The sequence below is a fragment of the Ranitomeya variabilis genome, chromosome 2, assembly GCF_051348905.1.
Source record: "Ranitomeya variabilis isolate aRanVar5 chromosome 2, aRanVar5.hap1, whole genome shotgun sequence".
NCBI lineage: Eukaryota > Metazoa > Chordata > Amphibia > Anura > Dendrobatidae > Ranitomeya > Ranitomeya variabilis.
The window spans coordinates 436,440,501-436,512,589 of record NC_135233.1 but is presented as its reverse complement, the minus strand read 5'-3'; positions in this window follow the sequence as shown (position 1 = coordinate 436,512,589).

Below are 72,089 nucleotides of genomic sequence, written 5' to 3'. Positions count from 1 at the left end.
CCCTAGGCTTATACTCGAGTCAATAAGTTTTCCCAGTTTTTTGTGGCAAAATTAGGGGGGTCGGCTTATACTCAGGTCGGCTTATACTCGAGTATATACGGTAATACCTTACATACATTGATATGTGTTTTTTTTGCACTTTATCTTGCAGGGCGCAGTCGGACCAAGATGGCTCTGTAAACTGTAGGCCTCTATTCACACAGCATGCATTTTGTAGCACTGGGCGGCCCGCCTGTATGTGCGTTAGTAATAGGCTGTAAACCAGATGCTCTGCATTGCCTGTGTGAACAATGCCACATACAGACTATTATCGCTTATCTTTCTGTGCACTAATGCCAAACAGCCAACACTGGATTGAAAGTCGTTGTTTCATCTGTATTTTTTGCACCTGTTTTTTGCCATCATTAATCGGGTCCGATGCGCCCTGCTAATGCATTTGTTTGGAGGCTTCAGCAGGTAATCATCTCTGCTTTTTTCTCTGTGATTTTTTATCAGCACAATTTTGGAAACAAATTTTTTTTTCCTAGGAAGTTATAAGGGTTAAAATTTGACCAGTGATTTCTCATTTTTACAACAAAATTTACAAAACCATTTTTTTAGGGACCACCTCACATTTGAAGTCAGTTTGAGGGGTCCATATGGCTGAAAATACCCAAAAGTGACACCATTCTAAAAGCTACACCCCTCAAGGTGCTCAAAACCACATTCAACAAGTTTATTAACCCTTCAGGTGCTTCACAGCAGCAGAAGCAACATGGAAGGAAAAAATGAACATTTAACTTTTTAGTCACAAAAATGATCTTTTAGCAACAATTTTTTTTATTTTCCCAAGGGTAAAAAGAGAAACTGGACCCAAAAAGTTATTGTACAATTTGTCCTGAGTACACCGATACCCCATATGTGGGGGGAACCACTGTTTGGGTGCACGACAGGGCTCGGAAGGGAAGGAGCGCCATTTGACTTTTTCACTGAAAAATTGGCTCCAATCTTTAGCGGACACCATGTTGCGTTTGGAGAGCCCCTGTGTGCCTAAACATTGGAGCTCCCCCACAAGTGACCCCATTTTGGAAACTAGACCCCCCAAGGAACTTATCTAGATGCATAGTGAGTACTTTGAACCCCCAGGTGCTTCACAAATTGATCCGTAAAAATGAAAAAGTACTTTTTTTTCACAAAAAAATTTATTTTAGCCTCAATTTGTTCATTTCCACATGGACAACAGGATAAAACGGATCCTAAAATTTATTGGGCAATTTCTCCTGAGTACACTGATACCTCACATGTGGGGTAAACCACTGTTTGGGCACACATGGCAGGGCTCGGAAGGGAAGGAGCGCCATTTGACTTTTTGAATGAAAAATTAGCTCCAATCGTTTAGCGGACACCATGTCGCATTTGGAGAGCCCCTGTGTGCCTAAACATTGGAGCTCCCCCACATATGACCCCATTTTGGAAACTAGACCTCCCATGGAACTAATCTAGATGTGCGGTGACCACTTTAAACCCCCAAGTGCTTTACAGAAGTTTATAATGCAGAGACGTGAAAATTAAAAATCATTTTTCTTTCCTCAAAAATTATTTTTTAGCCCGCAATTTTTTATTTTCACAAGGGTAACAGGAGATATTGGACCCCAATAGTTGTTGCCGAGTTTGTCCTGGGTATACTGGTACCCCATATGTGGGGGTAAACCACTGTTTGGGTACACGTGGCTCGGAAGGGAAGTAGTGACGTTTTGAAATGCAGACTTTGATGGATTGGTCTGCGTGCGTCACTTTGCATTTGCAGAGCCCCTGATGTGCCTAAACAGTAGAACCCCCCCACAAGATACCCCATTTTGGAAACTAGACCCCCCAAGGAACTTATCTAGATGCATAGTGAGCACTTTGAACCCCCAGGTGCTTTACAAATTGATCCGTAAAAATGAAAAAGTACTTTTTTTTCACAAAAAAATTATTTTAGCCTCAATTTGTTCATTTCCACATGGACAACAGGATAAAATGGATCCTAAAATTTATTGGGCAATTTCTCCTGAGTACATTGATACCTCACATGTGGGGGTAAACCACTGTTTGGGCACACACGGCAGGGCTCGGAAGGGAAGGAGCGCCATTTGACTTTTTGAATGAAAAATTAGCTCCAATCGTTAGCGGACACCATGTCGCGTTTGGAGAGCCCCTGTGTGCCTAAACATTGGAGCTCCCCCACATATGACCCCATTTTGGAAACTAGACCTCCCATGGAACTCATCTAGATGTGCGGTGACCTGACCACTTTAAACCCCCAATTGCTTCACAGACGTTTATAATGCAGAGCCGTGAAAATTAAAAATCATTTTTCTTTCCTCAAAAATTATTTTTTAGCCCGCAATCTTTTATTTTCACAAGGTTAACAGGAGATATTGGACCCCAATAGTTGTTGCCGAGTTTGTCCTGGGTATACTGGTACCCCATATGTGGGGGTAACCACTGTTTGGGTACACATGGCTCGGAAGGGAAGTAGTGACGTTTTGAAATGCAGACTTTGATGGATTGGTCTGCGGGCGTCACGTTGCATTTGCAGAGCCCCTGATGTGCCTAAACAGTAGAACCCCCCCACAAGATACCCCATTTTGGAAAATAGACCCCCCAAGGAACTTATCTAGATATGTGGTAAGCACTTTGAACCCCCAAGTTCTTCACAGAAGTATACAACGCAGAGCCGTGAAAAAAAAAATAATAATTTTGCTTTCCTCAAAAATGATGTTTTAGCAAGCAATTTTTTATTTTCACAAGGGTAACAGGAGAAATTGGACCCCAATAGTTGTTGCCCAGTTTGTCCTGAGTACACTGATACTGCAAATGTGGGGGTAAACCACTGTTTGGGCGCACGTCAGGGCTCGGAAGGGAGGGAGCACCATTTGACTTATTGAACGCAAGATTGGCTGGAATCATTGGTGGCGCCATGTTGCGTTTGGAGACCCCTGATGTGCCTAAACAGTGGAAACCCCTCAATTCTAACTCCAACACTAACCCCAACACACCCCTAACCCTAATCTCAACTCTAGTCATAACCCTAATCACAACCCTAACCCCAACACACCCCTAACCCTAATCCCAACCCTAACCCTAATCCCAACCCTAACCACAACCCTAATCCCAGCACACCCCTAACCCTAATCCCAACCCTATCCCTAATCCTAACCCTAATCCCAACCCTAACCACAACCCTAACCCCAACACACCCCTAACCCTAACCATAACCCTAATCACAAGCCTAATCTTAACCCTGTTTCCAACCCTAGCCCTAATTCCAACCCTAACTCTAATTCCAACCCTAACCCTAAGGCTATGTGCATACGTTGCGGATTCGTGTGAGATTTTTCTGCACCATTTTTGAAAAATCCGCAGGTAAACGGCACTGCGTTTTACCTGCGGATTTCCAGTGTTTTTTGTGCGGATTTCACCTGCAGATTCCTATTGAGGAACAGGTGTAAAACGCTGCGAAATCCGCACAAAGAATTGACATGCTGCGGAAAATACAACGCAGCGTTTCCGCGCGGTATTTTCCGCACCATGGGCACAGCGGATTTGGTTTTCCATAGGTTTACATAGTACTGTAAACCTGATGGAAAACTGCTTCGGATCCGCAGCGGCCAATCAGCTGCGGATCCACAGCCAAATCCACACCGTGTACACATAGCCTAATTCTAAGGGTATGTGCACACGCTGCGGAAAACGCTGCGGGTCTGCAGTAGTTTCCCATGAGTTTACAGTTCAATGTAAACCTATGGGAAACAAAAAACGCTGTGCACATGCTGCGGAAAAAACTGCGCGGAAACGCAGCGGTTTACATTCCACAGCATGTCACTTCTTTCTGCGGATTCCGCAGCGGTTTTACAGCTGCTCCAATAGAAAACCGCAGTTGTAAATCCGCAGTGAAATCCGCAGAAAAACCGCGGTAAATCCGCGATAAATCCGCAGCGGTTTTGCACTGCGGATTTATCAAATCCGCTGCGGAAAAATTCGCAGAGGACCAGAATACGTGTGCACATAGTCTTACCGTAACCCTAACCCTAGTTCTAACCCTAACCCTAGTTCTAACCCTAACCCTAATTCTAACCTAGTGGAAAAATAAAAGTAAATATATTTTCTTTATTTTATTATTGTCCCTACCTATGGGGGTGATAAAGAGGGGGGTCATTTACTATTTTTTTTATTTTGATCACTGTGATAGGTTTTATTACAGTGATCAAAATGTACCTGGAACGAATCAGCCGGCCGGCAGATTCGGCGGGCGCACTGCGCATGCGCCCGCCATTTTGGAAGATGGCGGTGCCCATGGAGAAGACGGACAGACACCGGGAGGCTTGGTAAGTATGAGCGGGTGGGGGGAAGGATGGGGGGTGGATCAGAGCACAGGGGGCTGGATCGGAGCACGGGGGGCGGACAGGAGGGAGCATACAGGAGGACGGAGGGGAGCGGACCGCAGAACGGAGGACTGGGGAGGAGATTGGTGGCGGGGGCAGATCAGGGTTTCCAGCCATGGCCGATGATATTGCAGCATCGGCCTTGGCTGGATTGTAATATTTCACCACTTTCAACAACCAATCAGAGCGATCGTAGCCACGTGGGGGCAAACCCACCCCCCTGGGCTAAAGTCCCACTCCCCCTGTCCCTGCAGATCGGGTGAAATTGGAGTTAACCCTTTCACCCGATCTGCAGGGGCACGATCCCTCCATGACGCCACATAGGCGTCACAGGTCGGATTGGCACCGACTTTCATGACGCCTACATGGCGTCACAGGTCGGGAAGGGGTTAAAGGATCATAGACTAAGCAAAGGCTCACCAAAACTGGAGCCTTAATTCAGACGCTGGGGCCAGCAATTGACCTTGTATCATTGATAGTGTCATCTTCTTTAATCTGGTCACCAGTATTGAAGTTATTGAAGTTATTGAGTCATTTTTGGTATCTTCTAGCCTCCAATATCTTCAGTATCTACTATGGTAAATAGTTGGCCAAGTTATGGAGTCATGCAACATCATAATATTGGAACTTAGTCAACACAGGCGGAAGAAGACTAAGATACAGAAGATGGCCCAGTAAGCAAAATTCTTGTGACTGGACTAAAGAAGACAGGTAGATGCTGGATAAGTATTAACTGTTTTATATTTGTTTTCCTCTTTTGCTTTCCATTTTGACAGATGCACCCAAATTGAATTTTAAACATTTCAGACAATTGTGAAATCGGAGACAAATTTGATAAGACTTGCAGAGATAAGATTTCGACAAGACTCATCTCTAGTGATACAATATAATTGCTGACTCTGTGCTATAACTTATGATGGGCTATCAAGCATTCTCTTAAGTCAATTATCCGGGTAAAGACTTCTTCAGAGACTTTCTTATATAACTGCATGGAAACTAATTTGTTTGAGTAGCTGGATTTATCTTATTGGCAAACTATGGACTGTGTCGAATGACCAGTGTATCACATCTGCAACAAATATGGCTGCACACTACACGTTATCTAAGCTGAGCAAGTCTCTGTTTTGTAGGAAGTTTTAGCTTCACTTACCAGAAGACATATTCATTTTCTTTGTCCAATTATCTAATCCACTGGGATACAAACGGACACAGTATCTATTCCCTTAAGTTCCAACTATAGGGCCTCTGAGAAATACAGCAAACAAAGCAAGAGAAACCAGGTAAGAACCGAAAAAAAATTGAGAATCTTGTCTGCTACAAATTAGAATCCCATCTCACATAATCCTTCATGTTCACATGAAACCAGTTGAACAAACATCTAATCCAAACATTGAAAAGATCTTAGGTTTTATAGAGGAAAGTTACACTTGATGAAGTCAAAATGGATACATCTCTCATGTGGCATGCAGAAACTGTGAAGAAGACTTATGTAAAGATTGAGTGGCTCCACAAAATATCCAAGCCCTTTAACAAAAATACAGTGAACTGTTGACCAAATTGGACAATCAGAACAACCACCAAAGTTGTTGAAATCCTGGATTCGAGGATTCTTGGGTTACACTGAGGGAAATAATCCTTAAGCATTTGTACAACAAGATTTTAGGATACATTCGGGAAGCGCAATTGTCGCTCAGCCATTATGGTGGAAAGAGAACACAAGATCTTAACCAAATTAAAAACTATTCAGCATTTTCTTACGAAGATTTCTAAAATACAGAGACTGGACACTGCTCTCAGATATATTACAAAGACAAGCCATTTCGTCTTACAAAAAGCTCTTATCTCCATCTACATTGGCCATTCGGTATAGGCCCCGTCTCACATAGCGAGATCGCTAGCGAGATCGCTGCTGAGTCACTAGTTTTGTGACGCAACAGCGACCTCAGTAGCGATCTCGCTATGTGTGACACGTACCAGCGATCAGGCCCCTGCTGCGAGATCGCTGGTCGTGTCGGAATGGCCTGGACCTTTTTTTGGTTGTTGAGGCCCCGCTGACATCGCTGAATCGGTGTGTGTGACACCGATCCAGCGATGTCTTCACTGGTAACCACGGTAAACATCGGGTTACTAAGCGCAGGGCCGCGCTTAGTAACCCGATGTTTACCGTGGTTACCAGCGTAAATGTAAAAAAAAACAAACAGTACATGCTCACCATCTGATGTCCGTCAGGTCCCTTGCCGTCTGCTTCCTGCTCTGACTGACTGCCGGCCGGAAAGTGAGAGCAGATCACAGCAGTGACGTCACCGCTGCGCTCTGCTCTCACTGTACGGCGGCTCAGTCAGAGCAGGAAGCAGACGGCAAGGGACACCGAAAGGCGAGTATGTACTGTTTGTTTTTTTTGGTAACCAGGGTAAACATCGGGTTACTAAGCGCGGCCCTGCGCTTAGTAACCCGATGTTTACCCTGGTTACCCGGGTGCTGCAGGGGGACTTCGGCATCGTTGAAGACAGTTTCAACGATGCCGAAGTTGTTCCCCTGATCGTTGGTCGCTGGAGAGAGCTGTCTGTGTGACAGCTCCCCAGCGACCACACAGCGACTTACCAACGATCACGGCCAGGTCGTATCGCTGGTCGTGATCGTTGGTAAATCGCTATGTGAGACGGGGCCTTATGTGTACTGATGATGTGGCCTAGCTTATAGTTCATGTTCTGCTATTCTCAAAAGTGTTCAACAGGATTATGGTTTGGCAGGTTATATTTATAGTTGTCAAACTATAAACTTATCGAAAGAGTAAAGGGCATACTGAGCACCATACTGCAAAGTTTTTAAGCAACAATATTCAACAAAATTATAAGGCTCAGTTAAAATAATAAGGTCCAGCCCAAGACCATTATCCATAGTCTATTTGGATCAACATGTGGAGCAGTCAAAGGTCTCCTGGTATCTGCTAACCATAACTCATCAATAATACTGCAGATACTGTCGTTAATTGATTCCATCAGTTTAGAGATTGTGCCCATTTTGTATAGTCCAAAAGTAGTCTTCCCTTCATAACTCCAGCCAAGCCTGGTTTTGAGCATGGGGAGCTTAAGCATGTTTGCCTCTGATTGTCCATACCCATTAGTTGTCATCTCTCCCATCTGCAGTCCATTTCCAGTAACACACCCAAGCAAAAAGACATGTCCTTAATGGAAACCAGACACCTCCTTCACTGCTCCCATTTACAGCCATAGCCTTTCTGGATCTAATACACTCTCCTTCTCACCACTGCTGGATGAGGATGCCAAGCAAGTGGTGATTACCGACAATGGACCAACGGTTAGGTGGCTGCCATGCTTCGCTTGTTTATTGACATTCATACCCTTTCTAGCTCTTATTTTTGGTTTATTAACTCAGATTTTAACTCCTGATTGATCCTGACCTTGATTTTGGCTTTGTTCAGATTTTGCTCCCTCTTTGCCCTTGAGATTGCTCACCATGTACCAGTTGTTCTACTTCTAGCTTTCTCCCTTGACTGCAGAATATTCTTGATTGCACTTGTTTTCTACAAATAGAAAAAGAAAGGTAATGCCAGGTCACCATCGAAGTTCATGGAGGTCCAGTATGCACAGAACCACAAGCCGACTACTCATGTAGAAAACCTTGACGAAGAACAACCATATTTGAAACGCGTTGCTTGCTGACCATCCTGTCTCTGAATTTTTTAACTTTGATGAAATAACGTTACTATTTGAAGTTTTACCAGAATCTGGAATTTCTTCCATTTATCCAGACTTATTTTCTACTCTGTCGCATTCTGTCTGCTCACCTTGGCTCTATGAGCACTCCTGCCACCAGATGACTATTCTGGAGATCGTAACCTGAGAATCTGACCATCTGGTCTTTTGATATCTGCATTCACCTCATTCAATTGCATCGGCATCTTTTCCCTTTACCACTAGCATATGGTACACAAAAGTTTATTTGTAGTCTATAAGTACCCTGAAATCTAACATTTTAATAGTCCACAATGGAATTAATTTAGAGAATTGGATATTACCAGTCATTTCACATATTTGAAGCCTTAATAAATTATCACTTCTTAGATTTAGATATATGTAATATTAGGTGGAACAGCATCATTAATATCCTGAGCTTATATTAGATCCAGGGGAACATGTCTACTGTATTAACCTCTCATTCTGCCAGAAAAGAAACTAATGAGAATAAAGTAAACTATTGACAGAGCAGTGACAGAAGGTCATCAGCCTGCCCGGTATAATTACGGCGTATGGTATCAACCCTAATGAAGTAGAGTAAATGTGATCCAATTAAGAGTAAAATAAAATGGGACTTTTCTTAGTTTTATGACTAGAGGTCTTAGGTTAGTAAGCTCCATTTTAATGCAAAATCTCTTACGAGGACCCTTACCTACCATTGGTATCCTCTAGGCACCGATACGCCGATGTGACTGCTACATCTGCATCCAATATTAAAGCCCTGATTGCTCTTGGAATATCTTAAAGAGGTTTTCCCACCTTAGAAATGTATGGTGTATCCACAGTATAAGCCAAAAATATTTTCCCAGTGGATTTGACCTCTGAGACTCCCCAACTACTGGGAAAACAAGGTCCTTAATGGACACAAGATACCAGTATGGATTTGCCCCTTACATATACAAAGGAAAAGGGAATCCTTCATAGGTTCAATCATACAGAGCGCAGAACGAAAACCTGGTATGCCTTTTCTTACTGGAAGCCACAAATATTTGCCTAGTGGTATTCGACCTCTGAGACCCTCAACTACTGGAAAAATGAAGTCCTTAATAGACAGAAGATACCAGTATGGATTTGCCCCTTGCATATACCAATGAAAAGGGAATCCTTTATAGGTTCAATCATACAGAGCATAGAACCAACAACTGATAGACCTTTTCTTATTGGAAGCCAGAAATATTTACCTAGTGGTATTCGACCTCTGAAACCCTCAACTACTGAAAAAACGAAGTCCTTAATGGACAGAAGATACCAGTATGGATTTGCCCCTTGCATATACCAATGAAAAGGGAATCCTTTATAGGTTCAATCATACAGAGCATAGAACCAACACCTGATAGACCTTTTCTTACTGGAAGCCAGAAATATTTACCTAGTGGTATTCGACTTCTTAGACCCCCATCTACTGGAAAAACAAAGTCCTTAATGGACAGAAGATACCAATATGGATTTGCCCCTTACATACTGTATACCAAGGAAAAGGGAATCCTCTATAAGTTCAATCATACAGACGGTAGAACCAACACCTGATAGACCTTTTCTCACTAAAGGGCCCATTAGTACCAGTGATAGAATGAATGTGCTGTATCTTTAATGAGACCAGGGCTCCCATTATGAACTGTTTTTGGCCCATTTGCTAAAATTGGTTGCTAAACTCAGTATGATGTATGATCTTATTTGTGTCTCTGCCATTGCTCTTTTGTTACATTGTTTATATGTAACAGAGAGGTTACTTTTATTTAATTCAGGTAAGCCATTGGACAGTGGCAGGAGCAGTGAATGCTGGGAAGTTACAAAAAGGTAGTTTCTGCACCTACATTGCTGGCAGAATGCTGATGAATGCTGAGAAACAGCTCACACTCAAAAGAAGTGGATGGCAAATTTCAGAGGATGAGAATGAAGACAGTGGGGGGTGAAAAAACATCAATTTTATAATAAATTATGTTTTCTATTCCCATTACACAGTGTAGGTTAGATAAGTGCATATTGAGTTATATAACTAGCAATATGTTTTATTTTATCAGATTGATAAGCGTTGTGCTGGGGAATCATTCCACCTACACAGGGTACACTGCTATTTCCAGTAATTTCATGTTCATTGCCGTGAACAAGTTAAGTGGAGATGTATAATTTCATTTCTTCTATGTAGTCTAAGGAACGTTTTGGATTAATATTGATTTTTTAAAAAGCATTTATGTAGAGTTTTTTACTATATAATCGTACACGAAATAAGCAAGTTTACATTGGTGGTTGTGGGATATCAATGTCATGTGTTATTAGATTCTATAATTATTGTGTATTTGACTACTGGTACAAGATAGGATAATAACAACTGAAATATGGAACCGTTATGGCACAATTAAGGGGAATACCGTCATCCTGGCTCCTCATGGGCGGTACAAACCTATACAGGGCTCCTCCTCTTCTGTAGCATTGAACAGTAAACAAAGTAAAACACCTATCCTTGGGTCATGCATCTCTAAGGGATGACAATGGTGAAGGAACAAACCTTAATCTCTATTATTTCCAGAAAATGAGTGTTAAGGTATTAACTGATAATTTTGTATCTAATTATGCCTATTTGATCCCTTAATTTAAATACTGTATTAAAGTTACAGTACCTACACTTACAGTAGCTTTTGATCCACTGCTCATTTGGCTGATAGCTGTTCTTCCCAACCTACTTTAAGTACGCTATGAAACAAAAAAATTGTTTTTCAAATGTAATCAGTAATGTTGCCCCGATACATATGGGAAAGTTGTCCGCTCCTTTGAACATTCTTTAACTTTCTTTATAGCTATATACAGCTTGTCAATATCTTTGTAGAGCCTTGCCAGGACCTTCTTAGCCAATTAATCACCGTAGTTTTACAATACACAACACTTTTTGATGCAGAAATCATAACTAGTTAATTCCTGGTGGCTATACACCAACAACACATTTCCTACTTAAGGAGATGTTATGTCACATAGTGGCAAGGGACAAATGTGTTTGGAAAAGTCATGTTATGGTTCAAGACATAAAGAAGCTGAGAGGGAAAATTATTGAACTTTGATGATGTCCTCTTCTCCAAAGAAATGAAAACTTTCAGTGGAATGTACCTAAAGGGAACCTGACAGTGGATTCATGCTTCCCGTTTTATGGGCAGCATGTATCAGACACTTTGTGTCAGAATTCAAACCTAGCAGCTCCTGTGCACCAGTCAGCAGTTCTTCCTTCTGAGCTATTCAGCTCGCTGGACAGTTCCATGCTTCTCCAAATACTTGAACCTATGTTGTTGCTGATGTCTCCTCCCTGAGTTTCCTGTTGGTTACCACCCTGAGTTCTTGATTGTCTCTTTCTGATTTCACACACTATTTCAACCTGGCCTTGCTCTCAGTTCCTTGTGTGATTATTCAGTTACCTGCCTTTAGTCAAGCTTCCATCCACCTGCTATTCCTTCAAACGACACTGCTTCTCCTGGTAAACGACCTCTAGCTTCCTTGACTATCATTCCTGCTTATTCCTTGAAACGACTGTGCTGCTCCTGGTAAACGACCTCTGGCTTCCTTGACTACGATTCCTGCTTACAACTAAAGAAAGGCGAGCAGCATCCAATCCGGGTGAAAAATATATAAAAAAATTTATTCTGCCATAAATATAATACAACATTTCGACCAAAACATGGTCTTTGTGAAGTGCTGTCAGTTGGTTGCTGCTTTTTTGTATAAGATTCCTGCTTATTCCTTCGAACAACTCTGCGGCTCCTGGTAAACGACCCCTGGCTTCTGTGACTACGATTCCTGCTTATTCCTAACAAATGACCCAAAATCTGGTCAAAAAGTTAAAATCTACTTTGGATTATTTTTTTTAACAAGTTTTCCTTTTTTATACAGATTATACCCTTTTGTACTTTATCATTCACAGTCGTCGTGGTTTTTTTTCCTGCAGACTATTATATTACAAAAAGGCTTAATAATTCTGATTGTTATAATAAGCGTTAATGATAGGCTACGCGTGGCGTATACCGTGCATATTCTCATTTGTTTACAGACACGGTGCGCTTGTGACTCGCATTTACTGGATCATTTCATGAATATTACTGCGGTCATTATTGCGCATTGTTTGGTTAATTACACATTTCCGCCAAATGGCTACTATTGTGTCTGCGCGCAGAAAATGAAGCCTTAATAGTATGTTAATAGGTTGAGTAATTACTGGACTGAATGAGGCAAATGGCCATGAAATGTGACTTTTTCAGATATAAATGACTTGAAGGAAAAGGGTACAAGTTCCATGCATCTTATCATTGCCTAGAAACAACGTTGAAGAATGATTTTAGGGCTCAGCATTCAGAGCACTGCTTGATCCGTCGCTAAGAAATTTGTGATTTTATCACAACTTCTGCACCAGTTAGCTAAGTGATACATCACTGTAATCAGGGTCCCTGCCCTTTTTCTCTCCCAGGAGCTTATATGAATTATTATCTTAGTAGACTACACAGTTTCAGCTTTTACATAGCTCTCACTATTTTTTTTAGCACATGACATAACTCGTGAAGGTTGTACTGTACTTTTCAGTAACTTTTCAGAATGAGCTGTCTTTTTTGAGTAGATGTTGAATAACTCTACTTCAGCCATGATATGACTTGTATCCTGCATTTTCACCAGTTGTTCCTTCTTCAGACCCTATCTTTATTTTTTAGTTGTGTCTGACCTAGTGGATGGAGACTAGCTGCCGTAATGTCTCACATGCACTGTACATACAAAGTTATTGATACTGTTCATTTTTTAGCACACAGAGAGAGGCAGCAGCTTAGAGGACATTATACAGCAGTACTGAGCTGTATTGATATCATTCAAGCTTTGGGTGAGGTAAAAGACTTGTTAGAAAGCTCAACACATTCCTCCTTTGTCTAAATCTGCCATTTTTCCTCTTTCCCCTTCCTCGCTACATAGAGCATCATACACTGTGTAAACTGACAGCACAGATACCTGTCTGTCTGTTTCATCTGAACAAGCTGTTTTTCTGAGTGGACGACAAGTCTAGGAAGTAGGGGAGAAGAAGTGGCTCATAAGTGGAGAAGGAGGCAGATTTCTCTGATAGGATACATTACAAATTATCTTACATTCACCACTATTATTCAGTTATGAAATGATTTTTGGAGAGAACAGTTCCCTTTTAAAATAGCCAAAAACTTCTGAGGACTGTTTCTGAATGTTAGTGCAATCAAACGGCTATCTGTCCTGTTCCCCTTTACGTAGACATACTCAGTTTATCATTTTTCCAAGTGAAGAGTATAGAATAAGCAGCTGTGAGACACTTTTGGAAGAGGTTTATTTCCCATGAGAACAACAGCATCTAAGATATTGCTGCTTTCAAGGAAGAGTTTGGAAGTCTACATATATATTAGATGGTCGGGAAGTTCTGCCAAAATTATTTGTCTTGAGAAGATCCTTCGCAAGTAACATGTACACTATCCAATAATAACATGTTTATGTTGGCCCCCAACCAATTGTTTTAAATTCCAAAAAGTTTGACGAGTTAAAAAAAAAAATTAGAATTGATACACAGTTGCCAAAATGTAGCTGTACCTTTGCATTATACTTATCCTTTGTGAGACCAAACAGAGCAGAAGCTAATATTAAGGACTACAAACGAAAAAGGAATATAGTGGCACTCAAACCTTGAAAATTGTGCTTTGTTTGAAATTAATTAACATAGAGATAGCACCAGACAGACGGGACTTCCATCAGTCAACGTCGTTTCGCATGAACACATGCTTCATCAAAACCCCCTGAAATTAGGGACTATAAACTTCATAAAATTGATATCCCCTTATGTAGCATATAGATAGGGAATGTCCCCAACCCCTTTAATGAAATGGACTATGCAGAAATGGACAGAGCTCACATGGTGGGCTCTCGTATTCTTAATAAACCCCATCTGTTCAAATGGAAGATTCTGGGTTCATACAGTCACCTTACATGACTTCAGCATCAGAGGTAGACAGGCGTGTCTGAAAACTCCAATTCAAATATTGTACACTTTTGTTTATTTTTTAGATATTTTTTAATTTATTTATTTTAAACATTTAGAAAAAAACTGAATTATGTATTTATTAATATGATTTTAAAAAAATATTTAGTATTTCCACAAAATAAAAAAAAACATGTTTTCACAAATCCTATCATAATGAAGAAATCAAAATGATTTTTCGTCGGATCTCGGCTTTCATCTGTCTCCGTCTTTATTTGTTCCTCAGAGTTCTGGAGTAATCAGGTTATGTTCACCAATCTCAATTAAAAATGAAACTTGGCATTAATTATATCCAAATGACAGATGTTAATAAATCTCCACTATGCCTACCTAGTAGAAGGCCTTGGGCTGTCTCACAAACAGATGTTGCTTTTTAGAAGTACAAGAGTTACTTTGGTGTGAAGTGAACCAATTCTGTAGAGTAAAGGAACTTTTTCAGAAGCAATTTATGGCAGCTTTGAAGAAAAAATATAACTACAATCTTTATTCCTCTTTCTTTTTACCAAACTGAAACCTATTCCACTCCCAACAGTCCATGTTCTTTCTGAGTGGGAAACCAAAAAGTCAAGACAGAACCTGGGAAGACGTCTTGCCTCTAGTGTTGAGTAGTGTTGAGCGATACCGTCCGCTACTTGAAAGTATCGGTATCGGAAAGTATCGGCCGATACCGGCAAAGTATCGGATCCAATCCGATACCGATACCCGATACCAATACAAGTCAATGGGACTCAAGTATCGGACGGTATCCCTGATGGTTCCCAGGGTCTGAAGGAGAGGAAACTCTCCTTCAGGCCCTGGGATCCATATTAATGTGTAAAAGAAAGAATTAAAATAAAAAATATTGCTATACTCACCTCACCGAGGGAACCGGCAGCGTTCTTTGCTTAAAATTCGCGCGTTTACTTCCTTACGTGAAGTCCCGGCTTGTGATTGGTCGCGTGCCGCCCATGTGGCCGCGACGCGACCAATCACAGCAAGCCGTGATGTAATTTCAGGTCCAATCACAAGCCAGAACGTAATTCTAAAATCCTGAAGGACCTGAAATTACATCACGGCTTGCTGTGATTGGTTGCGTCGCGGCCACATGGGCGACGCGACCAATCACAAGCCGTGACGTAATTTTAAAAATGCGCGCGTTTCCTGCCTCCTGTGATGTCACGGCTTGTGATTGGTCGCGTCGCCCATGTGACCGCGACGCGACCAATCACAAAGCCGGAACGTAATTTTAAAATACTGAATGCCTAGAAGGACCTGAAAATTACGTCACGGCTTGCTGTGATTGGTCGCGTCGCGGCCACATGGGCGGCACGCGACCAATCACAAGCCGTGACGTCACAGAAGGAAGGAAACGCGCGCATTTTAAGCAAAGAACGCTGCCGGTTCCCTCGGTGAGGTCCAGGCTGCGTCGGAGAGGTGAGTATAGCAATATTTTTTATTTTAATTCTTTCTTTTACACATTAATGCTGTTTCGATACCGATACCCGATACCACAAAAGTATCGGATCTCGGTATCGGAATTCCGATACAGCAAATATCGGCCGATACCCGACACTTGCGGTATCGGAATGCTCAACACTAGTGTTGAGCGATACCTTCCAATATGCAAAGGTATCGGTATCGGATTGGATCGGCCGATATCCAAAAAATATCGGATATCGCCCACACCGATACCCGATACCAATGCATATCAATGGGACACAAAATATTGGAATGGTTCCCAGGGTCTGAAGGAGAGGAAACTCTCCTTCAGGCCCTGGGATCCATATTCATGTATAAAATAAAGAATAAAAATAAAAAATATTGATATACTCACCCCTCCGACGGCCCCGGCTCTCACCGGTCCAAGCGTCTGCCTCCGTTCCTAAGAATGCAGAGTGAAGGACCTTCGATGATGTCGCGGCTTGTGATTGGTCGCGTGACCGCTCATGTGACCGCTCACGCGACCAATCACAAGCCGCGACGTCATCGAAGGTCCTTCACTCCCGGCATTCTTAGGAACGGAGGCACTGCTAAGAGCCAGGGTCCGCCGGAGGGGTGAGTATATCAATATTTTTTATTTTTATGATTTATTTTTTACATGAATATGGATCCCAGGGCCTGAAGGAGAGTCTCCTCTCCTCCAGACCCTGGGAACCATACGCACCGCACACTTCCGATTCCGATTTCCGATATCGCAAAAATATCGGAACTCGGTATCGGAATTCCGATACAGCAAATATCGGCCGATGCCCGATATTTGCAGTATCGGAATGCTCAACACTACTTGCCTCGTGTAGATTTTATTCTAGTTGGAGAAAATCCTATGATCCTTGTGTTTTATGGAAAATAACCATTCACCGGGTCTCACCACAACCATACTCAACCAAGTATGACATATTCAGGTAGCTCTCATCCCCTTCTTTACGGGTTGTTAGCCTTGCAACCTAACTGCACGTTTGGCTTCCATGAGAAGGATAGAAGGGAGACTAAAAAAAAAATGAGTGTAGAGCAAAGGTAGGCAACCTGCGTTGCGGAATCTCTCACAGCCAGTAATGCCTTTTTGTGGGACAGTCAACCAAGAAGTCACAAATATGCTTGCCCATGTGTGGCTACATCTTCCGTTATCAAAAGAGAAGGGAGGTAAGTACTAATGGTGCGCCGTGTGGCCAATTCTGTGATCCACATATATCGGCATATTCCTCCTGATCAGCGTGGAACTCATGTAAAAAGTAGAACGCAAATTAAGTCCATTTATTGTTACATAATGTAGGCTGCAATTCATACTGCAAGTACAGGGTAATCTCATACCATGTAGGATATGCAACTACTGGCAGAGTATTCTGAGATCATGTACCTTCTAAAGCTGTTTTCTCTAGTGACACATATCTCAGGATTTATCAAGCTTATAGGAAAGAAAAGGAAAACAAAGGGACTGAAAGAAAAATGTGTGCCCATCACACAGATCTGCACAGATCGGCACTTCACTTTGTCCCATGTTTAGTGGTCCCATCGGTTCTTATGTCCAAACCTCCCTCAAAAAACAGGATGCAGGCTTATGTGCCAATGGGGCCATTGACTGTAAGGTGTTGTTATAAGCAACATGTGCTCTGTTACGCATAATTTTTGCGCATATACGCATACTACGTCAAAGTATCCACCTCCCGTAGTCGTATACGACCACAAATGATGCACAACAGGGCATATGTTGACTTTGTCTGCAAAAATATGGTCAATGGTCCCCTCGGTAACAGTCTTACCAACACCAGGTTAGATTATTAATACACTAGCAGGATGCAGCAGACCCCCGTGATAAAGGTGGGGGCAGCACCGGTGCAAAATAGTAATGGAACAACCACTCACAAACCTACCAATTGTAATTCTCTATTAATTACCCACCTCACTCAACTTTCCCCTCTCCAGTCCATCCTAAATGCAGCAGTCAGGGTCGTCCATCTGGCTAATCGGTACTCGGACGCGTCCGCTCTGTTTCTTTACTGCCAAGCAAACAGGTGTTGGCTGCTAAAATAATGCAGCAAAAAGCACAATGTGTGAACAAAGCCTAAGGTTGTTTATTTTTCTGTGATGCTTTTTTAATTTTTATTCTTCCACAAGGGAAGATCTTTTCAACTTTTTAGAGATAGTGTATATCAAACATTTGTGTTTTGGATGAATATAAAAGATTAAAAAAAAAAAAAAGCCTCAATAAGGTTCTCTAAAGGCAAATCACCATTTATTTTGTTTTGATGAATGTTGTCTACCATGTTTTAAGACACCCAACATTGATTTTATGTTGATAAGAAGCCCCTTTAATGGATGACCTGCCAGTACAGTTAACTGGATTAGTTCCCAGGAAAGGCAATAACAATTGTGTAACTTAATTTGATGATTCATTGATTAACACATTCAGGGCAATTTACGCCATTACGGCCTTAAGAAAATTATTCAGAAAATAAATATAACTTCTTATTCCTGTTTTTTTTTACATACTATTATTTAAGCGATAATGAAAAATAGCAAATATTAAAAAGATCTATTCCAGAATACAAGATGCAGCTGTAGATTCGCTTATTTGCATGTACTATTTCTGTATCCAAACGAACTTTAAAAAATAAATGAACAAATTATGATTTTGTGATACTCTGTTGGGCGATGTCTATGCTTTATGTATCTACCGTGTATGAGGCTCCTTAGACATTCTTCTGTTCTGAATTGCTGTCGTTGAGAGTTTTTCTACTTTTGTTGTGATAACGTAATACATTTATTTTGGAAAAAAAATGGAGTTCTTGGCAAAAATTTTAGGAAATTTAATGGTTTACTCATCCATACGACCATCAGTTGCACTTTTTTTTTTTGCAGAACTTTTTTAGCGTAGTAAGATTATAATCACTAAGGGGGCTTGTAAAGGCGCCCAACCTTCTTAATATGTCCGATTACAGTCACATCAAGGGGACGTTAATGAAGGTTAGACTGTGAAAGCTTTTGATCGGTATCTGAGATGTGTAATCTCCGAAGAGATGGCTGTTTTGCATCGCTGATTCCTTCTATTCCCTGTGATAATATTAAAATAGAATCCTGACTTTGTATGCTAAGTGGCCTTGAGGATCGCAGTCTGCGGGCACTGGTCTTTCATTATTCCCTAATGTCATTAAAAGATTATGTTGCACAGAATAAACATGAATTTGTGCTTATGGACTGCGGAGAAGAAGAATTGTTTGTGCGTGGACGATTGTGGATGGCAAATGTGCATTAATTCAAAGGATTACAGGAGCTAAAATGGCTTTTATGAAGTCTCGGCTCTGAAAGAACAATTTATAAAGAAGTTCAGCTAAAGGTAGGTGTATATAGTAATAATAATAATAATAATAACAATAATAATAATAATAATAATTGTTTATTTTTTACATAATAAAATTTGTCATTAGATTTTCTCTATATATTATATTACATAATCTTTATATTTATTATATTATTATATATTATTATATATTCTCTATATTTATTATAATTATTATTATCGTTATTATTTTGCATAATAAGAATAGGATTTGCATGCAATATTATATAAATAAATGAGAGACTGTTTGAAAATTAATAGTATCAGATTTAATTTTTGCTTTGATACTTAAAGATGACCTGTCATTTGCTATAAATACGTTGTTGTTTTTTACCAATTTTTCTACCTTTTTTGCTGCTTTTGTCCTGAATCCGACATTGTTTTTCTTTTGTTCCTCCGTTCCAGATATACAGCCTTCTCGTCTATGTATATAAAGCTACCATTTTTATCCAAGTGGGTGTCATCATCAGGTCGAAGCAGTGAGTGACGCCGGCGGCGCCCCACAGCTTCTAGTATCAAGCTCAAATAAATCATCATCGGGGGAAATGCTGGTGTTACTCACTACTTCTATCATCGCCCCCTGCTGATGACTCATTTAAGGACGGTGCTAGAAGCAGTGAGTGACACCGACATCGCCCCCTGATGACGATTCATTTAAGGGTGATGCTAGAAGCTTTGGAGTGGCGCTGCTGTCACTCACTGCTTCTATCTCCACTCCTTGACAACGTCTTCCATAGAAGCTATGGTGGCTGTGGAGATAAAAGCAGAGTACCAGCATTGCACTCACATCTCTCAAAGATTCCATCACCAAGGATTCAGTGCATCATCAGAGAGGGCGGCAATGCAAGAAATTAGTGAGTAACTGCGGCGCTGCCCCCTGTGACATCCTGTTCCAGAAAGACCGATGGACATAGCAGGGAGTGAGTGCAGCCCCAGCTTCCTGTGACTTCGCCTTTGAGGCTCCTCTCCAAGAAAAAGTCACAAGAAGTACAGTAAAAAAAACACATTTAGGGATTAACTAAATAGGGCGAAGTATAAGGTATTATGTAATATAGCAAATTGCAAAAGTGATTAGCGTGCAAGGATAGATATTTAGAAAATACATTTTAGGTGCCAGACGACCACCTTAATGCTTATGTGGCATTCATTACCCTCGAATATGCAATTCAGTTATATACAGTACCTACTAAGAGCCCCTTTAATGTCAATTTAAATTTTCCTATCTTAAACATTTATAGCATATTTATAAGGTATGCCATAACTGTCTCATGGGAGAAGTTCCTATTTCTTAGATCCACACCAAAGTTGAGAATGGAGGTCCCCAAACCACCATCCCACATGTGCTTGTCTCCCTGTTCTCACTTCTTTAGAAGTTATGGAAACAGACAGCCAAGCATGTGCCCAGGTGAAGCAAAAGTACAAAATGCCATCGTTACACATCAACGAAAAGTGAAGTCATCTGAGGCCTTTGGGCACAATGGATGAGCATATGCATAAGCCCTAAAAAGTATCAGTGACAATATATTTTTTAGAAAATGTCAACTTAATTGCATTGCTTTATTAATTATCTCAATCCTTCATAGATTGCTGATATCAATTCACGAGCAATTTCCTCTTGGTGCTGCACCTATAAGCCGCTCCATTACACATCTGAATGCAAACTTTACAACTAAAAGTTTATGGTTAGCTGCTCCGATGCGAAAGCTCCATTGCTCACCAGTCCCCATTGTCTACATAACGATCTTCTTAATATGCTATTGATGGAATATTGAGGGTAAAATGGTTTTTCTTCTCATTCTGTACATGAAAGCCTTAGGAAAAATCCATAAAAAAAATTAAACCAAAATACTTCATTTGATCTTCATAAGAAATAATAGCATAGACATGTTGAAGAATCAGTTGCTATCGCCGATAAAGGAGCACTTGCAAAATGTTTTTGCCACAATTCCACCCCTCATTGTGTCTGGAGTGCAGTTTTTGACAGCTCAGTTGTCCAATCTGCTGCAGGGGTGCTCTAAGGCTGTCAGTACTTTGATTGACAGCTGAGGTGTCGGTGTTTGATAGATGGCTCATTTGGCCTATCTGAGACTGGGAGGTTCTGGGCTGCCTTCAGGTGTTCCCTGTCCCAGATGATTGCCAGGCTACATATCTGAGCTGTCAGTCCAGATCTCTGCCAGACGTACATTCAGCTCTGTGAGGTTTGTCTCTCTGTGCTTTGTTCTGCTTGTGAATCTTTTTGCTGCCTGACCTTGGACCTCATTCTTACCATCCGTTTTGCCTGCTCCCTTTGCTCTGATCCGCTTTCTTCCTTTTATTTTGACCTCAGACCATTACCTGACTACACCTTTGTCTCTACCCTCTGTCTATGCCGTACCCTCCTGGCTTTTGATCTTGGACTCCTTGACTATCCTGACTCTCAGCTTGTCTTCGAGAACTGACTCAGCATCACATTTTGCAAAAGTATCCGAAGGTTATATGTATCCATCAATCATCAGTTCTAATAAAGGTTGTACCGGTAAGTACTGAAAATGGATGACAATTCTTACCGGACACCACGGGAGCACATATCTGTACATTTTACCTAAGACGTCTACTGTATACTGATGTCAGTAACTGCACCACGAGTATCCATCATTTCGCACTCTGTCTGACTGGTGATCTCCATTCACTTCTTTAAATCCTGCAAAACGCCTTCAAATCTTTCCTTGCATGAAATTCATGGTTGCCTGTCGTAATACCTGTCCTTTCTTTGTTCCATCCTGGAGAGAAGACAAGTCTGTTGACACGTCCTCATGCTTATCAGGCAGCTCGCAGCAGTGACAATACATGTGGCATATTCATTATATTAGCTCGTCAATTGGCAAGTGTAAGACCCAAAGCAAGAAGTGAGCGAGTGAGCCCACCTGCTGCTGCCGTACCCAGGACTGCCATACTGATGATAAGGCGCCAAGTAAAACATTACGGTTATTATTCATTTTTCCAACATGGTAAGTGGTTGAGCTTTCATTATGGCAATCACTCAAATGTTACATTTAGAATTATTTGAATGACTTAAAATGAACTTGGTTCAATGGTCGCCGGGTTCCAAATTCTATGAAGCATTTACGTTTGCTACACCTGTACGTAGACAGGTGAAGGGTTTTTTTTTTGCCTTTATCGAAAACAGAAATAATCCTCGATGTATACCTCTGAAGACAGCATTGAACATATGCTTCCATATAGACATTCAGTGGAAACAGTTGCAATTTGCATTGCGGAAGAATTGGGTTTGCAGTATTTGGAGCACATCCTTGTTTTTTGCATAGACACATCCTGAATTCCTCATTTTTGACACCCGATTGTGTATCCAGATGTCTCAACTAGTCATGATGGTAATTGCTACATTGTGGGAGTTTGGCAATCCTTCCAGAAGCTCTAGAGGTCTTTCCTTATTCTGGGAAACCTCCCTGATGTTAATGGAGATTTGGCAAATATGGACACATCTCTGTCATGATTCTCAATGGCGAGAGAACATAGCCCAGCATATATGAGAACTAGCTCTTGGAAGATGGAAACTATACTGACCATGAACTAAACCTGCCGCACAACTAGAAGTGGCCGGGTAGCATGCCTACGTTTTTTAACCCTAGATGCCCAGCGCCAGCCGGAGAACTACCTAATCCTAGCAGAGGAAAAGACAGTCCTGGCTCACCTCTAGAGAAATTTTCCCAAAAGGCAGACAGAGGCCCCCACATATATTGGCGGTGATTTTAGATGAAATGACAAACGTAGTATGAAAATAGGTTTAGCAAAATCGAGGTCCGCTTTCTAGATAGCAGGAAGACAGAAAGGACACTTTCATGGTCAGCAGAAAACCCTATCAAAACACCATCCAGAAATTCCTTTAAGACTCTAGCATTAACTCATAACACCAGAGTGGCAATTTCCGATCACAAGAGCTTTCCAGACACAGTAACGAAACAGCAGCTGTGAACAGGAACAAAATGCAAAAACACACAAGGACAAAAGTCCAACTTAGCTGGGAGTTGTCTAGTAGCAGGAACAAGCACAGAAGGCTTCTGATTACATTGTTGACCGGCAAGAAACTGACAGAGGAGCAAGGTTATATAGCGACTCCCACATCCTGATAGGAGCAGGTGAACAGAGGGGATGATGCACACAAGTTCAATTCCACAAGTGGCCACCGGGGGAGCCCAGAATCCAATTTCACAACAGTACCCCCCCCTCAAGGAGGGGGCACCGAACCCTCACCAGAACCACCAGGGCGATCAGGATGAGCCCTATGAAAGGCACGGACAAGATCGGAGGCATGAACATCAGAGGCAGTGACCCAAGAATTATCCTCCTGACCGTATCCCTTCCATTTGACCAGATACTGGAGTCTCCGTCTGGAAACACGAGAGTCTAAGATCTTTTCCACAACGTACTCCAACTCACCCTCAACCAACACCGGAGCAGGAGGCTCAACGGAAGGCACAACCGGTACCTCATACCTGCGCAACAATGACCGATGAAAAACATTATGAATCGAAAAGGATGCAGGGAGGTCCAAACGGGAGGACACAGGGTTAAGAATCTCCAATATCTTGTACGGGCCGATGAACCGAGGCTTAAACTTAGGAGAAGAAACCCTCATAGGGACAAAACGAGAAGACAACCACACCAAGTCCCCAACACAAAGCCGAGGACCAACACGACGACGGCGGTTGGCAAAAAGCTGAGTCTTCTCCTGGGACAACTTCAAATTGTCCACCACCTGCCCCCAAATCTGATGCAACCTCTCCACCACAGCATCCACTCCAGGACAATCCGAAGATTCCACTTGACCGGAGGAAAATCGAGGATGAAACCCCAAATTACAGAAAAACGGGGACACCAAGGTGGCAGAGCTGGCCCGATTATTGAGGGCGAACTCCGCCAAAGGCAAAAAAGCAACCCAATCATCCTGATCCGCAGACACAAAACACCTCAAATATGTCTCCAAGGTCTGATTAGTCCGCTCGGTCTGGCCATTAGTCTGAGGATGGAAAGCAGACGAAAAAGACAAATCTATGCCCATCCTAGCACAGAATGCCCGCCAAAATATAGACACGAATTGGGTCCCTCTGTCAGAAACGATATTCTCAGGAATACCATGCAAACGAACAACATTTTGAAAAAACAGAGGAACCAACTCGGAAGAAGAAGGCAACTTAGGCAAGGGAACCAGATGGACCATCTTAGAGAAACGGTCACACACCACCCAGATGACAGACATCTTCCGAGAAACAGGCAGATCCGAAATAAAATCCATCGAGATGTGCGTCCAAGGCCTCTTCGGGATAGGCAAGGGCAACAACAATCCACTAGCCCGAGAACAACAAGGCTTGGCCCGAGCACAAACGTCACAAGACTGCACAAAGCCTCGCACATCTCGTGACAGGGAAGGCCACCAGAAGGACCTTGCCACCAAATCCCTGGTACCAAAGATTCCAGGATGACCTGCCAACGCAGAAGAATGAACCTCAGAGATGACTCTACTGGTCCAATCATCAGGAACAAACAGTCTACCAGGTGGGCAACGATCAGGTCTATCCGCCTGAAACTCCTGCAAGGCCCGCCGCAGGTCTGGAGAAACGGCAGACAATATCACTCCATCTTTAAGGATACCTGTGGGCTCAGAATTACCAGGGGAGTCAGGCTCAAAACTCCTAGAAAGGGCATCCGCCTTAACATTCTTAGAACCTGGTAGGTACGACACCACAAAATTAAACCGAGAGAAAAACAACGACCAGCGCGCCTGTCTAGGATTCAGGCGCCTGGCAGACTCAAGGTAAATTAAATTTTTGTGGTCAGTCAATACCACCACCTGATGTCTGGCCCCCTCAAGCCAGTGACGCCACTCCTCAAAAGCCCACTTCATGGCCAAAAGCTCCCGATTCCCAATATCATAATTCCGCTCGGCGGGCGAAAATTTACGGGAAAAAAAAGCACAAGGTCTCATCACGGAGCAGTCGGAACTTCTCTGCGACAACACCGCCCCAGCTCCGATTTCAGAAGCGTCGAATCACCAATAGCCTGAACCTTGACAGGATCCATCTCGATGGAAGAGGGGGAAAAAATGTATCCCAAGAAAGAAATCTTTTGAACCCCAAAAACACACTTAGAACCCTTCACACACAAGGAATTAGACCGCAAAACCTGAAAAACCCTCCTGACCTGCTGGACATGAGAGTCCCAGTCATCCGAAAAAATCAGAATATCATCCAGATAAACAATCATAAATTTATCCAAATAATCGCGGAAAATGTCATGCATAAAGGACTGGAAGACTGAAGGGGCATTTGAAAGACCAAAAGGCATCACCAAATACTCAAAATGGCCCTCGGGCGTATTAAATGCGGTTTTCCACTCATCCCCCTGCTTGATTCGCACCAAATTATACGCCCCACGGAGATCAATCTTAGAGAACCACTTGGCCCCCTTTATACGAGCAAACAAATCAGTAAGCAGTGGTAACGGATATTGATATTTAACCGTGATTTTATTCAAAAGTCGATAATCAATACACGGCCTCAAAGAGCCGTCTTTCTTAGACACAAAGAAAAAACCGGCTCCTAAGGGAGATGACGAAGGACGAATATGTCCCTTTTCCAAGGACTCCTTTATATATTCTCGCATAGCAGCGTGTTCAGGCACAGACAGATTAAATAAACGACCCTTAGGGTATTTACTACCCGGAATCAAGTCTATGGCACAATCGCACTCCCGGTGCGGAGGTAGTGAACCAACCTTGGGTTCTTCAAAAACGTCACGAAAGTCAGACAAGAATTCAGGAATCTCAGAGGGAATAGATGATGAAATGGAAACCAAAGGTACGTCCCCATGAGTTCCTTTACATCCCCAGCTTAACACAGACATAGCTCTCCAGTCGAGGACTGGGTTATGAGATTGCAGCCATGGCAATCCCAGCACCAAAACATCATGTAGATTATACAGCACCAGAAAGCGAATAACCTCCTGGTGATCCGGATTAACACGCATAGTCACTTGTGTCCAGTATTGTGGTTTATTACTAGCCAATGGGGTGGAGTCAATCCCTTTCAGAGGTATCGGAGCCTCCAGTGGCTCCAAATCATACCCACAGCGTTTGGCAAAGGACCAATCCATAAGACTCAAAGCAGCGCCAGAGTCGACATAGGCGTCCGCGGTAATAGATGACAAAGAACAAATCAGGGTCACAGATAGAATAAACTTAGACTGTAAAGTGCTAATTGAAACAGACTTGTCAGGCTTCTTAGTACGCTTAAAGCATGCTGATATAACATGAGTTGAATCACCACAATAGAAGCACAACCCATTTTTTCGTCTAAAATTCTGCCGCTCGCTTCTGGACAGAATTCTATCACATTGCATATTTTCTGGCGTTTTCTCAGTAGACACTGCCAAATGGTGCACAGGTTTGCGCTCCCGAAGACGCCTATCGATCTGAATAGCCATCGTCATGGACTCATTCAGACTCGCAGGCACAGGGAACCCCACCATAACATCCTTAATGGCATCAGAGAGACCTTCTCTGAAAATCGCCGCCAGGGCGCACTCATTCCACTGAGTAAGCACAGACCATTTGCGGAATTTTTGGCAGTATATTTCAGCTTCATCTTGCCCCTGAGACAAGGACATCAAGGCCTTTTCCGCCTGAAGCTCTAAATGAGGTTCCTCATAAAGCAACCCCAAGGCCAGAAAAAACGCATCCACATTGAGCAACGCAGGATCCCCTGGTGCCAATGCAAAAGCCCAGTCTTGAGGGTCGCCCCGGAGCAAGGAAATTACAATCCTGACCTGCTGTGCAGGGTCTCCGGCAGAGCGAGACTTCAGGGACAAAAACAATTTGCAATTATTTTTAAAATTTTGAAAGTGAGATCTATTCCCCGAGAAGAATTCAGGCAAAGGAATTCTAGGCTCAGACATAGGTGCATGAACAACAAAATCTTGCAAATTTTGTACCTTTGTGGCGAGATTATTCAAACCTGTAGCTACACTCTGAAGATCCATTTGAAACAGGTGAACACAGAGCCATTCAAGGATTAGAAGGAGAGAAAGAGAGGAAGGCTGCAGAATAGGCAGACTAGCAAGTGATTCAATTAAGAGCACACTCAGAACTAGAGGGAAAAAAAAAAAAAAATTGTAGCAGACTTCTTTTTTCTCTCCTTTCTCAGCCAGTAATTTAACCCTTTTTTGGGCCGGTCAAACTGTCATGATTCTCAATGGCGAGAGAACATAGCCCAGCATATATGAGAACTAGCTCTTGGAAGATGGAAACTATACTGACAATGAACTAAACCTGCCGCACAACTAGAAGTGGCCGGGTAGCATGCCTACGTTTTTTAACCCTAGATGCCCAGCGCCAGCCGGAGAACTACCTAATCCTAGCAGAGGAAAAGACAGTCCTGGCTCACCTCTAGAGAAATTTTCCCAAAAGGCAGACAGAGGCCCCCACATATATTGGCGGTGATTTTAGATGAAATGACAAACGTAGTATGAAAATAGGTTTAGCAAAATCGAGGTCCGCTTTCTAGATAGCAGGAAGACAGAAAGGACACTTTCATGGTCAGCAGAAAACCCTATCAAAACACCATCCAGAAATTCCTTTAAGACTCTAGCATTAACTCATAACACCAGAGTGGCAATTTCCGATCACAAGAGCTTTCCAGACACAGTAACGAAACAGCAGCTGTGAACAGGAACAAAATGCAAAAACACACAAGGACAAAAGTCCAACTTAGCTGGGAGTTGTCTAGTAGCAGGAACAAGCACAGAAGGCTTCTGATTACATTGTTGACCGGCAAGAAACTGACTGAGGAGCAAGGTTATATAGCGACTCCCACATCCTGATAGGAGCAGGTGAACAGAGGGGATGATGCACACAAGTTCAATTCCACAAGTGGCCACCGGGGGAGCCCAGAATCCAATTTCACAACACATCTCAGTCATCGCTTCCAATGTTTGGTGCTCACGAGACTGTAGACATGTTGACCATGTGCACATAAGGTACATGTGGAATAAAAATCAGATGTGAACTAAGCCTAATAAAGAATCACTTAGCTTATTATTGTTTTTTACCATGGAGATATGTGGTTACTATTGGCTACTACTATATTCAAAGCTCAGCAGATGAGAAGAACTTAACTCAAGCAGATCATGAATGTCATACAGTTCTTCTCTGAAGCTATTGAAAGATTAGAGCTAGTTTTAGATAAAATGTTACCTGGGAAAAAATCAAGGGTCCCCTAAAGCTTAATTATTGTACCAACAACCCAAATTTGCAGAAAGAGTTACGATGCTGATTTCTATCAATTTCAGGGATATTGCAAGGGTCCTAAATATTCAGGGGAACTTGACTTAAAAACTGGTTTCTCCCACACAAAAAAAAACAATTTACATACATATTTAGCTATCAAATAATGTTCTATTATAGGACTAAATGTTACTAATAAGCTGTTAAAATACAAGGCCATGGCCACTGCCATTAAATATTATCATTTCGGATCAAAAGCATTATCAATAGTAACAATATATATTGTTCTATCTCCAGTGACTCACATGTGTCGCCTTCTCCCATTATATTGGTTCATCATCTTTTCCGTCTGGCCCAGATCGCAATGAAGATTTCTTCCATCTATGTCAAATCTCTGCAGTTTGTTGTCCACACTTCTTTTTCTGAATACTTTCCGGCACCTTCTGTAAATTTTTCCAACCAACACAAACTTTCCATTCTATCGATGTCCCAGTAGTCCCATTATATCTGCATCCCTGTGGTTGCAGCCATGATATGGCCGTTCTTGGATAGCCCCAATTTTTTGCTTGATGCTGTCCCATGTACCTCTATTATTGCATCTTCAGTGTTGCATTGTGCCCAAAATACTGTAATAGGGTATCATTATTATAATTGCCTTCACTCATAAAATGGTGCTAAATATACTTATAGATGGTGCCCCCAATTTAATATTGTTGTTATAGTGTAGTAGGGACCTTCTCATAGTATGCAAGCCAGTCTCGTAATAAGGGCAGGTGCATATAATCGTTTTCTCTCCACATCTGAGAATAAAAGTTATTCTGATCAGAGTTTGATCAGAGTTTTATCAGTTTTTCTCGGAAGTGGAAAGAAAAAGAAAAGTTTCTTCACCTATTTTATGAGTCTTGGAAAATTGATGTCATCTGAGAGCGGTCCGATGCTTTTCACGCACTCGTAAATTTCCATTGCCGATTTCTGATCCAACACTTGGATGAAAAAATCAGACACGTTCACGGCCTCGTAGAATATCATGGGTACAATTACTATCCGTGAAAATCATGGATACCATTCGCCCAATATAATCGGTCTTTGTGCACGAGCCCTCAATGATCCATCAGTACTGGTCTCACCTTCTATTTCTTGGTTACAGTAATAGTTTACCACTATATAGTAATAATGATTTTCTCAATGCTCAAAAATAGTAATATTCCACACAGTACTAGTCTTCTTCTATTGACTTGCACAGTATTAATGTCAACCTGTGTGACTCTTACAAATAATAATATTCTTTTTGTTCCCGCCAGCTCTTCTTTCCTTCGTCAGTATATGAACCCCAATTCTAAAGTCCAACTTTATGCTGTGTTCATGGAATAATGCCGGAAAAATTAATAATGCCTCAACATATAATAATGCCCCCTTTTGAAATCTCTAAAAAACAATTAAATAATTAAAAAAAAATACTCTTTTTTGCCCCCAAATAGTAATAATAACTAGAGTTATTATTATAGAGAATCTGAATTTGCCATATTCGTGCCATATTGGTACCTTATTCGTGCCGAATTTATGTTTGACGATCGATTCCGAACATACTCGGCCATTTCTACACCCATTGACTCCAATGACGTTTGGCTGTGTTCGGCAAATATTGCAAAAACAATATTCACCGACGATCGTAATCAGAACCGAATTTTGAAAAATTTCCTCAAATAATAACCCTCTTTCTGCCCCCCACAATATAAAACACCCTTTTGTGTCCCTCTTAATGTATAATATTGCCCAGCCCAATGTTTTCCCTTGTGTCTTCTCTTCCATTTTACCAACGAAACACATCAATTACTGACCTAACCCCATTCTAAATGGAAGCACTTTCTCATAATCACAATTATCTACGCCAAAGATAAAGAACGATTCTTACCGATCGATGACAGCAGTTGTTAGTTCATGTAGAATAAACCAGGAAGAGCATTAACCACCCATCAAAACACAAGTATATAAAGTTATCTCTATCCTGCGAGATATTTTGGAAATGTGTCAAAAAATCACTGATTGCAATTCTTCCCACTGTTTCTCTAAGTATATTCTGGCATCATGTTGTGAACAAAACCTAAAAAAATTATGCAATTCATTTTTTTTTATTATGTGAAGATTGACATGGTTAATTGCTGTTCATCTCGCTTGTGATTTGATTCTTGGCATTCCAGTGATTAAATTGGGTGCATGAAAGTGCTGTTAAATTACAACCATAGTTGAAGTATAGGTGGGTGTGAACAGATGACTAACCCTAATTTGTGATAAAATATGCCTATTATTTTGTGCTATAAATGGACCTGGATAATTGTGAATTGTAGCAAAGAAGAAGTGATTAACCAAGCTGTGTTAAAAATTAATTCGGCAAATGCGGTTGGGTTGAATATTTAGTTTTACATCCAATTGTTAATGGTAGAGTTATTTCTAGATTTAATAACCTAAAAAAATAACAATTCCACCTGATTTTTGCTGTTTTATCATGTTGCACCGTAACCTATGCAAAAATGGAAAATGAACAAATTTTGCCCTGTATTGATATTTTTTCCATCTTGTATCATTAGGTTTTCGATAGCTATGTGCCACCCATCATGACCACTGTTTCTTTAAAATCTTCTGTGTCCGGTTTAGGTGATACTTTAAACTGGGGTATAAACCTACATGTATCATGATGTGGAACCCAAGGAACTGTACATTCACATTCATTCCAGGAGGTACAATATGGACTTTTCCTAATAGATGCCTGGTATTTGTAGCTTTTTGTGCCATATAACCAACATAGCCTTTGGCCGAATAACCCATGTTTTCATTGGGGAGAAAATAGAAAACCACTGCCAGATCTACCTATCTGCCCATTCCTTATCTTCCCCCACATTCACAGACCTCCACATATACTAAATAGATGGCTGATCCCATTGATATTTTCGTGTTCTACAGACTTTTATTTGACATAGATAATGACCTTTCGTATAACTGACGCGTTTTAAGTCAATAATTGACAGATAAGTACATTTTTCATTCTTCTATGTTCATCACACCAAAAAGTATATACTTTCCCAATCACACAAACAAGTTCTGGAACTTCTGAAGAGCATGTATTCTGAACTGTGAGTATAGAAGTCGAAACCTAGAAATCCTCCATGTTTGTATGAACAATCCCAGACAGATAATCAACATGTGACCTGAGGTGGGGCTTTTGTAATGTGCCATAAATTTATCTATTGTTGCTTCTTTTACTACTTTTCAAAAATGATGAGAAAATTGGGTAGGGTCCTATGAAGTGTGTAGAGCCAATGTTGGCTTCTTCTTAATATATTTAGTGCAATTTACTCCAAGAAGTTTAAGACTGGTGTATGAAATGACTGTCTTTATAAAGTTTCCCTTTTGTGTTTCAGAACTATTTATAGTTCCTAAATCAGGGAGCAAAGTCCAAGGGAACTTCACATCCTTCTCCAGTCTCCAGAATGAGCTTTCCCAATCACCTGCCCAAGTTGCGAGTCCATTGTGTCTTTGAAGGCTTTGTACTTGCGAAATTAGTTTGTGGGTGTCGAAAGTCTTCCCAAATTTTTCACCCATTACAACAAGTCATCCATGTCCTATTTCCCCTGGGTCCCAGGAGGATTTTTTTTTTTACTTACCGTACTAACGTAAAAGGTAACCTCCTTTTTGTAACTTTATTAGTACATAAATATCACAATGTTTGGGCCATGCAGAGCCTTTATCAAGCCACACAAAATGCATATCTCTCTTTTTCTTATGGCTTGATTAAGCCCTGCAAGGCCAAAATGTTGTGATTTTTCTGTGCTAATCAAGTTAACAAAAGGAGTACACCTGGTGCATTGGTTCCTGGATATTTTTCAGATGTTTATAGGTTAGCATCCTATCATGGTAATAGATGAAGGTGTTGGAGCTGGATACCACATCATGAGCCAAGTTGCAATTAACCTTAGTAAGGGTCAAAATAAACACATCGATGTCAAGAAATGTGGAGTATAGGTTGAGGTTCAATAGGAAAGAGTGGGGTGGTAGTTGAGTTCTTAGGACTTTCATTGAAACAGATGAAGATACTTTTGTTGTTTCAGTGGTCCTTGCACTGATCAGCATTGGAGCATTCATGCCTTTTTAAAGTGCCAGATTGATGGCTCATATTTGATGGATCAATGATGGATGCATTATGCACCAATCTCAAGTCCATTCATTTCTTATTTGGAATTGATATACTCAGTGTCAGACTGGTGTGTCTGGGGCCCACAGGCAGAATTGACCCTAGGGGCCCATCCTACAGCTATATGCAAATATCTATTAGCCATTATCCCCATTATAGTGGAGCATTGGCTGTAAAACACATGTGGCTCCTGCACATCTGCTGTGCGCCCCATAACTGGTATGTACAATCATGGTAGTTTGCATTAAAGGGGTTCTTTGGTTAAAGCACTCCGATCCATGGGCTCCACAGGATAGATGATAACTGATTGATCATTTGGGTCCAACCACTGGAAACCACACTGATCATAAGAATTGGGATGTTTTATCAATGACAGCACACTTTTATCCCCATTTTAAAATGGAGCAGCAGGTGGGATGTCTGACCGCAGCTTCATTCATTTTCTTTGGGGGCTTCCAGAAAAAAACAAGCGCAACGCTTGCAGAACCCTGAGGAAATGAATTGATCATTGGTGAAGTCGCACATGCCACTCCAGTCTAATGGGGATAAATGCTCCACTTTCTGCTGATTGATGCAGTTCCCAGCAGTCAAACCCCCACCAATCAATAGGTTATCACTTATCTTGTGGAGAGGTGATTACTTTTTTCACAGGAGAACCCCTGTACGTGCATCTCTGACACTGTGACCAAGTATCTAATCTCTAATGGAAATAAATGATCTTCTCCTAATTTATATCAGAGAGAACAAATGACCGCCATATACAACACAATCCACTATACCAAGACCAATAACACCACATACAGGGAAGCAATACCAACACATCAGGAACAGACCACACCATGACCAGACCACATAGTGACTGAATAATAGTGTGTAAAAGAAATAAATACTGTCACAACATAATCCAGACAACATATTGCCACCTCATAGTGACCAAATAATACCACATACAAGGAACAAATACTATCACACCATAACCAGACCACATAGTGACCAAATAATATCTCATACAAGGGACAAATACCGCCACACCATGACCAGACCACATATTACCACCACATAGTGACCAAATAATACCACATACAAGAGGGAAATACTGCCACCCCATGACTGGACTAAACATTACCACCACACAGTGATAGAATAATACCATATACTGTACAAGGGAGACCACTACACCATGACCAGACCACATATTATCAGCATATAGCAACCATAAAATACCATGTACAAGGGAGAAATACCACCACATCGTGACAGACCAAATAGTGACCAAATAATACCACATACAGTTATAAATATCAAATTAAAGAATCCAGTTCCATCGATGTGAATGTTTTATTGACTTCAAGGACATACAGACTCAGCAGTACAGCTTATGAGACATGTGGCATCGATGCATTTCAGGTGTCTATGCACCCTTTATCATGATGTATATTCTTGAAGTATTTTGTGTGAATAAAGAATTCACTTTTCGTGGAGCAATATTTCCTTCATTTCTCCCTTCCCATGCCTTGACACGGCGTTTTCGTTCTCCAAACACTGCCAGGATGCAAATGACAGTGAGCTGTACAATATTTCTTTCCAGGGATAAATACCGCCACCCCATGACTGGACCACATATTACAACATAGTGACCGAATATTGAAATACTGATAATTAATAAAAAACTCAATACTAACAACATTGTTATTACCACCGGTTACATTATACACAGGAGCTTTGTATACACCTAAACATATGATACACACTTCATTTCTTTATAAAGATATATATTTTATTATTTCATAAAATCATCACATAATATTCTTAGACATAATAGGGAAAAGGCCACCAGGTGGCAAAAATTGCTGGAATCAACACGAGGGTATAGATAGATAATTACACATAATACATAGCATAGAATAAATCAAAAAAATCATCAAAAAATGTATAACCAAAAAAATAAAAAAAATCCATAAAAAACTAGCAAGAAAAATAGGACCAGTGACAAATATTAATAATAAAAAAGATATTTAAAAGGTTACACATATCACTGTCCAATAGAAATTGTTCGATAGTAATCAATTATTTCATGATCACTTGTGGCGCAAGCAAGTTATTATAAAAAAAGATGAAGGATATAAAAAATTCCCTTAAAATATGATTATTCCCAGTGCATAATAAACAGTAATATATTATAAATTAATAATTAATAACAGTGATAGTGATCAAGCGATCAAAAACTGGGAGCAAAAGTACTTAAATATTATCCAGTATGGAAGAAAGTAGAAACAAGTAAACCATTTAGATATGAAAAGTGCCAGTGTGCAGCATACAGTCCTTGTGCAATCAAAATGCCATGGATATAATCACTTGCTAGGAAAACACATACCCAGGTGTTGGACCAGCGCAGCCCGACGCGCGTTTCGCCTTGGCTTTGAAGAGGGAGTTTGCACAAAGAGTGTAATTCAACAATTAATACACTGATCACCCGTAACTAGTGTTGAGCGATACCGTCCGATACTTGAAAGTATCGGTATCGGAAAGTATCGGCCGATACCGGCAAAGTATCGGATCCAATCCGATACCGATACCCGATACCAATACAAGTCAATGGGACTCAAGTATCGGACGGTATTCCTGATGGTTCCCAGGGTCTGAAGGAGAGGAAACTCTCCTTCAGGCCCTGGGATCCATATAAATGTGTAAAAGAAAGAATTAAAATAAAAAATATCGCTATACTCACCCTCCGACGCAGCCTGGACCTCAGCGAGGGAACCGGCAGCGTTGTTTGTTTAAAATTCGCGCTTTTACTTGGTTACGTGAAGTCCCGGCTTGTGATTGGTCAGGGCGGCCATGTTGCCGGGACGCGGACCAATCACAAGCCGTGACGTCACGGGAGGCTGGACACGCGCGCTTTTTAAAATGGGCGCGTGTCCAGCCTCCCGTGACGTCCCGGCTTGTGATTGGTTGCGCCGCGGTCAACCAATCACAAGCCGGGAGGCTGGACACGCGCGCATTTTAAAATTTTAAAATGGGCGCATGTCCAGCCTCCCGGCTTGTGATTGGTTGACCGCGGCGCAACCAATCACAAGCCGGGACGTCACGGGAGGCTGGACACGCGCCCATTTTAAAATGCGCGCGTGTCCAGCCTCCCGTGACGTCACGGCTTGTGATTGGTTGCGTGTCCCATGTGACTGCGACGCAACCAATCACAAAGCCGGGACGTAATTTTAAAATCCTTAAGGACCTGAAATTACGTCACGGCTTGCTGTGATTGGTTGCGTCTCCCATGTGACTGCGACGCAACCAATCACAATGCCGGAACGTAATTTTAAAATCCTGAAGGACCTGAAATTACGTCACGGCTTGCTGTGATTGGTTGCGTGCCGGTCACATGGGCGGCACGCAACCAATCACAAGCCAGGACTCATGTAAAGGAAAGAAAAGCGCGAATTTTAAACAAAGAACGCTGCCGCTTCCCTCGGTAAGGTGCAGGCTGCGTCGGAGAGGTGAGTATAGCAATATTTTTTATTTTAATTCTCTCTTTTACACATTTTTACATTAATGTTGTTTCGATACCGATACCCGATATCACAAAAATATCGGATCTCGGTATCGGAATTCCGATACAGCAAGTATCGGCCGATACCCGATACTTGCAGTATCGGAATGCTCAACACTACCCGTAACTATATATGCAGGAGCTCTGTAAATAGTGTACAGATAATATAGTGATAACCAGTAACATTATGCACAGGAGCTCTGCATATAGTGTGTAGTATATAATGTAGGTGTACAGGTAATAGACTGACTCACCAATGACATTATACACAGGAGTTTTGTATATAGTGTATATTGTACAGGTAATACAGTGATCACCGGTGACATTTGTGGTATAGTGGCCTCTGTTACAGGTAGGGGACACTGTATGGGCTTCCCAGAGTGCGCATGGAGGCGTACGGAGGCCATAGGAATGCATGGTAATTGAAGATATAGCTGTTGTGATGAGACAAAGTCCGGCAGAATTGTAGATGGCCGGTATGTGTGTCGCAGAGGAGGATACTCTGCGCTGTCAGTCTGAAGTTGTGTTGTGGTCTGGGACCAGTAGTCTCCACATGTAAATGTGTAGTTCTAATTGGAGATTGGCAGGGCTAGTTATAAGCGATGGGAGGGTCAAACTAGCCACACACACTCCCATCTAGGGGAGTGGTTAGTACCATATAATGTGACTGAGGTCTAGTCACATAAGCTCTGAGTCAGGACCTAAATGGTCTGTGCTGGAAGGTCCTGAAGAGCCCATTTGTTGGGAGTGTCGTCTCCCTGGAGAGCACATGGTGGGGCTTTGGACCTGGCACATGCCAGTGCTGTGGAACGGTCTGGTAACCGTGGGTAATACTGACCGGGGTCAGTGAGAACGTCTGAAGGATACCTCTGTGGAGGAGAGGTATCCGAGAACCTGTGCGGCACCAACAGGTAACAGAAAGGGATCCGTGTGTTATGCTGATCGGGGTCAGAGGAGAGAGATATTGTGTATGGGGCACCTCTGAGGCCAAGAGGTGTCCAGGAACCTGTGAAGGTCACCAGCAGGTAACGGACGAGGTCCGTGTCTTATGCTGACCGGGGTCAGAGATGAACTGTGGTAAAGCTGAATATATGCAGACGGTGTTCATGCTGTTATCAAGTTCCTGTGGATGTGGTTTTGCTGATGTGAAATAAACCTAAGAGACTGTGTTTTTGTAAGAAAACCATGCCCGAGTGGGTTAATCCCGTGCCAAGCGACTGTCCCCCAAGACACGTAGTAGGCGCTATGCTACAATTCGTGCTCTAATGTGGGCAAGCGGTTCCCAAGAAGCACATGTACGGTGCTGGCTGAGCCAGAGGAGTCGACGGTCTGACAACCGTGTGTTATGCTGATCGGGATCAGTGACATAAAGTGTTTGTGCAGTAATTCCTGTAACTCGGCGGGGTTACAAAGGTGACAAGCGTCTTGCTGTAACTCGGCGGGGTTATGAAGGTGACAAGCGTCTTGCTGTGGATCGGCGGGCCCACGAAGTCTGCCGTGGAGCCGTACAGAGCATTGTGGAGTGCGGCTGCAGTTGCAGTGAGAGGTTCAGCAGCAGCGGCTTGTGATTGCCAGCAGGAGCTGGTGAAGTGCTGAAAAAAAAAAAAAATTTTTCTTTCTCTCCGTGCAGACTCTTAAAGGGCCGGTGCGACCCAAAGAGACGTGTTTTTTTTTCTGTACTGTGTGAACTGGTACAGTTGGGTGTACCCCAGGGAAGGGGTGGTGTCCCTAAAGGTTAGTGTCCCAAAAAATGGGGCGGAAAACCCAAACAGGGATGGTTGCCAAAAAAGGGGCGGAGTCCCAAAAGGGGGTGGTATCCCAAAAGGGAGTAGTTGCCCAAAAAGGGTGGTTACCCTAAAAGGAGTGGAGTCCCAAAAGGGGGCGGTAACCTGGGGAATGCCAGTGTCCAAAAAAAGGGCAGAGCCTCCTGAAGTTAAAGGGGTGGCACAGACCGGTGGGTGTTGTGAATTCCGTTCTGGAGCTCCCTCCTGTGGCTGCTAATGGTATTTTTGTGAGTTCTGCCCTTGGGCTCCCTCTGGTGGTTTCGAGTGGAACTGCTGCTCCTTTAGCTGGCTGTAGCAGCTGCATTCACTGATCGCCTTGCCTGGGTTTGTTATTTAAACCTGCTCTGGGCTTTAGTTCATGCCAGCTGTCATTGTCTTAGGTTGGATTTTGTTCTCTCCTTGGATTTCTCATATGGCCTGTCCTTGTCAGCAAAAGATAAGTTTCTGAGTTCTTGTTTGTCCATTTGCTTTGTATTCTATTGCTTTGCAAATATGTCTCATTTTGTCCAGCTTGTCGTTATGTCATATTCAGGCTAGCTGGAAGCTTTGGGGTAGCAGATTTGCCCCTCCACACCGTGAGTCGGTGTGGAGTTCATTTTTGTAAACTCTGCATGGATTTTTGTAGTTTTTAATACTGACCGCACAGTATCCTTTTCTCTCTGTCTATCAAGTTTAGTATTGGCCTCCTTTGCTGAAAACTGATTTCATTTCTGTGTATGTCATTTCCCTCTCCACTCACAGTCAATCTGTGTGGGGGGGCTATCTTTCCTTTTGGGGTTTTCTCTGAGGCAAGATAGCTTTCTATTTCCTTCTTTAGGGGTAGTTAATTCTTAGGCTGTGAAGTGGTGTCTAGGGAGAGTCAGGAACATCCCACGGCTATTACTAGTGTTGTTGTTAGGATTAGGGACTGCGGTCAGTAGAGATACCACCTTCTCAGAGCTCGTCCCATGTTGCGTTTTAGCCACCAGGTCATTTCAGTGTGGCCTCTTAACCACCAGGTCATAACAGTACAGCTGGCCCGCAAAGTGTTAAATACATCTCAAAAGAGGGAAAAGAAAGTTCTGAGTCATTTTTTTTTCCTTTGTAGCTTGTTTTGTCTTTTTTTTCCCATTAATCTCTGGGTGGTTCAGGATTTTGGTGCTGATATGGAGGTTCAGAGTCTGTCCTTGCGCGTGGATCAACTCGCTGCAAGGGTACAGAGTATCCAAGATTATGTTGTCCAGACTCCAGTATTAGAGCCTAGAATTCCTATTCCTGATTTATTTTCTGGGGATAGATCTAAATTTTTGAACTTTAAAAATAATTGCAGATTGTTTTTTGCTCTGAGACCCCGTTCTTCTGGTGACCCCATTCAGCAGGTGAAGATTGTTATTTCTTTGCTGCGTGGCGACCCGCAGGACTGGGCATTCTCCCTTGAGCCAGGAAATCCTGCATTGCTCAATATTGATGCATTTTTTCAAGCGCTCGGATTGCTGTATGACGAGCCTAATTCTGTGGATCAGGCAGAAAAAACTTTGCTGGCTCTGTGTCGGGGTCAGGAAGCAGCAGAAGTATACTGCCAGAAATTTAGAAAGTGGTCTGTGCTCACAAAATGGAATGAGTATGCCCTGGCAGCGATTTTCAGAAAGGGTCTTTCTGAAGCCCTTAAAGATGTTATGGTGGGGTTTCCCACGCCTGCTGGTCTGAATGAGTCGATGTCTTTGGCCATTCAGATTGATCGGCGCCTGTTGTGAACTATACCTTTTGGCTCCCTCTTGTGGTCACTAGTGATTTGGCACTTGGATTGTCTTTTACCAGGTTGGTACTCACCTGCTTCGTTAGACCATGGGTGTTGCTATTTAAACTTCCTGGATTCTCAGTCCAGTGCCTGGCATCGTTGTAATCAGTTCACTTCTGTTTGCTCCTGTCTTCAGGTCCTGGTTCTTTGCAAGATAAGCTAAGTCCTGCTTTCGTACTTTTGATCATTTGCATTTTTCTTATTTTCCCTGATAGGGTTAGTTAGTTCTCCGGCTGGCGCGAGACGTCTAGGATCAACGTAGGCACGTTCCCCGGCTGCTGTTAGTGTTTGCGCTAGGATCAGGTATATGGTCAGCCTAGTTACCACTTCCCTATGAGCGAGTATTTATGTTTTGCAGACTTTGCGGTAATCTCTGAGGTCCCCTGCCATTGGGACCATAACAGTATGCCAGGCCTATAAATAGTTAATGCATTGCTGAAGTGGGATTAAAAGAAAAGAAGTTCTGAGTTTTTTTTTTTTTTTCTTCCTCCCCTTTATCTCTGAGTGGCTTGAAACTTTGCTGCAGACATGAATGTTCAGACCTTGATTACTAGTGTGGATCAGCTTGCTGCACGTGTGCAGGGCATTCAGGATTTTGTTGTTAGCAGTCCTATGTCAGAGCCTAAGATACCTATTCCTGAGCTGTTCTCTGGAGATCGATTTAAATTTAGGAATTTTAGGAATAATTGTAAATTGTTTCTATCTTTGAAACCTTGTTCGTCTGGAGATTCAGCTCAGCAAGTAAAAATTGTTATCTCCTTCTTGCGTGGCGACCCTCAGGATTGGGCTTTCTCGTTAGCGCCAGGAGATCCGGCATTGGCGGATGTTGATGCGTTTTTTCTGGCGCTCGGATTGCTCTATGAGGAGCCTAATCTTGAAATTCAGGCAGAAAAAGCTCTACTGGCCATCTCTCAGGGCCAGGATGAAGCTGAGGTGTACTGCCAAAAATTTCGGAAGTGGTCCGTGCTTACTTGATGGAATGAATGTGCTCTGGCCGCAAATTTCAGAAATGGCCTTTCTGAAGCCATTAAGAATGTGATGGTGGGTTTTACAATTCCTACAAGTCTGAATGATTCTATGGCGCTGGCTATTCAGATTGATCGGCGTTTGCGGGAGCGCAAATCCGCTAAACCTCTGGCGGTGTTGTCTGAACAGACACCTGTCTCAATGCAATGTGATAGAATCCTGACTAGAACCGAACGACAAAATCATAGACGTCTGAATGGGCTGTGTTTTTACTGTGGTGATTCTACACATGTTATATCAGCATGCTCTAAACGCCTAACCAAGGTTGTCAGTCCTGTCACCATTGGTAATTTGCAGCCTAAATTTATTTTGTCTGTGACTTTAATTTGTTCATTGTATTCCTACCCTGTTATGGCATTTGTGGATTCAGGTGCTGCCCTGAGTCTTATGGACTTGTCGTTTGCCAAACACTGCGGTTTTGTCCTGGAGCCTTTAAAAGTTCCGATTCCTCTCAGAGGAATTGATGCTACGCCACTGGCGGAAAATAAACCGCAGTATTGGACACAAGTGACCATGTGCATGACTCCTGAACATCGGGAGGTGATTCGTTTTCTTGTTCTGCATAAAATTAATGATTTGGTCGTTTTAGGTCTGCCATGGTTACAGACCCATAATCCTGTTTTGGATTGGAAGGCTATGTCTGTGTCAAGTTGGGGTTGTCAGGGAATTCATTGCGATTCTCCGCCGGTGTCTATTGCTACTTCTATTCCTTCAGAAGTTCCTGAGTATTTGTGTGACTATCAGGATGTATTCAGTGAGTCCAGGTCCAGTGCTCTTCCTCCTCATAGGGACTGTGACTGCGCTATAGATTTGATTCCTGGCAGTAAATTTCCTAAGGGACGATTATTTAATTTGTCTGTACCCGAGCATGCCGCGATGCGTTCTTATGTCAAGGAATCTTTGGAGAAGGGGCATATTCGTCCATCCTCTTCCCCTCTCGGTGCGGGATTCTTTTTTGTGGCCAAGAAAGACGGGTCTTTGAGACCTTGTATAGACTATCTGCTTCTGAATAAAATCACTGTTAAGTTTCAGTATCCTTTGCCACTATTGTCAGACTTGTTTGCTCGGATTAAGGGTGCCAAGTGGTTCACCAAGATAGATCTTCGTGGGGCGTACAACCTTGTGCGCATTAGGCAGGGAGATGAATGGAAAACTGCATTCAATACGCCCGAAGGTCATTTTGAATACTTGGTGATGCCTAGGGTTGAGCGAAACGGGTCGATCATTTTCAAAAGTCGCCGACTTTTGGCTAAGTCGGCGTCTCATGAAACCCGATCCGACCCCTGTGCTTGTCGGCCATGCGGTACGCGACTTTCGCGCCAAAGTCGCGTTTCAATGACGCGAAAAGCGCCATTTCTCAGCCAATGAAGGTGAACGCAGAGTGTGGGCAGCGTGATGACATAGATCCTGGTCCCCACCATCTTAGAGAAGGGCATTGCAGTGATTGGCTTGCTGTCTGCGGCGTCACAGGGGCTATAAAGGGGCGTTCCCGCCGACCGCCATCTTACTGCTGCTGATCTGAGCTTAGGGACAGGTTGCTGCCGCTTCATCAGAAGCAGGGAGAGCGTTAGGCAGGGTCCACTAACCACCAAACCGCTTGTGCTGCAGCGATTTCCACTGTCCAACACCACCTTCGGTGTGCAGGAACAGTGGAAGCTATTTTTTTTTTTTTTTCCCCTCAGCGCTGTAGCTCATTGGGCTGCCCTAGAAGGCTCCGTGATAGCTGTATTGCTGTGTGTACGCCACTGTGGAAACCAACTGCTTTTTTCAAAGCACATATCCTCTTGTTCCTTCCTTTCTGCACAGCTATCTTTTTTGTTTGTCCACACTTTTTATTTAATTTGTGCATCAGTCCACTCCTATTGCTGCCTGCCATACCTGGCTTACATTACTGCAGGGAGATAGTAATTGTAGGACAGTTTTTTTTTTTTTTTTGTTTTTTTTTTGTGGGAGATTAAGATTGGCATTTCTGCTACAGTGCCATCCCTGTGTGTGCCATCTCTCACTGAGTGGGCCATAGAAAGCCTATTTATTTTTTCCGTGATTTGTGTTCTAAAATCTACCTCAACACAGAAACACTACATCAATCAGTGGGAGAAAAATATTGGCCTCAGTCAGGGCTTGTGTGCCACTGCTGTGTGTGCGCTATCTCTCATTCAGTGGGCTATAGCAAGCCTATATTTTTTTTTTTTTTTTTTTTTAATATTATTTGGTTTCAAAAGTCTCCCTGAAAAAAAAAAAAAACCTAAAAAAACAGTGGGAGAGTAATATTGCCCTTTCAGCTTGTGTGCCAGTCTTGACTCCTGGGTGTGCCACCTCTCTCCCTCTCATTCAGTGGGCCATAGAAAGCCTATTTATTTTTTTTTTTAAATATTATTTGGTTTCAAAAGTCTCCCTGAAAAAAAAAAAAAACCTAAAAAAACAGTGGGAGAGTAATATTGCCCTTTCAGCTTGTGTGCCAGTCTTGACTCCTGGGTGTGCCACCTCTCTCCCTCTCATTCAGTGGGCCATAGAAAGCCTATTTATTTTTTTTTTTAAATATTATTGGGTTTCTAAAGTCTCCCTGAAAAAAAAAAAAAAAACCTAAAAAAACAGTGGGAGAGTAATATTGCCCTTTCAGCTTGTGTGCCAGTCTTGACTCCTGGGTGTGCCACCTCTCTCCCTCTCATTCAGTGGGCCATAGAAAGCCTTTTTTTTTTTTGGTTTTTTTAATATTATTTGGTTTCTAAAGTCTCCCTGAAAAAAACAAAAAAAACCTAAAAAAACAGTGGGAGAGTAATATTGCCCTTTCAGCTTGTGTGCCAGTCTTGACTCCTGGGTGTGCCACCTCTCTCCCTTTCATTCAGTGGGCCATAGAAAGCCTATTTTTTTTTTTTTTAATATTATTTGGTTTCTAATTCTCCCTGAAAAAAAAAAAAAAACCTAAAAAAACAGTGGGAGAGTAATATTGCCCTTTCAGCTTGTGTGCCAGTCTTGACTCCTGGGTGTGCCACCTCTCTCCCTCTCATTCAGTGGGCCATAGAAAGCCTTTTTTTTTTTTGGTTTTTTTAATATTATTTGGTTTCTAAAGTCTCCCTGAAAAAAACAAAAAAAACATAAAAAAACAGTGGGAGAGTAATATTGCCCTTTCAGCTTGTGTGCCAGTCTTGACTCCTGGGTGTGCCACCTCTCTCCCTTTCATTCAGTGGGCCATAGAAAGCCTATTTTTTTTTTTTTTAATATTATTTGGTTTCTAATTCTCCCTGAAAAAAAAAAAAAAACCTAAAAAAACAGTGGGAGAGTAATATTGCCCTTTCAGCTTGTGTGCCAGTCTTGACTCCTGGGTGTGCCACCTCTCTCCCTCTCATTCAGTGGGCCATAGAAAGCCTTTTTTTTTTTTGGTTTTTTTAATATTATTTGGTTTCTAAAGTCTCCCTGAAAAAAACAAAAAAAACATAAAAAACAGTGGGAGAGTAATATTGCCCTTTCAGCTTGTGCGCCAGTCTTGACTCCTGGTTGTGCCACCTCTCTCTCTCTAATTGTGGGCCATAGAAAGCCTTTTTTTTTTTTTTTTTTAATATTATTTGGTTTCTAAAGTCTCCCTGAGAAAAAAAAATAAATAAATTAGGTGGGAGATTAATATTGACATTAGTGCTTGAGTGACAGTCCTGCGTGTGTGTCATCTCTGTGATTTTGTGCCACAGAAAACAGAGTGTGTAACATTGTGCCTGATTTTCCTTGTGGTCTCACCAACCTGTTAAGGGATATTGAAATCATACTGAAGTTATAGCTCACCGTGTAAGTTGTTTGATAGCAACAAATAAAGTTACTTTGGTTAAGATTTTAAAACAATGAGGAAGTCTGGTGCAAGAGGTCGTCGTGGGCGTTCATTGTCAGCTGGTAATGATGGTAGTGGTAGTGGAGCATCAGGTGGTCGTGGGGATAAAAATATTCCACCTAAGTCTGGAGCTGTGGAGCCAGTTTCGTCGTCAGGCTACACAAGGCCTCGAACGCTCTCTTTTCTGGGAGTAGGAAAACCGCTTTTAAAGGCGGAGCAGCAACAGCAAGTTTTGGCTTACATTGCAGACTCAGCCTCTAGCTCTTTTGCCTCCTCTTCCGAAACTGGTAAATGTAAAAGCAGCGCGTCGCTTGTGGATGTTCACGGTCAGGGACAAGTCGCTTCCTTGTCCTCCTCAGCAAAAACTACAACAAGAGAGAAGGATGCAGCAGGCGACACAACGGGTCACTCCATGGAGCTCTTTACACATACCGTCCCTGGCTTAGAAAGTGAAACATTTAACAGGCCATGCCCATTACAAGTATATTCTGACATGGAGTGCACTGATGCACAGCCACAGCCAGAGTACTATGCTGCTCCTTTGACTCAGACCACCACATTGCCCTCTCAGGGTACAGATCCACAATCAGACCCTGATGAGACTATGTTGCCCCGCCACGAACGCTATACCACCGACCGACACAGTGACACAGACGAAGTTGCACACGAGCTCGAAGAGGAGGTAATAGATGACCCAGTTATTGACCCCGATTGGCAGCCATTGGGGGAACAGGGTGCAGGCGGCAGTAGTTCAGAAGCGGAGGTGGAGGAGGGGCCGCAGCAGGCATCAACATCGCAACAGGTTCCATCTGCCGGGCCCGTATCTGGACCAAAACGCGTGTCAAAGCCAAAACCTGTTGGAGCACAGCGTTGCCATCCGGTTAAAGCTCAGTCTGCAATCCCTGAAAAGGGATCAGAGTCTAGGAAGAGTGCAGTCTGGCATTTTTTTAAACAACATCCAACTGATCAGCGCAAAGTCATCTGTCAAAAATGTTCAACTAGCTTAAGCAGAGGTCAGAATCTGAAAAGTCTAAATACTAGTTGCATGCATAGACACTTAACCACCATGCATTCTCAAGCCTGGACTAACTACCAAACGTCCCTCAAGGTTGTAGCACCCTCGGCCAATGAAGCTAGTCAGCAACGCAACATCCCTTCCGTCACTGTAAGGCCACCATTTTCCGCACCACCGGCAGTATCTGTGCAGGTTTCTTTGCCAGCCAAAAGCAGTCAGGGTCAGGGAATCACCAGTTTTGTAGGAGGAAATATTGCATGTAGGGCACCGGCGGAAACAATACCGTCTCCAACCGTCTCTCAGTCTGCCATGTCCACCGGCACACCCGAAAGTTCCACGATCTACAGCTCTCCAGTCCAGCTCACCCTACATGAGACTCTGGTTAGAAAAAGGAAGTACTTATCCTCGCATCCGCGTACACAGGGTTTTAACGCCCACATAGCTAGACTAATCTCGTTAGAGATGATGCCCTACCGGTTAGTTGAAAGCGAAGCTTTCAAAGCCCTGATGGAGTACGCTGAACCACGATACGAGCTACCCAGTCGACACTTTTTTTCCAGAAAAGCCATCCCAGCCCTGCACCAGCATGTTAAACAGCGCATCGTCCATGCACTCAGGCAATCTGTGAGTACAAAGGTGCACCTGACTACAGATGCATGGACCAGTAGGCATGGCCAGGGACGTTATGTGTCCATCACGGCACACTGGGTGAATGTGGTGGATGCAGGGTCCACAGGCGACATCAATTTAGGGACAGTTGTGCCTAGCCCACGGTCTAGGAAACAGTTGGCTGTAGGCGTTCGCACCCCCTCCTCCTCCTCCTCGTCCTCCTGCAGAAGCTACAGCTCTTCCACAGAACGCAGTCGGCCAACCACTCCATCGGCAGATGACACTGTTGCACACCAGTTGTCCCATTATGGGCCAGCTACTGCCAAGCGTCAGCAGGCTGTATTGGCTATGAAGTGTTTGGGCGACAACAGACACACCGCGGAAGTTCTGTCCGAGTTCTTGCAACAAGAAACGCAGTCGTGGCTGGGCACAGTAGATCTTGAGGCAGGCAAGGTAGTGAGTGATAACGGAAGGAATTTCATGGCTGCCATCTCCCTTTCCCAACTGAAACACATTCCTTGCCTGGCTCACACCTTAAACCTGGTGGTGCAGTGCTTATTGAAAACTTATCCTGGGTTCTCCGACCTGCTCCTCAAAGTGCGTGCACTTTGCTCACATATCCGACGTTCGCCTGTACACGCCAGCCGTATGCAAACCTATCAGCGGTCTTTGAACCTTCCCCAGCATCGCCTAATCATAGACGTTGCAACAAGGTGGAACTCAACACTGCACATGCTTCAGAGACTGTGCGAACAGAGGCGTGCTGTTATTTATTTGTGGGAGGATACACGGGCAGGCAGTAGGATGGCAGACATGGAGTTGTCAGGTGTGCAGTGGTCGAAGATACAAGACATGTGTCAAGTCCTTCAGTGTTTTGAGGAATGCACACGGCTGGTTAGTGCAGACAACGCCGTAATAAGCATGAGCATCCCCCTAATGCGTCTGCTGATGCAAAGTTTGACGCACATAAAGGAGCAGGCGTCTGCACCAGAGGAAGAGGGAAGCCTTGATGACAGTCAGCCATTGTCTGGTCAGGGCAGTGTACAGGACGAGGTAGCGGGCGAAGAGGAGGTGGAGGACGAGGAGGATGATGGGGATGAGTATATTTTTAATGCGGAAACTTTCACGGGGGCACAGGAAATTGGTTGCGTGTCACGGCCGGGTTCTGGTTTTTTGAGGGACACAAGTGACGTAGATTTGCCTGCAACTGCCCCTCAACCAATCACAACCGGAGATTTGACAACTGGAACTTTGGCCCACATGGCGGATTATGCCTTACGTATCCTAAAAAGGGACACACGCATTACGAAAATGATGAACGATGACGATTACTGGTTGGCCTGCCTCCTTGATCCACGCTATAAAGGCAAATTGCAAAATATTATGCCACATGAGAACTTGGAACTAATATTAGCAACCAAACAATCAACTCTTGTTGACCGTTTGCTTCAGGCATTCCCAGCACACAGCGCACGTGATCGTTCTCACACGAGCTCCAGGGGGCAGCAGACTAGGAGTGTTAGGGGTGCACACATCAGAAGTGGCGTTGGACAGAGGGGTTTTCTGACCAGGTTGTGGAGTGATTTTGCTATGACCGCAGACAGGACAGGTACTGCTGCATCAATTGAAAGTGACAGGAGACAACATTTGTCCAGTATGGTTACTAACTATTTTTCATCCCTTATCGATGTTCTCCCTCAACCGTCATTCCCATTTGATTACTGGGCCTCCAAATTAGACACCTGGCCAGAATTGGCAGAATATGCATTGCAGGAGCTTGCTTGCCCGGCAGCAAGTGTCCTATCAGAAAGAGTATTCAGTGCTGCAGGGTCAATATTAACCGAAAAAAGGACTCGTCTGGCTACCCAAAATGTTGACGATCTAACATTCATTAAAATGAACCACAACTGGATTTCAAAATCTTTTGCCCCACCTTGCCCGGCCGACACCTAGCTTTCCTATGAAAAGCTCTTGCCTGTGAATTACTTTTCTAATGTCTAATTTGCTGCTGCAGATTGTACAGCATACGACATGTTTACACCTCCCTAAATGGCCAAACTCCCCACACGGGGCCGTGGTATCGCGACTTGGCGCAAGCACCCGTGAGACTGCTGTTTGTCTGAAGAGGTGGGTGTGCTCGCTTTTGGTTGACGGCATTGCTACTGGGTCCCTCATAGTACAATGTAGTGTCTCTGGCGGTGGTGGTGCGCACCCAACGTCAGACACACCGTTGTAACATGAGTGGCCCTGGGGCGGTCCCGCCGGCCTCAAGAGAGTTCCCCCCTACCCCAGCTCAAACTGGGCTCTACTACGTGCAAAATTATGTCGCACAGCTCCACCAATCTTTAGTCTATTCGCTGACATCATTCAATGTCTGGCACTGACAATACAAATTTGTAGACATCTATGATGCAACTTAAAGTAGTCTGTGTCTGTGTCCTATATTGGCACCATTAAATAGTTACTGCCAAATTACTATGTCAGAAACACAGCAGATGAGCCCACCCCTGTACCTAAGTATGCCATCTTTTTTTTTGTTTTGGTTGTTTTGCGAGACATTAACATCTATTTATATTTTGGGAGTACTGGGACAGACACTCCTTGCACTACTCCTCCACTCAGCACCAAGCTGCCTGCCCGTGTATCCATGTAACCGCTGTAAAACTGCCATGAGCCTATTGTTTGTTATTTTAGGCCTTTGATAGCCTGTCTGCGGTCCCTACTCCTCCACTGACCACCAAGCTGCCTGCCCGTGTATCCATGTAACCGCTGTAAAACTGCCATGAGCCTATTGTTTGTTATTTTAGGCCTTTGAAGCCTTTCTGCGCTCCCTCCTTCCACTAGTCCTCCACTGACCAGACCACTGCTGCCCGTGTACCCCTGGAACCAATTTTAAAGTGCCTACAGCCAGCCCATTTTATTGTGTTAGGCCTTCGAAGCCTGTCTGCGGTCCATACTTCCACTAGTCCTCCACTGACCAGACCACTGCTGCCCGTGTACCCCTGGAACCAATTTTAAAGTGCCTACAGCCAGCCCATTTTATTGTGTTAGGCCTTCGAAGCCTGTCTGCGGTCCATACTTCCACTAGGCCTCCACTGACCAGACCACTGCTGCCCGTGTACCCCTGGAACCAATTTTAAAGTGCCTACAGCCAGCCCATTTTATTGTGTTAGGCCTTCGAAGCCTGTCTGCGGTCCATACTTCCACTAGGCCTCCACTGACCAGACCACTGCTGCCCGTGTACCCCTGGAACCAATTTTAAAGTGCCTACAGCCAGCCCATTTTATTGTGTTAGGCCTTCGAAGCCTGTCTGCGGTCCCTCCTTCCACTAGGCCTCCACTGACCAGACCACTGCTGCCCGTGTACCCCTGGAACCAATTTTAAAGTGCCTACAGCCAGCCCATTTTATTGTGTTAGGCCTTCGAAGCCTGTCTGCGGTCCATACTTTAAATACTCCTCCACTCACCACCAAGCTGCCTGCCCGTGTATCCATGTAACCGCTGTAAAACTGCCATGAGCCTATTGTTTGTTATGTTAGGCCTTTGATAGCCTGTCTGCGGTCCCTACTTTAAATACTCCTCCACTCACCACCACCAAGCTGCCTGCCCGTGTATCCATGTAACCGCTGTGAAACTGCCATGAGCCTATTGTTTTTTTATGTTAGGCCTTTGATAGCCTGTCTGCGGTCCCTACTTTAAATACTCCTCCACTCACCACCACCAAGCTGCCTGCCCGTGTATCCATGTAACCGCTGTAAAACTGCCATGAGCCTATTGTTTGTTATTTTAGGCCTTTGAAGCCTTTCTGCGCTCCCTCCTTCCACTAGTCCTCCACTGACCAGACCACTGCTGCCCGTGTACCCCTGGAACCAATTTTAAAGTGCCTACAGCCAGCCCATTTTATTGTGTTAGGCCTTCGAAGCCTGTCTGCGGTCCATACTTCCACTAGGCCTCCACTGACCAGACCACTGCTGCCCGTGTACCCCTGGAACCAATTTTAAAGTGCCTACAGCCAGCCCATTTTATTGTGTTAGGCCTTCGAAGCCTGTCTGCGGTCCATACTTCCACTAGGCCTCCACTGACCAGACCACTGCTGCCCGTGTACCCCTGGAACCAATTTTAAAGTGCCTACAGCCAGCCCATTTTATTGTGTTAGGCCTTCGAAGCCTGTCTGCGGTCCATACTTCCACTAGGCCTCCACTGACCAGACCACTGCTGCCCGTGTACCCCTGGAACCAATTTTAAAGTGCCTACAGCCAGCCCATTTTATTGTGTTAGGCCTTCGAAGCCTGTCTGCGGTCCATACTTCCACTAGGCCTCCACTGACCAGACCACTGCTGCCCGTGTACCCCTGGAACCAATTTTAAAGTGCCTACAGCCAGCCCATTTTATTGTGTTAGGCCTTCGAAGCCTGTCTGCGGTCCATACTTCCACTAGGCCTCCACTGACCAGACCACTGCTGCCCGTGTACCCCTGGAACCAATTTTAAAGTGCCTACAGCCAGCCCATTTTATTGTGTTAGGCCTTCGAAGCCTGTCTGCGGTCCATACTTCCACTAGGCCTCCACTGACCAGACCACTGCTGCCCGTGTACCCCTGGAACCAATTTTAAAGTGCCTACAGCCAGCCCATTTTATTGTGTTAGGCCTTCGAAGCCTGTCTGCGGTCCCTCCTTCCACTAGGCCTCCACTGACCAGACCACTGCTGCCCGTGTACCCCTGGAACCAATTTTAAAGTGCCTACAGCCAGCCCATTTTATTGTGTTAGGCCTTCGAAGCCTGTCTGCGGTCCATACTTTAAATACTCCTCCACTCACCACCAAGCTGCCTGCCCGTGTATCCATGTAACCGCTGTAAAACTGCCATGAGCCTATTGTTTGTTATGTTAGGCCTTTGATAGCCTGTCTGCGGTCCCTACTTTAAATACTCCTCCACTCACCACCACCAAGCTGCCTGCCCGTGTATCCATGTAACCGCTGTAAAACTGCCATGAGCCTATTGTTTGTTATGTTAGGCCTTTGATAGCCTGTCTGCGGTCCTTACTTTAAATACTCCTCCACTCACCACCTAGCTGCCTGTGTATCCATGTAACCGATGTAAAACTGCCATGACTGCCTACTGTTTGTTATTTTAGGCCTTTGATAGCCTGTCTGCGGCCCCTACTTGCAATACTCCTCCACTGACCACAATGCTGCCTGGAGTGCCTGCCTGTGTATCCATGTAACCGATGTAAAACTGCCATGACTGCCTACTGTTTGTTATTTTAGGCCTTTGATAGCCTGTCTGCGGCCCCTACTTGCAATACTCCTCCACTGAGCACAATGCTGCCTGGAGTGCCTGCCTGTGTATCCATGTAACCGATGTAAAACTGCCATGACTGCCTACTGTTTGTTATTTTAGGCCTTTGATAGCCTGTCTGCAGCCCCTACTTGCAATACTCCTCCACTGACCACACCAATGCTGCCCGTGTACCCCTGGAACCTATTTAAAAGTTCATAGAGCCTAGTTATATATTTTATTTACTATTAATAAGGCCATGATGGACTACGCTGTACCACGCTACAAGCTAACCAGTCGACACTTCTTTTGCGAGAAAAGCCATCCCAACCCTCCACCAGCATGTAGAAGACCGCATTGTCCATGCACTCTGGCAATCTGTGAGTACAAAGGTGCACCTGACAACAGACGCATGGACCTGTAGGCATGGCCACGGAAGATTACGTGTCCATTACGGCGCAATGGGTTAATGTGGTGGATGCATGGTCCACAGGGGACAGCCTACTAAGTCTGTCTGCAGTCCCTAATTCAAATTGTCCTCCACTGTCTAAATCGGAACTTCCACCTTCTGGCTTTCGGCCTATAGTATCAGAAATTAAACTGCATTTGGCCTTCAACTTTGGTTAGGGCCTACTAACGGCTTCTGCCCCTCCCTGGTGTTGTCCTCAACTAAATAAAGCTGAGCTTCAACCTTCCGGCTCTCATTATGTGGTTTTAAAAAAAAAAATGGTGGTTAGGGCCTACTAACGGCTTCTGCCCCTCCCTGGTGTTGTCCTCAACTAAATAAAGCTGAGCTTCAACCTTCCGGCTCTCATTAAGTGGTTTTTAAAAAAAAATGGTGGTTAGGGCCTACTAACGGCTTCTGCCCCTCCCTGGTGTTGTCCTCAACTAAATAAAGCTGAGCTTCAACCTTCCGGCTCTCATTAAGTGGTTTTAAAAAAAAAAAAAATGGTGGTTAGGGCCTACTAACGGCTTCTGCCCCTCCCTGGTGTTGTCCTCAACTAAATAAAGCTGAGCTTCAACCTTCCGGCTCTCATTAAGTGGTTTTAAAAAAAAAAAAAATGGTGGTTAGGGCCTACTAACGGCTTCTGCCCCTCCCTGGTGTTGTCCTCAACTAAATAAAGCTGAGCTTCAACCTTCCGGCTCTCATTATGTGGTTTAAAAAAAAAAAATGGTGGTTAGGGCCTACTAACGGCTTCTGCCCCTCCCTGGTGTTGTCCTCAACTAAATAAAGCTGAGCTTCAACCTTCCGGCTCTCATTAAGTGGTTTTAAAAAAAAAATGGTGGTTAGGGCCTACTAACGGCTTCTGCCCCTCCCTGGTGTTGTCCTCAACTAAATAAAGCTGAGCTTCAACCTTCCGGCTCTCATTAAGTGGTTTTAAAAAAAAAAAAAATGGTGGTTAGGGCCTACTAACGGCTTCTGCCCCTCCCTGGTGTTGCCCTCAACTAAATAAAGCTGAGCTTCAACCTTCTGCTCCAAATTACCATTTTAAAAAATGCAATAGGCTTTTCCGGCCTACTAAAGGTGTCTGCCCCTCCCTGGTGTTGTCCTCAACTGAACAAAGCTGAGCTTCCACATTCTGGCTTTCGCCCTATACTATCAGATATTAAACTGCATTTGGCCTACTAGTGTGGTTAGGCCCTTGAAACAGTGTCTGCTGCTCTTGGGTTTGCTACTCCACTGAACAAAGCAATGCCGCCTGTTTAGTCCTGTTACCAATTTTGAACTGCATGTAGCCTACTTTATTCTTTGGCCCTATATCTGTTTCCTCCTCATCCTGCCCATTGCCCAGCCACTGCTAAATGAGTCTGCTGGTACATTGACCTAGACCACTACATTCCCCTTGTACTCTACACAGCCAGAATCTGTCCCTGCTGAAAGTAAGGTTCCCCTTCCCGCATGTTATACCACCTTACACAGGGACAAAGAGGAAGGTGCAGATGAAAGTGCAGGTTCCTTCATCAGGTGGGGGGGCATACTCGTTGGCGACGTCACTGGCACAGGGCCCCTCAGAGTACGCAAAAGTGTCGCTGCTGGTGGGAGGCGCCCCCGCCATGCAAACACACCGCCGTACTTTGAGGGGCCCTGTGCCAGTGGCAATGCGAACGAGTGGGCCCCCCCTGCTTGCTCAGGATCACAGCACTTGCAACTTTTAAATACTTACCTTTCCCTGCAACACCGCCGTGACGTAGTCCGCATTTCCTGGGCCCACGAAAAACTTGAGCCAGCCCTACTCCCCCCACAACTTTCCCCCAATTCCCTATGCCCAACTATTATTATACAGTTAATTAAGATTGGCAAGCTTCAGAAACAAGAATGGATGTTTTTGGCATTAAAATGGGCACTGTAGGTGTTTTCCTGGCCTCCACTCACTGCCGACTATGCTTCCCCATTGACTTGCATTGGGTTTCGTGTTTCGGTCGATCCCCGATTTTTAGCGATAATCGGCCGACTGCACTCGACTCGACTCTGGACAAAATCGGGTTTCCCAAAACCCTACTCGATCTTAAAAAAATGAAAGTCGCTCAACCCTAGTGATGCCCTTTGGGCTCTCTAATGCCCCTTCAGTGTTTCAGTCCTTTATGCATGATATCTTCCGGAAGTATCTGGATAAATTTTTGATTGTGAATCTGGATGATATTCTAGTTTTCTCGGATGATTGGGATTCTCATGTAAAGCAGGTCAGGATGGTGTTTCAGGTTTTGCGTGATAACGCTTTGTTTGTGAAGGGCTCAAAGTGTCTCTTTGGAGTGCAGAAGGTTTCCTTTTTGGGTTTTATTTTTTCCCCTTCTGCTGTGGAGATGGACCCAGTCAAGGTCCGAGCTATTCATGATTGGACTCAGCCCACTTCTGTTAAGAGTCTTCAGAAGTTCTTGGGGTTTGCTAATTTCTACCGTCGCTTTATCGCTAATTTTTCTAGTGTTGTTAAACCTTTGACGGATATGACCAAGAAAGGTTCTGATGTGGCTAATTGGGCTCCTGCAGCTGTGGAGGCCTTCCAGGAGCTGAAGCGCCGGTTTACTTCGGCGCCTGTTTTGTGCCAGCCTGATGTCTCACTTCGCTTTCAGGTTGAAGTGGATGCTTCTGAGATTGGTGCTGGGGCTGTTTTGTCGCAGAGAGGCTCTGGTTGCTCTGTGATGGGACCATGTGCTTTTTTCTCTGGGAAGTTTTCGCCTGCTGAGCGGAACTATGATGTTGGTAATCGGGAGTTGTTGGCCATGAAGTGGGCATTTGAGGAGTGGCGTCATTGGCTCGAGGGTGCTAATCATCGTGTGGTGGTCTTGACTGATCACAAAAATCTGATGTATCTCGAGTCTGCTAAGCGCCTGAATCCTAGACAGGCTCGTTGGTCATTGTTTTTCTCTCGTTTTGACTTTGTGGTCTCGTACCTGCCTGGTTCGAAGAATGTTAAGGCTGATGCTCTTTCTAGGAGCTTTGTGCCTGACTCTCCTGGAGTCTCGGAGCCGGCTGGTATTCTTAAAGAGGGAGTAATCGTGTCGGCCATATCTCCTGATTTGCGACGTGTGTTGCAGAGATTTCAGGCTGGTAGACCTGACTCTTGTCCACCTGACAGACTGTTTGTTCCTGATAAATGGACCAGCAAAGTCATTTCCGAGGTTCATTCCTCGGTGTTGGCAGGGCATCCGGGAATTTTTGGTACCCGAGATTTGGTGGCTAGGTCCTTTTGGTGGCCTTCCTTGTCACGGGATGTGCGGTCATTTGTGCAGTCCTGTGGGACTTGTGCTCGGGCTAAGCCTTGTTGTTCTCGTGCTAGCGGGTTGCTTCTGCCCTTGCCCGTCCCGAAGAGGCCTTGGACACACATTTCCATGGATTTCATTTCTGATCTTCCGGTGTCTCAAGGAATGTCTGTCATTTGGGTGGTGTGTGATCGTTTTTCCAAGATGGTCCATTTAGTACCCTTGCCTAAGTTGCCTTCCTCTTCCGATCTGGTTCCTTTGTTTTTTCAGAATGTGGTTCGGTTACACGGCATTCCGGAGAATATCGTGTCCGACAGAGGATCCCAGTTTGTGTCCAGATTCTGGCGATCTTTTTGTGCTAAAATGGGCATTGATTTGTCGTTTTCATCTGCCTTCCATCCTCAGACTAATGGTCAAACGGAGCGAACTAATCAGACACTGGAGGCTTATTTGAGATGTTTTGTTTCTGCGGACCAGGATGATTGAGTGACCTTCTTGCCATTGGCGGAGTTTGCCCTTAATAATCGGGCTAGTTCCGCTACTTTGGTTTCGCCATTCTTCTGCAACTCTGGTTTTCATCCTCGTTTCTCCTCGGGTCATGTTGAGTCTTCTGACTGTCCTGGGGTGGATTCCGTGGTGGATAGGTTGCAGCGGATTTGGAATCATGTGGTGGAAAACTTGAAGTTGTCACAGGGGAAGGCTCAGCATTTTGCCAACCGCCGCCGCGGTGTGGGCCCCCGACTTCGTGTTGGGGATTTGGTTTGGTTGTCTTCTCGGTATGTCCCTCTGAAGGTTTCCTCTCCTAAGTTTAAGCCTCGCTTTATTGGTCCTTATAAAATTTTGGAAGTTCTTAACCCGGTTTCTTTTCGTTTGGATCTTCCGGTGTCGTTTGCCATTCACAACGTGTTCCATAGGTCTTTGTTGCGGCGGTACGTTGTGCCTGTGGTTCCTGCTGTTGAGCCTCCTGCTCCGGTGTTGGTTGAGGGCGAGTTGGAGTACGTAGTGGAGAAGATCTTGGATTCTCGTCTCTCTAGACGGAGGCTTCAGTATTTGGTCAAATGGAAGGGCTATGGTCAGGAGGATAATTCCTGGGTGGCCGCCTCTGATGTTCATGCGGCCGATTTGGTTCGTGCCTTCCACGCTGCTCATCCTGGTCGCCCTGGTGGTCTTGGTGAGGGTTCGGTGACCCCTCCTTAAAGGGGGGGTACTGTTGTGAACTATACCTTTTGGCTCCCTCTTGTGGTCACTAGTGATTTGGCACTTGGATTGTCTTTTACCAGGTTGGTACTCACCTGCTTCGTTAGACCATGGGTGTTGCTATTTAAACTTCCTGGATTCTCAGTCCAGTGTCTGGCATCGTTGTAATCAGTTCACTTCTGTTTGCTCCTGTCTTCAGGTCCTGGTTCTTTGCAAGATAAGCTAAGTCCTGCTTTCGTACTTTTGATCATTTGCATTTTTCTTATTTTCCCTGATAGGGTTAGTTAGTTCTCCGGCTGGCGCGAGACGTCTAGGATCAACGTAGGCACGTTCCCCAGCTGCTGTTAGTGTTTGCGCTAGGATCAGGTATATGGTCAGCCTAGTTACCACTTCCCTATGAGCGAGTATTTATGTTTTGCAGACTTTGCGGTAATCTCTGAGGTCCCCTGCCATTGGGACCATAACAGGCGCCTGCGTGAACGCAAGGTTGTGCACCATATGGCAGTGTCCTCTGAGCAGAGTCCTGAGCCTATGCAATGTGATAGGATTTTGACTAGAGCAGAAAGGCAGAAATTCAGACGTCAGAATGGCCTGTGTTTTTACTGTGGTGATTCTGCTCATGCTATTTCTGATTGCCCTAAGCGTACTAAGAGGGTCTCTATGTCTGTTACCATTAGTACTGTACAGCCTAAATTTCTTTTGTCTGTTACCCTGATTTGCTCATTGTCGTCCTTTTCTGTTATGGCATTTGTGGATTCTGGCGCTGCCCTGAACTTAATGGACTTAGAATTTGCCAAGCGCTGTGGTTTTTCCTTGGAGCCCTTGCGGAGCCCTATTCCCTTAAGGGGGATTGATGCTACGCCATTGTCCAAGAATAAACCTCAGTACTGGACACAGTTGACCATGTACATGGCTCCAGCACATCAGGAAAATATTCGCTTGTTGGTGTTGCATAATTTGCATGATGTTGTTGTGCTGGGTTTTCCATGGTTACAGGTACATAATCCAGTGCTGGATTGGCGATCTATGTCTGTAACTGGTTGGGGTTGTCAGGGGATACATGGTGATATTCCTTTGATGTCCATTTCCTCGTCCCCTTCTTCTGAAGTTCCTGAGTATTTGTCGGATTTCCAGGATATATTTGATGAGCCCAAGTCCAGTTCCCTGCCTCCTCATAGGGACTGCGATTGTGCCATTAATTTGATTCCTGGCTGTAAGTTCCCTAAGGGCCGACTTTTCAATCTGTCGGTGCCAGAGCATGCCGCTATGCGGAGTTATGTAAAGGAGTCCTTGGAGAAGGGGCATATTCACCCGTCTTCGTCACCGTTGGGAGCGGGATTTTTTTTTGTTGCCAAGAAGGATGGTTCCTTGAGACCCTGTATAGATCATCGCCTTCTCAGTAAGATCACGGTCAAATTCCAGTACCTTTTACCTTTACTTTCTGATTTGTTTGCTCGGATTAAGGGTGCCAGTTGGTTTACTAAAATCGACCTTCGAGGGGCGTATAATCTCGTGCGTATTAAACAAGGTGATGAATGGAAAACAGCATTTAATACGCCCGAAGGCCATTTTGAATATCTGGTGATGCCATTCGGGCTCTCTAATGCTCCATCTGTATTTCAGTCCTTTATGCATGATATCTTCCGGAACTATCTGGATAAATTCATGATTGTGTATTTGGATGATATTTTGTTTTTTTCCCATGATTGGGAGTCTCATGTGAAGCAGATTAGGATGGTATTTCAGGTCCTTCGTGCTAATGCGTTGTTTGTGAAAGGGTCTAAGAGCCTCTTTGGAGTTCAAAAAGTTTCTTTTTTGGGTTTCATTTTTTCTCCCTCGGCTATTGAAATGGACCCTTTTAAAGTCCAGGCCATTCATGATTGGACTCAACCCACATCTGTAAAGAGCCTTCAAAAATTTTTGGGCTTTGCTAATTTTTATCGCCGCTTTATTGCTAATTTTTCTAGTGTGGTGAAGCCTCTGACCGATTTGACGAAAAAAGGCGCTGATCTGATGAATTGGTCCTCTGCGGCTGTTGAGGCCTTTCAGGAGCTTAAATGTCGTTTTACTTCTCTGTTGCGTCAGCCAGATGTTTCTCTCCCTTTTCAGGTTGAGGTTGATGCTTCTGAGATTGGGGCAGGGGCCGTTTTGTCTCAGAGAAATTCTGATGGCTCTTTGATGAAACCATGTGCTTTCTTCTCCAGAAAGTTTTCGCCTGCTGAGCGTAATTATGATGTCGGCAATCGGGAGTTGTTGGCTATGAAGTGGGCATTTGAGGAGTGGCGACATTGGCTTGAGGGAGCCAAGCATCGCATGGTGGTCTTGACTGATCATAAAAATTTGATTTACCTCGAGTGTGCTAAACGGTTGAATCCTAGACAAGCTCGGTGGTCTCTGTTTTTCTCCCGTTTTGATTTTGTGGTCTCGTATATTCCGGGATCTAAGAATGTGAAGGCTGATGCCCTTTCTAGGAGTTTTTTGCCTGATTCTCCGGGAGTTCTTGAGCCGGCTGGGATCCTCAAGGAGGTGGTGATTCTTTCTGCCATCTCCCCTGACTTGCGGCGGGTACTTCAGGAGTTTCAGGCTGATAAACCTGACCGCTGTCCAGTGGGGAAACTGTTTGTTCCTGATAGATGGACTAGCAGGGTGATTTATGAGGTTCATTGTTCGGTGTTGGCTGGTCACCCTGGGATTTTCGGTACCAGAGATTTGGTGGCTAGGTCCTTTTGGTGGCCTTCCTTGTCGCGGGATGTGCGTTCGTTTGTGCAGTCCTGTGGGACCTGTGCTCGGGCTAAGCCTTTCTGTTCCCGTGCCAGTGGGTTGCTTTTGCCTTTGCGTATTCCTGAGAGGCCCTGGACGCATATTTCCATGGATTTTATTTCTGATCTTCCTGTTTCTCAGAAGATGTCTGTCATCTGGGTGGTTTGTGACCGGTTTTCTAAGATGGTCCATTTGGTACCGTTGCCTAAGTTGCCTTTCTCCTCTGATTTGGTTCCATTATTTTTTCAGCATGTGGTTCGTATGCATGGTATTCCGGAGAATATTGTGTCTGACAGAGGTTCCCAGTTCGTTTCTATGTTTTGGCGGTCCTTTTGTGCTAGAATGGGCATTGATTTGTCTTTTTCTTCAGCATTCCATCCTCAGACAAATGGCCAAACGGAGCGAACCAATCAGACCTTGGAAACCTATTTGAGATGCTTCGTGTCTGCTGATCAGGATGATTGGGTGACCTTTTTGCCGTTGGCCGAGTTTGCCCTTAATAATCGGGCTAGTTCGGCTACCTTGGTTTCGCCTTTCTTTTGAAACTTTGGTTTTCATCCTTGTTTTTCTTCAGGGCAGCTTGAGCCTTCTGACTGTCCTGGTGTGGATTCTGTGGTGGACAGGTTGCAGCAAATTTGGACTCATGTGGTGGACAATTTGACGTTGTCTCAGGAAAAGGCTCAACATTTTGCTAACCGTCGTCGGTGTGTTGGTCCCCGGCTTCGTGTTGGGGATTTGGTCTGGTTGTTTTCTCGTCACGTTCCTATGAAGGTTTCTTCCCCTAAGTTCAAGCCTCGCTTTATTGGGCCTTATAAGATTTCTGAAATTATCAATCCGGTGTCTTTTCGTTTGGCCCTTCCAGCTTCTTTTTCCATTCATAATGTGTTCCATAGATCCTTGCGGAGATATGTGGTACCTATGGTTCCCTCCGTTGATCCTCCTGCTCCGGTGCTGGTTGAGGGGGAATTGGAATATGTGGTGGAGAAGATTTTGGATTCTCGTTTTTCGAGACGGAAGCTTCAGTATCTGGTCAAGTGGAAGGGTTATGGCCAGGAGGATAATTCTTGGGTTGTTGCCTCCGATGTTCATGCTGCCGATTTGGTTCGTGCTTTTCATTTGGCTCGTCCTGATCGGCCTGGGAGCTCTGGTGAGGGTTCGGTGACCCCTCCTCAAGGGGGGGGGTACTGTTGTGAATTCCGTTCTGGAGCTCCCTCCTGTGGCTGCTAATGGTATTTTTGTGAGTTCTGCCCTTGGGCTCCCTCTGGTGGTTTCGAGTGGAACTGCTGCTCCTTTAGCTGGCTGTAGCAGCTGCATTCACTGATCGCCTTGCCTGGGTTTGTTATTTAAACCTGCTCTGGGCTTTAGTTCATGCCAGCTGTCATTGTCTTAGGTTGGATTTTGTTCTCTCCTTGGATTTCTCATATGGCCTGTCCTTGTCAGCAAAAGATAAGTTTCTGAGTTCTTGTTTGTCCATTTGCTTTGTACTCTATTGCTTTGCAAATATGTCTCATTTTGTCCAGCTTGTCGTTATGTCATATTCAGGCTAGCTGGAAGCTTTGGGGTAGCAGATTTGCCCCTCCACACCGTGAGTCGGTGTGGAGTTCATTTTTGTAAACTCTGCGTGGATTTTTGTAGTTTTTAATACTGACCGCACAGTATCCTTTTCTCTCTGTCTATCAAGTTTAGTATTGGCCTCCTTTGCTGAAAACTGATTTCATTTCTGTGTATGTCATTTCCCTCTCCACTCACAGTCAATCTTTGTGGGGGGCTATCTTTCCTTTTGGGGTTTTCTCTGAGGCAAGATAGCTTTCTATTTCCTTCTTTAGGGGTAGTTAATTCTTAGGCTGTGAAGAGGTGTCTAGGGAGAGTCAGGAACATCCCACGGCTATTACTAGTGTTGTTGTTAGGATTAGGGACTGCGGTCAGTAGAGATACCACCTCCTCAGAGCTCGTCCCATGTTGCGTTTTAGCCACCAGGTCATTTCAGTGTGGCCTCTTAACCACCAGGTCATAACAGGTGGGCCCCAGGGGAAATTGTACTATGCAGGTCCATGTTATACTGTGGATTGCTCAGCTATTGGTTTATCACAACAGTGCTCCTTTTTGTTGGATGGAGAATGTGTGATAGGACTGATAGACCCAGGGAGTAAAGTGACTTTGCTGAGAACCCCTTCTGAATGCACTGTGTTACCTGGGTTAGGGACAAGAGTGAATGCACAAGTGGGGATGTTAAAGGACGTTTGGCTGCCTGCCTCTACATTGACATGACAGAGGAGTCCACGTATCACGATGTAAGAGTAGTCCTGGACTTACTGTTCACTATGGTAATAGGGCGAGATTTGGAAACCCAGTGGGACTGGTGGATAAAAGAGAAAGTGTCTGTGGAATTAATGTGTATGAAAATTAATGCAGAGAATGCACCCCCTATAGTTGACAGTAGGGTTGAGCGAAACAGATCGGTCATTTTCATAAGTCGCCGACTTTTGGCAAAGTCAGGTTTCATGAAACCCGACCCGATCCCAGTGTGGGATCGGCAATGCGGTACACGATCTTCGCGCCAAAGTCGCGTTTCATATGACGCTTAAAGCACCATTTCTCAGCCAATGAAGGTGCACGCAGAGTGTGGGCAGCGTGATGACATAGGTCCTGGTCCCCACCATTTTAGAGAAGGGCATGGCAGTGATTGGCTTGCTTTCTGCAGCGTCACAGGGGCTATAAAGGGGCATTCCCGCCGACTGCCATCTTACTGCTGCTGATCTGAGCGTAGGGAGAGGTTGCTGTCGCTTCGTCAGAAGCAGGGATAGCGTTAGGCAGGGTACATAAAGCCCCAAACCGCTTGTGCTGTAGCGATTTCCACTGTCCAACACCACCTTTTCTTTTTGGGACAGTGGAGGCTCGATTTCTGTGTAACAGCTCCATAGGTTATAAGGCTCCCTGATAGCTGCGTTGCTGTGTGTACGCCGCTGTGCAAACCAACTGCTTTTTTCAAAGCACAAATCCTGTTGCTCCTTCATCTCTGCACAGCTATCTATCTTGTTTGTCCACACTTTTGACTTTTGTGTGTAGCAGTCCTTTTTATTGCTGCCTGACATACTTTTCCGAGATAACTGTAGGGAGATAGTAATTGTAGTACAGTCCCTTTTTTTTTTGGTTATATCTCTTCAAGCCACTTTTTGCTACAGAAAATATACTCTAATACAGTGGCCCCGATTTATTCACAATTCTCCCAGAAAAAAAAATAAAAGTGGGAGATTAAGATTGGCAAATCTGCATCAGTGCCAGTCCTGTGTGTGGCATCTGTCTTTGTTTTTCTGCCACAGAAAACCTACTTTTTAACAGTGGGCCTGATTTCTTCACAATTCTCCCAGAAAAAAAAATAAAAGTGGGAGATTAAGATTGGCAAATCTGCATTAGTGCCAGTCATGTGTGTGGCATCTTTTTTTTTTTTTTTTCTGCCACAGAAAACCTACTGTGTAGCAGTGGGGCTGATTTCTTCCTAATTCTCCCAGAAAAAAAAATAAAAGTGGGAGATTAAGATTGGCAAATCTGCATTAGTGCCAGTCCTGTGTGTGGCATCTTTTTTTTTTTTATTTCTGCCACAGAAAACCTACTGTGTAGCAGTGGGGCTGATTTCTTCCTAATTCTCCCAGAAAAAAAAATAAAAGTGGGAGATTAAGATTGGCAAATCTGCATTAGTGCCAGTCCTGTGTGTGGCATCTTTTTTTTTTTAATTTCTGCCACAGAAAACCTACTGTGTAGCAGTGGGGCTGATTTCTTCCTAATTCTCCCAGAAAAAAAATAAAAGTGGGAGATTAAGATTGGCAAATCTGCATTAGTGCCAGTCCTGTGTGTGGCATCTTTTTTTTTTTAATTTCTGCCACAGAAAACCTACTGTGTAGCAGTGGGGCTGATTTCTTCCTAATTCTCCCAGAAAAAAAAATAAAAGTGGGAGATTAAGATTGGCAAATCTGCATTAGTGCCAGTCCTGTGTGTGGCATCTTTTTTTTTTTTTTATTTCTGCCACAGAAAACCTACTGTGTAGTAGTGGGCCTGATTAAATCACTTGTCTCACATATCCCCCCAAAAAAATAAAATAAAGGGATAATAATCTTGCCAAACCTGTGCATCTGTGCGAGTGCTGTCTGTGGTATCTGTCAGTCATTTTGTGCCACAGGAACTATACCGTGATATAGTGGGCCTGATTCAATCCCTTGTCTCCCATATCCAAAAAAAGAGGAACATTTCTATTGCCAGTGGGTGCATCTGCGTCATTCCGGCTAGTGCCATATCTGCCAGCCTTTTTCTGCTAATCAAACTGTGTTGTTGTGTAATACAGTGGGCCTGATTTTTCCCTGGATTCTCCCACACATAAAGAGGGACATTTCTATTGCCAGTGTTTTTATCTGCGTCAATCCTGTTAGTGCCATATCTGCCAGCCTCTTTCTGCAAATCAAACTGTGTTGTTGTGTAATACAGTGGGCCAGATTTTTCCCTGGATTCTCCCACACATAAATAGGGACATTTCTATTGCCAGTGTTTTTATCTGCGTCACTCCTGTTACTGCCATATCTGCCAGCCTCTTTCTGCCAACAAAACTGTGTTGTTGTGTAATACAGTGGGCCTGATTTTTCCCTGGATTCTCCCACACATAAATAGGGACATTTCTATTGCCAGTGGGTGCATCTGCGTCATTCCGGCTAGTGCCATATCTGCCAGCCTCTTTCTGCAAATCAAACTGTGTTGTGTAATACAGTGGGCCTGATTTTTCCCTGGATTCTCCCACACATAAAAAAGGGAGATTTAAATTCACAACCAGTTCACGTACACCTTCTTCCTGGTTTTACTGGACCACATAACGGTTGTTAGTTTGATTACATTTTTCCAATAATGAGGAAGTCTGGTGGAAGAGGTCGTGGCCATGGGCATTCATTGCCAGCTGGTAATGATGTTAGTGGTGGTGGTGGTGAAGCATCAGGTGGTCGTGGGAAAAGCAATATAGCCCCTAAGTCTCGAGTTGTTGAGCCAGCGTCATCGTCTGGCTACACAAGGCCTCGAAGGCTCCCTTTTCTGGGAGTAGGAAAACCGCTTTTGAAGCCGGAGCAGCAGGAACAAGTATTGGCTTTCATTGCTGACTCTGCCTCTACCTCTTTCTCCTCCTCCTCGGAAAGTGCCAAATGTCAGAGCAGTGTGTCGTCAGTGGATGCTCACGCTCAGGAACAAGTCGCTTCCTTGCGTCCTTCACCCAGAACAACAGTGAAGGATGCGTCAGGCAACACAACTGGTTACTCCATGGAGCTCTTTACACATACCGTGCCTGGGTTCGAAAGTGAAATTGTTAACAGGCCATGCCCATTACAAGATGAATCGGACATGGAGTGCACAGATGCACAGCCACAGCCAGATTATAATGCTGTTCCTTTGACTCAGATCAGAACATTGCCCTCGCAGTGTACTGATCCAGAATCTGACCTCGAGGAGACTATGGATCTCTGTCACGAATGCTATAGCACCGGCTTACACGGTGACCCAGAGGAAGGTGCACAGAACATAGAAGAGGAGGTCAAAGATGACCCAGTTGTTGACCCCGATTGGCAGCCATTGGGGGAACAGGGTGCAGGCTGCAGTAGCTCTGAAGCGGAGGAGGAGCCACAGCAGACATCAACATCGCAACAGGTTCCATCTGGCAGGCCCGTATCTGGCCAAAAATGTGTGGCAAAACCAAAACCAAATGTAGAACAGCGTGGCCATCAGGTTCAAGTAGCTCAGTGTGCAATGCCTGAAAAGGTATCCGATAGGAAGAGTGCAGTGTGGAGTTTTTTTAACCAAGATCCCAATGATCAGTGCAAAGTCATCTGTAAGAAATGCTCCAGGACCTTCAGCAGAGGTCAGAATGTTAAAAATTTAAATACAAGTTGCATGCATCGACATTTAACCACCATGCACTTGCAAGCCTGGACACACTACCAAACGTCCCTTAATGTTGTAGCACCCTCTCACAATGAAGCTAATAAGCAAGGCGACATCCCTTCCCTCCCTGTAAGCCCACCGTTTACCACACCACCTGCAGGTAATGTGGCGGTTTCGTCGCAAGGCCAAAGCAGGTTCGTGGTCGGAAAAACTGTATGTAGGGCACCATCAAGAATACCGTCACCAACCCTCTCTCAGTCACCCATGTCCACCGGCACCCCCGCTAGGTCCAACATATGCAGCTCTCCCATCCAGCTCACCCTACATGAGACTCTCGCTAGGAAAAGGAAGTACTCATCCTCGCATCCGCGTACACAGGGTTTGAACGCCCACATTGCTAGACTAATCTAGTTAGAGATGATGCCCTACCGGTTAGTTGAAACCGAAGCTTTCAAAGCCCTGATGGACTACGCTGTACCACGCTACGAGCTACCCAGTTGACACTTCTTTTCGAGAAAAGCCATCCCAGCCCTCCACCAGCATGTAAAAGACCGCATTGTCCATGCGCTCAGGCAATCTGTGAGTAGAAAGGTGCACCTGACAACAGATGCATGGACCAGATGTAATGGCCAGGGGCGTTACATCTCCATCACGGCACACTGGGTTAATGTGGTGGATGCAGGGTCCAGAGGGGACAGTAATATTGGGACAGTTCTGCCTAGCCCACGGTGTAGGAAACAGTTGGCTGTAGGCGTTCGTCCCCCCTCCTCCTCCTCGTCCTCCAGCAGAAGCGAGAGCTCGTCCACAGACCGCAGTCGCACCACCACTCCATCCGCAGCTGCCACTGTTGCACACGAGGTGTCCAATTATGGAACAGCTTGTGGCAAGCGTCAGCAGGCTGTATTGGCAATGAAGTGTTTGGGCGACAACAGACACACCGCGGAAGTTCTGTCCGAGTTCTGCAGCAAGAAACTCAGTCATGGCTGGGCACTGTACATCTTGAGGCAGGCAAGGTAGTCAGTGACAAAGGAAGGAATTTTATGGCTGCCATAGCCCTTTCACAAGTGAAACACATTCCTTGCCTGGCTCACACCTTAAACCTGGTGGTGCAGTGCTTCCTGAAAAGTTATCCGGGGTTACCCGACCTGCTGCTGAAAGTGCGCAGACTTTGCTCTCACATCCGCCGTTCGCCTGTACACTCCAGCCGTATGCATAACCATCAGCGGGCTTTGAACCTTCCACAGCATCGCCTAATCATCGACGTTGCAACAAGGTGGAACTCCACACTGCACATGCTTCAAAGACTGTGCAAACAGAGGCGTACTGTTATGTATTTGTGGGAGGATACACATACACGGGCAGGCAGTTGGATGGCAGACATGGAGTTGTCAGCTGTGCAGTGGTCGAAGCTCCAAGACCTGTGTCAAGTCCCTCAGTGTTTTGAGGAATGCACACGGCTGGTTAGTGCAGACAACGCCATAATAAGCATGAGCATCCCCCTAATGCGTCTGCTGATGCAAAGTTTGACGCACATAAAGGAACAGGCGTCTGCAGCCGAGGACGAGGGAAGCCTTGATGACAGTCAGCCATTGTCTGCTCAGGGAAGTCTACAGGACGAGGTGGCGGGCGAAGAGGAGGAGGACGAGGAGGATGATGGGGATGACTATTTATTGGATGAGGAAGCTTCTCAGGGGGCAATAGAAACTGCTGGCGGTGCAAGGCCGGGTTCTGGGTTTTTGAGGGAGACAAGTGAAGTGGATTTGCCAGAAAGTGCTCCTCAACCCAGCATAAGCACTGACTTGACAACTGGAACATTGGCCCACATGGCGGATTATGCCTTGCGTATCCTCAAAAGGGACCCACGCATTTTAAAAATGATGACAGATGACGATTACTGGTTGGCCTGCCTCCTTGATCCTCGCTATAAAGGCAAATTGCAAAATATCATGCCACATGAGAACCTCGAACAGATATTGGCAACCAAACAAGTTACTCTTGTAGACCGTTTGATGCAGGCATTCCCAGCACACAGCGCCGGTGATGGTTCTCACACGAGCCGCAGGGGGCACCAGGGCAGAGATGTTAGAGGTGCACAGATCAGAAGTGGCGTAGGACAGAGGGGTTTTCTGACAAGGTTGTGGAGTGATTTCGCAATGACCGCAGACACGACAGGTACAGCAGCATCCATTCAAAGTGACAGGAGACAACATTTGTCCAGTATGGTTACTAACTATTTTTCCTCCATTACCGATGTGCTCCCTCAACCGTCATTCCCCTTTGATTACTGAGCATTAGTGTTGAGCATTCCGATACCGCAAGTATCGGGTATCGGCCGATACTAGCGGTATCGGAATTCCGATACCGGGATTCCGATACTTGGCGCGTATCGGATACCGGAATCGGAAGTTCAATGATTCAAAATTCAGAAATTCAGCCAATGAGAAAGATTCCAAGTGTGGGCACATCCTGTTTAGCATGGAGGGCATGAAACTACTGGCAAGGCTGTGATTGGCTGCTGAAATGATGTCATGATGCAGTTTAAAAGTCGCTGGCGCCATTTTGCGATCACTCTGCTGTGAATTCAGTTAGTGACAGGACGCTGTTTGCTGACTGAGGGACAGTTTAGAGATAGCGATTTGCTTCTTTGTGCTTTCCAAAGGCTAATTTAGCAACCGCTGTGTTCACCTACTATTCACCTTCCTTTTGCCTTGTAGCGCTGTTTTCACAGCGATCTGCAAGGTCTCTCTGTGTGTGTGTGTGTGAGTGCAGCCCACTCTCTAGTCTGAGTGCAGCCACATAGGCCATCCATAGCTGGTTGTATTCAGTTCAGGGAGGGTGGTTCATTGCCTCATACTGTCCTTTTTTTTTTTTTTTTTGAAGTAGTGCAGGCTGCTGCACATTTTTTCCAAAAATTCCTATTAGTGTCTTTCCACCCGTCTCCAGCTAATTTGTGGAAAAACACTACATAGGATAAAGTAGAGGAGGGTTTTTGGGCCTTGCAGCGCCGTTTACGGCTGTCTGCACGGTCTCCGTGTGACTGCAGCTCGCCCTGTAATCTGTGAGCAGCTATAGCCTGGTTGTCTCCAGCTCAGGGTTTTTCACTGCGTCATACCGCCAAATCAATTTTCTTTTTTTTCAAAGTAGTGTAGTCTGCTGCTAATTTATTTTAAAAAATCCTATTAGTGTCTTTCCACCCGTCTCCAGCTAATTTGTGGAAAAACACTACATAGGATAACGTAGAGGAGGGTTTTTGGGCCTTGCAGCGCCGTTTACGGCTGTCTGCACGGTCTCCGTGTGACTGCAGCTCGCCCTGTAATCTGTGAGCAGCTATAGCCTGGTTGTCTCCAGCTCAGGGTTTTTCACTGCGTCATACCGCCAAATCAATTTTCTTTTTTTTCAAAGTAGTGTAGTCTGCTGCTAATTTATTTTAAAAAATCCTATTAGTGTCTTTCCACCCGTCTCCAGCTAATTTGTGGAAAAACACTACATAGGATAAAGTAGAGGAGGGTTTTTGGGCCTTGCAGCGCCGTTTACGGCTGTCTGCACGGTCTCCGTGTGACTGCAGCTCGCCCTGTAGTCTGTGAGCAGCCGTAGCCTGGTTGTCTGCAGCTCAGGGTTTTTCACTGCGTCATACCGCCAAATCAATTTTCTTTTTTTTCAAAGTAGTGTAGTCTGCTGCTAATTTATTTTAAAAAATCCTATTAGTGTCTTTCCACCCGTCTCCAGCTAATTTGTGGAAAAACACTACATAGGATAAAGTAGAGGAGGGTTTTTGGGCCTTGCAGCGCCGTTTACGGCTGTCTGCACGGTCTCCGTGTGATTGCAGCTCTATCCGTTGTCAGTTCAGCCCCCAAAAAATAAATAAATAATAAAGTTCACCAAACACACCAGTTACACCACTTTACATTTGTGTAGGCCACATTAGCTCATATTCAAGTCTAGTCCACACTTTAGAAAATTAGTGTGTCTTATACCTGTTAGGAGGAGTTGCTCAGGAATAAGCACACAAAGCCGTTAGTACTTTTCTGCTTATCTTTATCAGTCAACCAAGATGAAGAAGGCAGTGAGTAAGGCACGTGGGCGTGGGCGTGGGCGCGGAGCAGGGAGGGGACGTGGGGATTCTGTGCCTGCTGCGGGCACCGGTGAGTCATCAGCACCCACTTTCACAAGGGAACAGTCGTTCATGCGCAGCTTTGTCGCCGAGCGCCGTACACCGCTGCTGCGTGAAGACCAAATTGAAGCCGTTGTGGGATGGATGGCAGCTAATGCATCAACTTCCATTAGTGCCACATCCTCTCAGACACAGAGCACTGGAGAGCAGCCATCTGTCTCTTCACCACCTGCAAAATTGCCCAGGCAGACAGAGATCCCAGGACAGGAGCCGTCTCTACTTCTGTTCTCTGAATCATCTCTTGGCTTGGAAACAGGGGGCCAGCCAAGCAGCATTGGAGAAATGGAAGAAGAGGCAGGGTGCAGTGATGCCCAACAGCTTTTTCTGTCTTCCTCTGAAGAGGCGGGTGGGCCAGTGGCTCCGGTCACCACCTCGCAGGCCGCATCAGCTGATGATGACACTCAGGTGCCACTTACTGGTGCGTGCTCTGCTGCTGAGACTACCCAGGAGGAGCAGTTGGGGGCAGAGGGTAGTGTAGATGATGAGGTCCTTGACCCATCTTGGCGTCAGGGACAGGAAGGTGGTGGGAGCAGCTCTGAGGAAGAGATTCCCCGTACGGCCCAAAGAGGGAGAGGGAGGGGGAAGACTGCGGATCCTGCAGCCTCCGCTTTGGCACCCGTAAGGAGCATGTCTCTTCCAAAAGTCAAAAGGGGGGCTCCCAAGACTTGCAGTGCCTGGTCCTTTTTTGACACAGTTGCAGATGACATTTGCTATGTCAGATGCAAGGTGTGTCATCAAAAAATCAAAAGAGGTCAAAAAGTCGCCAACCTCAATACCTCCAACATGTGGAAACATGTGCGCAACAGGCACCCGGCGGAGTTAGACAAACACACTGAAGAGCTAGGCCAACCAACAGCGGCAGCTACCACCTCTTCAGCTCGTGTTGCCTCTTCCTCTAGCTCACACGCAGCTGGTTCGGCTTCCTCCCAGGATCGCCGTGGAAGAACCTCTGGCCCTGTTGTCCAGAGACCCGCTGTCATTCCACCCGCAGCACCACTTTCCCAGTCAACCACACACTCCCAGCCCAGTCTACAGCCATCGGTAGTACAGGCATGGGAGAAAAGGCGGCCTTTCTCGTCAAACCACCCACGAGCACAGGCTCTGACTGCAGGCATTGCCAAACTTCTGTCACTGGAAATGCTGTCATTCAGGCTGGTGGAGACTGACAGCTTCCGTGACTTGATGTCATTGGCAGTCCCACAGTACAGTGTGCCCAGCCGCTTTTACTTCAGCAGGCAAGCCGTCCCTGCCCTGCACAAGCATGTGGAGGGACACATAAAACACGCGCTACTGAACGCCGTCAGTAGCAAGGTCCACCTCACCACCGATGCGTGGACCAGTCAACATGGACAGGGGCGATACCTTTCCCTCACTGCCCATTGGGTTAATGTAGTTGAGCCGGGTACAGACCGTGCGAGTGGCGCAGGACGTGTCCTGCCCACTCCAAGGATTGCAGGAATCCATTCTGTACGCATTGACTCCTCCTCTTACACCAGTTCCTCAGAATCATCGCTGCAGGAGCCGTCACAGTCCACCTCCACATGGACCCGTGATGAACGTGTACCTGTTACGACCGACATGAGCACAGCCGTGGCCAAACGTCAACAGGCCGTCTTGAAATTAATTTTTTTGGGGAATCGTAGCCACACAGCGCAGGAGCTCTGGAATGCCATCAAGCAGGAGAGCGATGTGTGGTTTGAGCCAGCGAATCTCCAGCCAGGCATGGTAGTGTGTGATAATGGCCGAAATCTGGTGGCAGCCCTGGGCCTCGGCAACCTCACTCACATCCCATGTCTGGCACATGTGCTCAATTTGGTCGTGCAGAGTTTTTTGAGGGACTATCCGGATCTTGATGCACTGCTGCACAAGGTCCGCCTAGAGTGTGCTCACTTGCGGCGTTCCAGCACGGCAAAAGCGCGCATTGCGGCTCTGCAGCGCCGACACCGCCTGCCGGAACATCGCATCATATGTGACCTACCTACCAGGTGGAATTCCACGTTACATATGTTGGAGCGGTTGTGTGAGCAGCAGCAAGCTGTAATGGAGTACCAGCTGTATCAGGCGCAAAAAAGTCGCAGTCAGCGCCGTACAGACTTCACAACCACAGAGTGGGCCACTATGAAGGATGTCTGCCAGGTTTTGCGTCCCTTTGATTATTCCACGCGGATGGCGAGTGCAGATGATGCACTAGTCAGCATGACTGTCCCCCTTATCTGCCTGCTTGAAAAATCACTGCAAGCGCTAAGGGATGATGTTGTGGAAGAGGTGGAGGATGAGGATTCACCACTTCCATCATCTTCTGGACAGTCAGCGCCACGTGGTTCCTCACAAACGCGTAGGCAGGGGACAGTTTGTGAGGAGGATGAGGAGGAGTCAATGGAGGAGGAAGACATCCGTCCAGAGGAGGGAGTTCCCGAATTGTCCAGTACTCAGTGTGTACAGCGAGGGTGGGGTGATGACGAGCGGGCAGAGATCACGCCTCCAGCTGGGGACAGCGTTTCTTGGGCAGTTGGCAGTCTGCAGCACATGGTGGATTACATGCTGCAGTGCCTGAGAAACGACCGCCGCATCGACCACATTCTCAACATGTCTGATTATTGGGTGTTCACCCTCCTCGATCCTCGCTACCGGGACAACGTAGAAAGCCTCATCACACCGTTGAACCGGGAGCGAAAAATGCGGGAGTACCAAGACACACTGGTCAGTTCCATCATCTTCTCCATTCCAACTGAGAGAAGTGCTGCTAGTGCATTCCAAAGCAGCTCAGTGCGTCCAGGCAGTGGTGGAGGCTCTGCACAAAGAGGGAGCAGAAGCAGTGCCTCTGCCCAAGGCAAGACCAGTATGGCCCAACTGTGGCACAGTTTTCTGTGCCCCCCACAAAAGTCTACACCATCACAGACGGCTCCAGTCAGCAGGAGGCAACGGTTCCGTCAGATGGTGACAGACTACATGTCTTGCCCTCTTGCTGTACTCCCAGACGGCTCTTCCCCTTTCAAGTTTTGGGTCTCAAAGCTGGATACATGGCCAGAGCTAAGCCAGTATGCATTGGA